The sequence below is a fragment of the Phaethon aethereus genome (assembly GCF_964289735.1).
Source record: "Phaethon aethereus genome assembly, chromosome: 9".
NCBI lineage: Eukaryota > Metazoa > Chordata > Aves > Phaethontiformes > Phaethontidae > Phaethon > Phaethon aethereus.
In genome coordinates, this window is record NC_138585.1 from 4,835,199 (window position 1) to 4,887,046 (window position 51,848).

At 43.6% G+C, this 51,848-nt stretch overlaps 3 protein-coding genes across 3 annotated transcripts in view; 1 reads left to right on the forward strand and 2 right to left on the reverse strand.

Annotated features, from left to right (window-relative positions):
- Window positions 1-545: 545 nt before the first annotated feature.
- MAP6D1 (MAP6 domain containing 1) lies at window positions 546-14,804 on the reverse strand (the record flags this gene model as incomplete). The annotated part of the gene is made up of 3 exons (XM_082003843.1): window positions 546-623; window positions 3,331-3,448; window positions 14,302-14,804. The coding sequence occupies 3 exons, from the start codon at window positions 14,802-14,804 to the stop codon at window positions 546-548; spliced, it is 699 nt and encodes a 232-aa protein (XP_081859969.1).
- Window positions 14,805-19,940: 5,136 nt separating this feature from the next.
- PARL (presenilin associated rhomboid like) lies at window positions 19,941-31,826 on the reverse strand (the record flags this gene model as incomplete). Its single annotated transcript, XM_082003324.1, has 10 exons — window positions 19,941-20,055; window positions 21,843-21,940; window positions 23,719-23,820; window positions 25,182-25,252; window positions 25,775-25,924; window positions 26,583-26,678; window positions 28,612-28,660; window positions 31,140-31,280; window positions 31,505-31,700; window positions 31,780-31,826. 10 exons carry the CDS (start codon window positions 31,824-31,826, stop codon window positions 19,941-19,943), a joined length of 1,065 nt encoding a protein of 354 aa, XP_081859450.1.
- Window positions 31,827-41,791: 9,965 nt separating this feature from the next.
- Window positions 41,792-51,848, forward strand: part of LOC309407890 (claudin-15-like) — a gene marked incomplete at its 5' end in the record, with an annotated part of 10,205 nt that continues 148 nt past the window's right edge. The window contains 5 exons of the mRNA XM_082003549.1: window positions 41,792-42,008; window positions 46,742-46,906; window positions 47,049-47,130; window positions 49,886-49,996; window positions 51,585-51,848. The exon at window positions 51,585-51,848 is cut by the window's right edge and continues 148 nt beyond it. Of these exons, the coding sequence (XP_081859675.1) occupies window positions 41,792-42,008; window positions 46,742-46,906; window positions 47,049-47,130; window positions 49,886-49,996; window positions 51,585-51,684 (675 nt within the window). The 3' untranslated portion in view covers window positions 51,685-51,848. The remainder of the gene's footprint in view (window positions 42,009-46,741; window positions 46,907-47,048; window positions 47,131-49,885; window positions 49,997-51,584) is intronic.

The following is a 51,848-nucleotide window of genomic DNA, read 5'->3' on the forward strand; positions in this document are numbered from 1 at the left end:
CCAGCTTCTAAAACAACCCTGGAATTTCAGACCAGCCCCTTCAATGCTGTGACTTCTGGCGATGCCATTTGAGGTCCTATTTCCAAAACCCCTAAAGAAGCTCAGAAGTCAGCCAGACACTCCCTGTCTTTCACTGGCCTACTTAGAGGGTGCTGCTAAATAAAACTCTTTTTGGTTTTAATTATCCATCCCGCTTGTGATTATTTTCCCTCCCACCCTGGGTAGTTAAGCGTAGGGATGTTGCGTGCAATACTGCCTTTGCTGCCCAAAGTCAATCTCCCAATGTGACGCCAGCTGGCATAGTAATGAACCTGCTCCTGTGAAAAACTAGGTCACTCCTCGCCAGCGTGCTTTGCCAGTTCTGAACTGAGCGCTTTGCGGTTTGTTGTGTTAACGCAAAGTGTGTGTGCATATCATTAATCACTGGAGCTGTTTTTGATAGTACTGGTTCTTTGATCTTAACACTCCTCATGAAAATTGCATAGTGATACATCTTAACAGAAACGCCGCGTTTAAGCTGCCTAGGTGTGAGGAGGGTCCCAGGTTCACACGTTGAGGATCCGTGATGGCGCCTGGAAAACAGCAGAAGGGTTGGGGGAGAACCTGGTCTTCACATCTGGGATCTAGTGGGGTGAGGGGGGAGAGAAATGTTAGTGTGACACAGGGTGCGACTGTCTGGAGAGTTTGAGGGGTCTGGAGCGTTGTGATAACCTATCTGCTCTCCGCTGTAACATGTCACTACCTGACAAGCGTTAGCTTTTGGCTGGGTGTTGATGAGACTGGCCTCGGCGTACAGGATGATTCAAGGGCAGGTGTGATGCTGTGCCACCGAGGAGGGGTTTTGTTGTAACCCAGCCCTTGGACCTTGAGGTGTGTGGTGTGGTGGGGGATAACCGTGGCTGGGCAGGAGTCAGCCTCCACAAAAGAAAGAGCTGCCCTCTTCACAAAGCCCCACTGGCACACGGTCTACAAACATCGCAACAAATTCACCACTCGACTGGTTCTGGATTTAAATGAGAGGAATTCCTGTGGTGTGTGTCTGGTCCTTAACCTTTTGGACAGTGCCACCCAGACTCCATCAGAACACTCCACTATAGTGCTTTATGGGGCCGCACGTTATGTGTGCTGTGAACAGAGGCACGGACCTGGCATATGTGAAAGAGAAAAGTTGGTTACTGGCCATGCCAGGCTGTGAAACTGCAAGGACTTTGATAAGGATGTGAACTCCTCAGGCCTGAAGGAAAGGTGGAAATAACAGAGGTTGCTCTCTCTGATGTCTGTGGAGTCAGAATTTCACCCAATATGTAGCTGTTGTGATTGTACTGAAGCATGAAGGACACCTGGATGCTTGTGTCTTCCCTAATGCTTAAGACCCAAAGGATTTGAAACAGGCCTGGCCTTAGTTGTGCATCCAAGCCCAGGACTGTGGCTGAACCTGGCCATAAAATATGAAAGGGTGGAAAGCTTTTCTGGGTGCTGAGTATTCTGATGGCACCATCTGAATAGAGAAAGAAGAGCAAAACCACAGGCAAAGAGAGTAAAGGGAAAGCTATCGATCCGTTTGTGGTTGTTGCATTGTTCTGATTTTTCCATTCCTCTGGGGATGCATCTGACACACTAAGGAATGAGAGGAGTGTCACAAACAGCCCGTGCACAGCTCAGCAGCTGGGGAGAACCAGCAGTTCGAGTCCTACATGCAGGCTGTCAGGACACAACGTAAACCTGACTCCCATGTGCCCAGCAAAGCCGTGGGCTTCAGGTGAGAGGGAAAGTCCAAATGGCCAAGTGCGAACCAGGGAGAGTCTGACTTCTGTTTGAACTGGTGGCTCCTCAGCACCATCTTTGTTCCAGATTACACCTTTCCCACACTGTCTGCAAGAGAGGCCACGGTGGCACCCTGCGGCCCCAGGAAATGGGACCTTTGCTTATATGGTCCAGAGTGTGGTGTCCTTGGCAGCTTATGTTTGTGTCTGGGATTCCAGTTTTCTCTTTCCCTTCCTCGAGAACCGGGACAGGGACTCTGAGGGCTTCATCTAGGACCCTCTCCTTTGCACCCTATCTGTCAAATAGGAAGACACTGTATTTTGCCCCTCCAGGGTCAAAATACAAGGTTTACGGGTTAAATACCCTCTGTCCTCATTGCTGCACCTCAGTAAGCAGCCCAGACTATTCAGAGCAAGGAGGAAGTTTTGGTGATGTTTGCAAATTCTGTTTTGCCTGAGGTCACTGTCCCATTTTCAGTAGGGCTGGATATACCCATCGTGTGCCTTGTCACAGCAGCGTGCCAGCAATCCTCTGCGGAGGAGGCACTTGACTGTCTGCTGATTAAACACTTCTTCCTTGTCTCCTCCAAGGCAAAGATTTATTTTTTACATGTGGCCCTGGAGTAGCTGCTATTACCTCTAACAGCATGGCATGCTGTGGCTGGGGAATTCAACCCCAGCCCCGTCTTTGCTTTCCGAGTCACTCGGTGCAGCCTGTGAACAGTTTTTGCAGTTGGTCGTGAAGCGCCGTTCCCTTTGGTGGTTTAATGCAAAAAGCAGCTAAACCAGAGCCCCGTCAGTGTGCGCTTTCCTTCCTCATAGGGACAGGGAGTGTGTGGGGCCCCGCCAGGGAGAACGCTGAGTACAGAGGGAACGTTGCCTTGTGGGATTTTAAATAACGCTTAGATATATTTCGCCAACAAGAAAATGATCTTCTGCTGGAATAGAGGGTTGTAGAAAATCACAGGAAAATCCCAAGGAAGACTCAGAGGCCCAAGAGCTGTGCAGCTCAGCTGCTCGCCACAGCTATGTTGTGTTGGTAGCAGGGGCAGCTTCTGCCCTTACCAGCACGGGGGAGTTTTGGGCTGTTTGGCTGGGTGCTGTTCCTTAGGCAGCTATCTGCAACTGTTCTCATGCAAATCCCTGTGTCCATGGTTGATTTTAGCACCAGAGGTTGAATCTCCCGCTACAACTCTAACGCTAGTGCACGCTGACCGCTCTGAGGGTGTGCAGAGGGTGTTAAATGCACCTTAAGCAGAGAATGACCCACACCTTGTGCATAAGGTATCCAGCTGAGGCAATGGCAAATCTTGAACTTCTTGACTATCATGCAGTTTAAAATCTTGGTCTCAGGTTGAATTGTGGTAAGTTACAGTATGACATTCTCTAGCATGTGTCTCTGAAAGCAAGGGATGGTCACATTACCTACTGGGCAGTGATTAAAGAGTGGTCAATGAAGACATGGCTTTATTCTACATGCACCACACCGATAACAAATGAGGAGTTCCTGATGCATACTTTGGGCTTTACTCACATTGACTTTGGGATTTTAAAAAATGTTAATTACCTTAAAATCTGCTTTGTAGCTTGTCTCTTGAACAAAATGGTCTTCTGGGATAATGAAGCCTTGCTTTGTCTTTATAGGCTTGGATGGTTTTGCTCCAGTCCATGGGCGATACTCTTGCCTGAAATGAGATTGTCAAGACAGAAGAACCCATAAAACACAACATACTCTCAGGGTACTTCTGCTCACAGTGGTTGCAAAGCCAGAAGGCAAGGCTGAATACAATCAGCTTGTAAGATTAAACTTGTCTAAGGCATACTGAAAATAAAAGAAGAACTGAGCCTAGAGGCCTGCCTCTCTCAGAAAGCCCAGGCTGAAAGATGCAACAGGGCATAGGCTGGGCTAACTGGCTGCCCTGACTTAACTCTTCTTTTATTCCTGGCAAAACGTGCTCTCTCCTGGAGGTGCTTGGTGCTTACCTCCCAGATGAGAAAAAGTCAGGGTGACTTTTTGCTTGATAGCTCATTGATGACTTACAACATAAAACATTGTCTGGCTCATTGGCCACTTACAATGTAAAATATGTTGGTCTGGGGCTGCGAGCGCCTAGCCCTCACGTGTGTGGAAGAAGGCTCAGGCACTGTGCTCAGGCTGAAGGACAGCAGGCACGTTTGCCAATGTTGCTGCACCTCTGTGGCAACTCAGTCTGAAATGCATACAAAGGGAGACACCATCTCAGCTGGCAGATGCTGCTGCTGCTGATTCTCCTTCAGATGGGGGCAAGTGCTTTGACTTTGCATGATGATGTCTGAGAAGGCACTTGGCTGACTTATTCTTGGAGCAGTGACATCTGAGAAATGGGTGCAGAGACTGCACTGAGGCAGGGGCAGCACGTGGTTCAAGAGCACTGAGGAACAGCATGGCAGGGTCTGGCTTAGCTTGGCTGCCAGCTCCATCCTGCAGCTTTCCCTCTCCTTCTCTGTACCTCTTGTCACAAACAGGCTTCACTAATGCCCTCTCCGTTAGGACTTTCTGGATGTTGCAGTAGCAGCCAACCGAGCCGGCTTGTTTGCTCTCAGGAGAAGACAGAAGTCGGCTCTGTTTGTGTACGTATCTCTGGCAACCAATTCAAACAGCTTCTGTAGCAAAAGGAGAGGTGACTAACCAAGATGTGACAATTTTATGCTCATGCCCTGGCACACTTAAATAATAACCGCATTTTACTAGCTGCTTATACACAGGATCAAGGGATAAGACTGAGTCCTGAGCCATGTCCAGGCTAGGGAAATAGGCTGTGTGTTAATGTGCCAAGCTTAGCTTTGATCACAGCCTTTCTGATTTTCACTTTTCCCAAGCATGCTATTTGCTCTTTTGATAGTAGCTGCAAATTCCTCTTTTAAAAATCTTATTTAAAGTGTATAAGCCTAGAGTATTATTTTAGAATGTGTAGTTTGGTCTTGATCCTTTTAGTATATTACCAAAATATCCACTGCCTGGTTTATGCTTGATTTCTAAACATAGACTCAGACTTAAAATGCTGCCGCTTTTCTTGATTGATTTGTAGATACAGGGTACAACCCTGGACTGCAGGTGCAGGCACGAGGAAATGGGCAGGAGCCTGCAGCCAGGGCTGACAGCAGTTTGTCAGCTTGAGTGGAGGTGCAGTGAGTTCTTAAATTCGCTCAGTAACAGATATTGCTCTACAGAAAAGCTTGCTGCCCATCAGGAAGGAAAACCAGGCCCCTGTCAGGGCTATCTATGTGCACTGCAAATCTTGTCTGTAATTGGTTTGCTCTTGCTGTTTTGAGCCGCCGCTTTCTACCTTCCCTGCATCCTGCTGTTCAGGCTTGCTCAGGCAGCAGGTAAGTGCCTGCGCAGCTCTCCCAGCATTGGTGGTGCGGTTCCTGCTGCTTTAGCACCTCAGGATAAGGAAGCACCTTTGCAGAAAGGTGATTTTGGCCAAGTGATGTCCCAAGAAGGCAACCTTTCAGATGTGTGTGAATGCTGAGTTAAATCTGAGCTCTGCTCTGCTGCGCAGCCAGAGGGAGGACACGGAGCTACTGAGAAAAATACCAGCAAAATCATACAAAGCCATCAACTGTATGTTGCAGCAGTTTCCAGGAACGGGAACCTGCTGCCACACATGAAGCCAGATTGCCTCAAGGATGTTGAGTGGCATCGATTTCTAACCATTCATCCTCGTGCTGGCTGGTCTACCCCCTGCATTACGCTGCAATGGAGTATGTCCCCAGCCTTCAATGAATGACTGCGCTGCCTGTCTCTGCAGCCAGCTCTGTCTCGCTGCTTTGTAGCAGATCATTTGCTGATTTGGCAGGCCCCCAAACACAGCCCTTTTGGATCTCAGGACCCTCTCTTTGGCTGGAAGCCAAACCGTTCTCCTCTCAGCCTGGATAGCCAAAACTATTTTCAAGGCACCTACGTGCAATGAGGAAATGCTCTGCCTTCACCCACGGAAACAGCAATGTGAGGGCAGATACAGTCACGGCTCAGATCCACAGTAGCATTTCTTATTTGGACCCAGCATTTCCTCCTGGGGGACCGTAGGAGTCTGGGCCACAGGAAGGGGCTGGGTGAAACAGAGATGATTTATCCCCTTTGGGAGATAGGGTACTTGAAACAAAACAAGCAATGAAAATTATAACCTTTGGTCCAGAAAGTACAGCTAATTAAATTCACTCTGCCTTTCAGCTTGCAGGACACCCGAGCCCATCTACACCTGTACAGCCAAGAGTCAGAAGGAACACAAGCCCAAATACCAGTTTGTTGACTTGTCTAAAAATCAGTCAGGGAGTCATGAGTTGAGTCAAAATGCATCAACTATGCAGAGCCTGGGGAAGAGGAATCACCTCTTTTTAATGTTACTTAGTTGAAAATGCCAAGCGTCAAGATTTAGTGACGTTCTCCCTCCTTGTACTCCCTGGTGCAACATTTGCTTCTTGTGCTTGAGAAAGCCAATGCATCAGGTCAAGTTCATCACCTCGCCCTCCCTTCCCCGCGTCCGACACGGCGGGTGGTGTCTCATCCAAGATCACACAAGTAGCAGTTATTAGCAAGAGAACAGCATGGTGGGAGAGGAATTTACAGAAGTGGCATGGTGTGACTTGCAGCTGCTGCTGGGGATGAACACAAGAGACATTGACTGTTGCTGCTGGAGATGGTCATCTTTGTCCTTCCTGCCTCCCCCCTCCTCTTGTCCCTAGACAGCAGCAGTTTTCAGGTTACTTGGGGGCTGCAAGCACCTGAAATGGAGGGGGAATAGCCTCAGGCCTATAATTCAGTGTCCATGCTCTCTTTAGGTTCTGGTTTGTTCTCCGTTGTTACAACCTAGAGGTCAGATTTTTGATCTCCGTAAATAGAAATGACCCAGTGGAACTTACAAGGAGTAAGGCACTGGGGTTGTGAAAGAAAAAGACCTCCTGAGCTGTAGGGAGGCTTTAAAATAGTAGAGATCAAAAGGGAAGGGCTGCTTTCTGTGTACTGCTGTTTCTTTACCTCTGACTCACTCTAGGAAGGAGTAAGAAGGAGCTTTTTGCAGGTGGTTGCCCCGTTGCTCTGTGGAACTGCTTTGATCACATAAATCACTGGTTTGCCGATCATTTGCTCTTTCTTGTAATTGGTTAATAGAGCCTGGGGAAAAGCGTTTCTTTTGTAATGTGTCAGGATGAGTTGTCTGGAGGGGAAGGTTTGGATCAATGCAGTGTGGAGAGCAGGAGGCTAGTGGCCTGCTGGGATGGTTTAACCCCCCAGCAGTGATGGGAAATGGAGCAAGTGGGAGTACAGCTAACATGTACACTTGGACACAAAAAAATCCATTGGACTATAATTACCAGAGGGTTACTATGAAGCCCAGCTTTGAAGAGAGCTGTTTCAGTGAGCTGGTGGCTGTGTGCCATCTCCCTCCTTGGGTGAGCACGACCACCCGTACCAGGGCTGTCGAACAGCCTAGACAGAGGGTCAGGTGGGGGGGGATGCTCCCACCAACTCTCGCCACAATTCATCATGTGGCTTCACAGAATTCAGGGCATGATTTGGGAACGATGGATTCAGGATTGGTCCTTCGGTTCCTTCCAAACACAGCGTGTCACTCCTGCCAGCTCTGCCTGCTCCAGCTCAGGCTGCTGGGTGCTGTAAGCCACAGGGCTGCTGGCCCGTGTACTGCCTCTAGCTCTTTCCCTGTTCCGTGTGCTCCACAAATGTTTTCTGGCCTTGCAGAGAAAGCTGCCTGTGAAATCTTTTTGACTTGAAATCGAATCTTTTTGATTTCACTGACCTGGTGAAAATCTAACCTAGAAAGCTTTTTTGATTTCACTGAGATGAAGGGCATTTCTGCTGGCCGTGGGGAGGAAGACAGTGGAAATCAAATACCAACCATGCTGTTTACAATGCTGGGGCTGCCATTTCCAGCCAGATTTACCTTCAGTATTTATGGTATTCTTTTGCCTTGTAGTATGCCACCAATGCCATCACAGTTGGCACTTTAGTATCTCATCTTTATGTCATGGTTTGCTTCACATGATTAATTATCAGTGGTGTCTGGAGCCACTACAATACAATCCTGTTTCTCACTTAAGAAATAGGGAAAAAGGCTTATCTTGTATAGCTGAACATAACTGAGCTACACTGCCTGAGCTAGTCTGCATTTATTCTTCCACTGCCCTCTTCCCTACCATACCCATCACACCAGTGAGAATTAAGCAGCATAATGAGCATTTGTACCATTTTCCCTTCAGAAGAAAAGCTGTGTGCACAGTTTGGGAGTCTCCATTATTTTATTTTCAAAGCATGTGCTACTCTAGATGTCTGTTGGGGAAGCCAGACTGGTGTTTGAGGGGTTTGGGCAGAAGGTGGTGGGGTATGAAATAGCACCCCGTTTGCAGTGCAGCTCCTCGCAGGCGTTCAGGCAGGTTCCTGGTGCAGCCGCCCCTTCAGGTGGGACAGTTTTGTTTTGCCCAGGCAGAGCTGGGCAGCCAGTGGTGCTCTCCCAGAGGACAAGGCTCTATCTGCTTATGGCAAAGACCTGTGCAGATCAGGGCGCTGTGACATCTCCTGGTCAACAGAGGATTGCAAATGCCATGAGTGCTGGATGCAGCCGTGAGAGCTCTATGGGATGGACAAAGCCAGGAGCCCTCTTGGATAGCGGAGCCATGAAACTGTCAGACACTGGTGGGGTGCTGGAGGCCCTTCCAAGCCTGGGACACAGGAGCAGATTGTGCCCATTTTCCTACCCAGCCAAGGAGCACAGCACAAGGACAGAAATGAGGGAAAGGAAAGGCTGAAGGAGAGGAAAGAGCTTGAGGGGTAGTGACCAGCACGCAGGAATTACAGAGGAGGAAGGCAGAAGACACCTGGCAGCTCCCTGTCTCAGCTCTCACCTGTAGCAAGGTCAGGCAGTACTTGGAGCTGCTCATAACTCATAGCAAAAGACTGGATCAAAATGCCAGGAAAAAATCCTTAAGCCTAAAACTGTTGTCTTAAGAGGAGTTTGGGGGCTCGCTCTGCTCACAGACAGATCCCCAAGGAAGGAGCACTTAGAGTGGTATAATAGGGCAGGCAGCTGCTTCCCTCTTACCAGTGCCCTGTGAATGGGGGTTTGTGGGTAGGTCTTGACTTCAGTCATTATCCCATTCCCCATTCTTTTCCCTTTGCCTCTAATGTAAGTTTGGGTGTACTTTGAGTGGAGGAAATTCCTCCTACCTTTATGGAACAGCTTTGAATCTTCCTGATTTCAGTTCTGCAGCATATTTTGCAGAACAGACATCCTCTCTAGAGCCACTGTTTCCAGCCCCCCGTGCTCTCTCCTCCCACAGCTCTGTTCCCCTCCAAGCCCTCCCTTCCCCCAGCCAGGCTATGCAGTACACAGCAAGTCTCTCTGGATCCAACCCAATGCCTGCACCAAAGCAAGCTTACTTCTTAAATAGCATAAAAATCAGAGGCTTCAGTATTAATTTCCCCAAGCAGCAAGATACTTAAGAATGTAAAGATAATTGTAAGCCTTGATTATAAAAGCCTTATTCCTATTATTAGGGATGTGTTTAAGTATCTTGCTGGATCAAGGATGGAGCTCCTCATACACAGTGCTATTAACCCTGTCCGCTCAGGTGTGTGCTGTGATCCCATACTCTGCTGAGCATGAGTGCAGGTACTTTCTCTTTTTTCTTCTGCACAGCTGAAATAAGATCCTTTTCAATGTGAAGCAGTCACCACAGTTCCCCATGCCCTTCTGCACAAGCACTATTTAAGGGTGGGTGGATAGTATAGATAGCCAAATAACATGCTCTTTGACTACATCTATAGATACGGGGAAAAGTGTCACTCCTCTTCATTCTGCGGTATCACCCCTGGTGGGGAGGATGCCTCTGCTCCATGGTCACAGTGCGACGACTGAAACATGCTGAATACTCGCACAAGATGGTGGGTATTCAGTCTGCGGCGAGATCTTCTACCCTGCTATTCCTAAAAGCATTTGCAATGGCACATCAGGCCCTTTCTCTTTAATGACCCCAGTGCTTCCTGTGTTTTCTTTTCATCAAAGCAACAAATCCAAATTGCTCGCTCTGGGTGAGCAGGAGACCCTGCTGATCAAGGCCCTCCGTTTGGTCTGCTTTACTGCTGTGCCTCCCACCTGCAAACCAGTCGGGTGCTGTTGACTCTCATGCCCGCTCAGAACACCTACGGTGCATAAACACCCACTGCAGAGATTAGGCTCTGCTCAGGGTTGGCGCTGTGCATGTGAGCAGAAATTCACAGTCATCCTCCCCCTTTCCCCGAGTGCTAATACAAGCAAAGCTGATGGGCGGGGGAAGAAAGGGCAAAACAGAAAAAGCGCTCACAGCTCCAATGCAACGTTTTCTCTTACACATTTGAAGTGCTTTCCAGAAACTGGCAGATTTCCACAGGGGAAACTGAGCTCTGAAGTGACCTAAAGAAATACCGCTGAGCCTCGAACAGGGCTGTCCTGCCAGCAATACCACCCCCAGCAGAGAGGTGGTGGCCTCAACCCCTTGCCTTCTAACAAGGTAAGAAGATGATATCCAGAGAACAGTCAGCTGGAGATACCTGCTGACAGCACCAGCTTCTCTCAGTAAAGCACTCATCTACTTCTAAAATGTCTGCTAAATACAATGAAGACCTACGATTAGTTGTGTGCAAATCTCGGCTGTGTCAGAAGTACACAGCACCTGCAACTAACTGCTGAAAGGGAGAAGGCACTTCCATGACCCCAAAGGACAAACCCTAAGGGAGGTGCAGAGAGGGTGACCCAGTGCTTCCTTCTGCCTCTCCCAGCATCAGCAAGGCATAATCTACTGCAACCCTTTGCAGCAGTCCCTGGGATCTTTCCACAACTGCAGCACATCCCATTTCAGCCTTTCAAGTGCAGCCTGTATTGATCTACCTCGGCCTGTGTGCCTGAGCTCCCCCCATGTAGCCCAGCTGGGGTTTGACTTCCTTCAGATCCTGCAGAACACCAGCCGAAATCCCCGGAACGGAGACAGGAGCTGCCCAAATATCTGGGGACATGGGGCAGTAGCGTGCAGGGCAGGCAGCTGTGCTGTCCTTCCACCCTTTATACAGACTTATTCTTTCAAAATTAAAAATATCTTTGCCTCCTCAGAGGTACAGGTATTCTCCAACACTTCCCTCCACCTTTATCTTTCTTCTGGCCATAAAAAGGCTCCCCCAGAAGTCACTAGGAATGGTACTGGTCTTGCTCACTGATTGCAGGGTTTTATTTTGTTTGGGGAAATGCCAGGTCAGGCTGACTGGCTGCACCGTTACAGCCAGTTTTGTATGCAGCTGAGTTTTCTTCTGAGCTTAAAGAAGAGTGGAGAAAGACGTAGCGGGAACTTGCAGAATGAAGTCTCGCAGGAGCAGTGCACTGATGCACAAAAGCATATCAAACAGTGCTGATCATTACAGGGGACTCGCCCACTACACTTGGGTGTTCCACAGAAACAAATACACAATAGGCTGTTGTAGAACCATGCGGTGAAAAATCCCTGGATTAAAAAGAAACAAACAAACCACAACACCTTACGGAATTAAGCAAGAAAACCACTGCTGCCATTAAAAGCTTGGAGTGGACCATGTATCAATGCCAACTTTTCTGCACTGTCCTGTTCAAGCCAGTCTTTCCCTCCCTTCAAGATCTTTAACATTAAGCAAGCCCAGGCAGCTGCGGAGACCTGACAAAGCCACGAAACGTGGCTGGAGGCTGCTGACTGGCAGTGTCCGCACTGCAGGAGCCGATCCTACCGGCAAGAGCATCGTGGTGCATGCCTGAGCCGGCTTGGTGCAGAGCCTGCTGAAGCACCTGCAGCCCACGGGACTCAAATGACCCATTTCTTGTGGGGGTGGACACAGCTCCCCATGCGTGGAAGCCAGTCCTCAGGGCCACCCTACTTGCTCGCAGGGCTGAGCCATAGGGAAGGGATGATACTCCTGCAACAGCAGAAAAGGGGGAATCCCCCCAAGGTTCACTTTAGAAAGGAAATGAGAGTGTCTAACCAAAAATGTGTTTTCCACAACTTTGCTCCTCTAACCTTCTACCTGCAGTGGTCCCTGCCTGCATGCCTCTGCGTAGGACAGCCCCTCTCTCTTCTCAGCTGCCCAAAGCTGTTATGTAGTTCACACCCAAGCTCCTCCTCAGGACCCAACACCCCCCAGCTGCCCCTGGTAACAGAAACCCCCCTTACTCTGCCTCTACCACAGCTGACCTGCCTTTCCTGCTTGCCCAGCTGCCTCCTCACCTGCAGGTGGGCACAGCCTACAAGAAGCAGGGCAGGTGCCTGCTGCCAAAGAGTAGGGGAGCTGTGGCCACCAAGGGACAGCTTAACTCCCAAGCAGGGGCCTTCTGGTCTTTGTTAGGAAGATGAAGGACACCAACATTTAATGGTGCTGTTGGCTACTGCCTGAAGATGAGATGTGTTTGCCCACTGCAGTGCTGCCTTTGGAAAATAAGGTAAGAGGAAAGGAGGTCTGAACTGCAGTAGTGTTAGTGGAAATCTCCTTGTGGTTATGGGTGCTTACCTTGAAAAGGGGGTGTGTGCTGGGGATTGCCCCTTCCCTGTCTCAGACAAGTGAGGGGACTCTGGGGTGACTGATGCTACCAAATACAAACCTGCTGCCCCAAATCTGACTGAAAATGAGTGTGAGTAACTCTGCCGAGTGCCAACCACTTCGCTCCTGCTTAGCCTTTCTTTTTTTTTTTAAAAAAAGGCAACAAATACAAACCAAAATAGACCCTTCCAGCTTGCAAAGCTATTGTGGACTTTTCTCCTGCTGCTTGTTGTAACTCATGTGACTTTTCTAGGGTGCACTCAGTGGTATGGGGATTTCTTAAATTTGCAATGTTGTACTGGGTAATGATACAACAAAACTGGGGGAATTACTGGAATAAGACCAAGGTGGCTTGACTTGTATAGCCCTGTCTGCATGAGTTGTACTGTGTAGTCTTCAAAGAGCTTAAAGGTGTTATGTGAGAACTCTGTCCTGGTGTGGCTACCCCAGTTTGTGCCTCTATCCTGGTCCTGCACTGTTCCTCCCAACAGCTGTGAGGAGTTCCCCAACTACCTGTAAGTCTTACTTTTTGTAAAATTTGGGGTGATTTGCTTGTTGGTATCTCGGTTCGGCTAGTATTTGTCCTGTGACCTGCAAATGTCTTGCTCTTTCATGGCAGTAGTTGTGTGCCCTGTGTAAGAGTAAGCAAGTCAGAGGGAAGACAGGTGAGAGAAGTGACTCTTTGCGGAGTGTTAGAGCCACAGCTGTTGTAATGCAGACAAATGTGCCCTTCCTCTGGGGTCAGGCTGAAGAAGTGGGGGAGGCTTCGACAACAACATGGAGATGGATGTGCTTCTGAAAAGTGAACCTTGCTATTCTTGTTCTAGGCAGGTTTCTCTGTTGAAGTAACTGCTGTGCTGCTTGGAAATTTAGAAGTGCTTTACTTCAAAAATAATCACTACCCTGTGATAGTCCTGGGAAGTGTGGCAAAGACTGCAATAGCACACAAATTCAAACACTGCACTGATCCCTTCTGGAGTCCGTATGTTAACTGCGCTGGTACCAGGGCAGCTGCCCATGTGGGGAGTGGTGGGATAAGCAATACACTTTCCTGTGCAGGACTGTAATCCTGCCCAGGGCCTCCAGTGTGTTTGTCTTAAAAGCACTGTGATAAATAATCTAATGAACTGCAATTATGAAGAGAAATGTCTCCTAGGTACATAATGGATAATAAGTGTCTAAATACCTGGAATTCTATTGGAATAATTGCTCTACTAACAGACCTCATAGGTATATTAAAATGTGCCAAACATAATTATTAGGGAGCGTGTGGTAACAACGTAAAACTGGTCCAGTATTCAGCAAGCAGCCTTGTAGGAGCTGAAATCCCCTCTCTTCCCATGGTGGATATCCATGAGAACAGGGGCTGAATTCAGATGTGTCCCTCCTGATTGCTTGTTCCAGAAAACAAGTGACTGTAGTCAGTTATACTGATCACAGGGAAAGGAAGGTATCAATAACAGAACAGCCACTGAACCGTTTTTAAAAGCCCTTTCGGAAAGGTGGTTTGTGACCATTTTCCCCATTACCCCTTAGATGGCGTATTGGGGGGGGGGGGGAACAGTGTATATCCCCTATGTCTTCGCGTCTGACTAATCTTTGAGGCAGTAATTTGGCTCAACTTGAAGGTGGTATTCCAGGAGTTGTAGAAGGAAAAAGACGATGGCGCTGGCAGATTCGGGGAGCGCAGCCAGCGCGGCTGTCGGGGCCGGGCAGCTCCTGGGCAGCCCGGACAGCCGCCCAGGGCACAAGCGACGCCTTTAAGGACCGCGCTTCCAAAAGCAAGCGCGGCTTTGGCGACAGGTTGAGCCCGACGGCGAGGCGGCAGCCCCCGTGCTCCCCCCGCCCCCGCCGCGGTCCCTTGCCGACATCCCCGCCCCGTGCTGCGGCGGAGCATCCCTCGCCCGCGGCAGGCGCCGCTGGCGGGGCTCGGGGCGGTCACCCGGGCTCGGTTACCTGTAGGAGGTGGTGTGGCCGCCGTCCGCCTGCGAGCGCGGCCGGAGCTGCTCGGGGCCGCCGCAGCCGTCCGCCGCCGGCCTCCCGCCGCCGCCGGGCAGGGCGCAGGCGGCGCGGCCCGGGGCGGGCTGGGGGGCGGCCCCGTCCCTCCCGCCGCTGCTGCTGGCGCTGACCCAGGGGAAGGCGTCCCTCCTCGGGAGGGGCCACGCTCTGAAGTCCCGCCGGTACTGGGTCTCCGCCGCGAAGGGCTCTCCGGCGGCGGCCGTCCGGCCCTTCCTGCGGCCGCCCGGCTTCCCGGCGGCGGAGTCCCGCGGGCGGGGGCCCGGGGCGGGCGGGCGGCTGCTGCCCCGCGGGGGGGGCCCGCCGCGCTGGGGCGCCCCGTCCTCCTGCTCCTCGATGTCCGAGTAGTTGTGGATGGTGAGCGGCACGGAGAGGTCGGACTTGTCCAGCTGGCTCCAGAAGCGGGCCAGGCAGCACACCCGGCTGATGCAGGGCCAGGCCATGGCCACGGCCGCAGCCCCCGCCTCGCCCGCAGCGGCGCCCGCGGCTCCGGCACCCACAGCCGGCCGCGCACCCGGCTTCAGCCCTCATCGGCGGCAGCCCCTCCTCCCACCGCCCCCCTTCCTCCGGTAACGACACCCCCTCGCCGGGATTACGGCCCGCACACGTGACCCGGCGGGAGCTCCGTGCAGCTGCCGGGGCTGGCGGCCATGCAGGGAGAGGCCACCGAGAGCGGGCCCTCGCCCGTGGGCTGCTCCCGAGGGCCGTGCCGACGGGGCTGGCGGGCCCTCCCGAGGTAGCGGCTCTCTCTCTGCGTGCGTCTTCGAGCCCGGGTATCCATCCCTGCGCGTCAGGATCCTCTCTGCTGCCAGGAAGCTCCGTAGCGCAGCAGGCACCGGCCAAGCAAGGAATACTGCTCTGCTCTAGCTAGGTCTTACTGCCTTTTAATTATAAAAAGTTAGCCGTAACCACCTATGGTTACAGAAAGCATTTGTGTATGAATCCTGACACCTATAAAATAGGTGATCTGGATGGGAAATAGCAGCTTTGCCGTGTTAGTTTCCCATAGCTGTGTACAAAAAAAACCCCTACCCTCACTTAACACCCCCCTCCTCCGTTTACATTAACAGTTTAACTACTTCACTTTTAAAATGCTACCTACTGACAAAAATCCAAATGATCCACATAATGTACTGTTTGCCAGAGACTGGAAACCACAGCTTGTCTTTACGCATTCATGTTGGAAACCGAACAGTCCTGGTGCAAACCACTGAAGCTGACAGAATTACATCAGCGATAAGCCTGGCTTTTGAAATTTGACTTCTTATGTAATAAGTGGCTACAGGCCATAATGCTCCTCCACAATTCCCCATTCAGTGGTTTGTTACAGAAGAAGCTGAATCTCCCAATAGGTCACCAAACTATGAAATTCAAGGCTATGAAAGTGAAGAATGCAGATAAGCTGAGATGCTACCTATTAGAAAATCATCTATTTAAAGGCTAACTAGACAGGTACTTCATTTTAGAATGTAATAATCCAGTTACAGATGCTTATCTGATAAGATCTAATAAGAAATAAATTATGCAGTAGAACTCGAAAAGCTAAGTTTTACTGGATTATTTCAGCTGAGCAGTTTGTATCTGTAGCTTGTTAGCATCTCAGTCCAGATTTGTACCTGCTTCTGGTGTGGAGGAGAGCTAGAAATCTGGATATGGGCTGGGGCAGAGCATCTCCTTCAGTGTTTGGCCTTTCTTTGAAACACAGTTATTGAGGGATAGAAATAAATTCCTTTGCAGATGATCCTGTTGTCCTAAATATCTGATATGGTACTTGTTGGTACTGTTAGCAGTTTTGATTTCACACACCCCACCCCACCCCTGTGTGCCAGGGCAAGGAGACTCAGAAATTTCAGGTAACAATGTTTTGGTCCCATGCAGAAGCCTTGACGCAGTAACGTAGGATATTGGATGCTGTGTTTCATTTGTTGCCTGAAAAACCTGCAGACATAATTTTACTTTTAGAAATAGGCAGGGAGACATTTCTTAATTTTCTGCTGCTCTCTCTTTTCTTTTTTTTCCTCCTAGAACTACTCTGCTCTATGTAGTAACTTTAAAAAATAAATCATATTTGGGTGAAACGTACAACAGTTTACCCTGGTAAACAGAAATGGATTTTACAGTCATGGGAGAAAACAGGACATCTGCTTTATCATCTGTTATCACTGGCACAGTACAAATGATGTTCTGATCCTTGTTCCTAGGCCTGACTTAGCAAAATACATTGGAGAATAAATCGGATGTCTCAGCTCTCTGTGCCTGCCGCTTCCTAGTACTGAGTTCAGCTCTGGCACTGCGTGTCTCGGAGCCCACCTACAGCATCAGGGAGTGCTTTGAGCAGCTGCTTGTCGTAGCTTGTAGGATGACAGGATGAAACTGGCACAAAGGCTATCTCAGATAGGGAAACCAGAAGAAACTGGATGAGATTAAAAAGTTGTCTGCATTTAGAGGAGATTTATCATGATTAAAATGCGGGGGGGGGGGAATGTAATACTGCAACAGTAAGACAAAGGCAAGCTGTCAAATCAGAAAGCAAACCAGCTGTTGCTGCCAGGAATGGGGGCTGAAAGCTCAGACAGTTTATTCTAATACTAAAATGAAATTTTAATAGAGCAGATGACTACACTGAAGCAAAACATTCCTTAAAACACGTTAAGGCCATAACAGACTTTCTGAAAGCCATTGAAAAGGGGTAAAGGATCGTATCTCTGTGTGATTAACCATGACTTTATACTTATTGCAGTTTTCCTACACAAGCACTAGCTGCTGTCTCTGCCAAGCATCTGCATAATTACCACATTGTATTTTTATTGACAATAATCAGCTCTTTGAGAAGGGGGGGGGAAAAGTCTTTCGATGTGGTTATTCTTTTTTTTTTTTGGTGGTTTTTTCTTCCTGTTGTTTTTTCTGGGTTTGGTGTTTTTTTTATTCTTCTGATTTTTTTGCCATTCACACTTTGCCATTTAGTGTGACTAAATACTGAGCTACTAGCATATACTAATGCCAGGTTTTGCAAGAAGGACATTTTCTTGCCAAAAAGGTTTCTTTCTTACTCTAGTGAGCTGTCACAACTCCAGGCCATTCCATGTCTGACTGACTTAAGTATCAACTTTCTTATTGTAGTTTGTAAGCTGTTTTGGACCAGAAAAGATAGTTTACCTTTGGCAGAAAATGCTGCACGAAAGCTCAGGTGCAAAATGACATGAAACCTGCTGCTTGGCCACGTGAATGTTTTTGTACAGCCTTACATATGTTAACTACCTCTAGGATCTCTATAATGAGGAAGATTCAGGTATTGAACAGCCTTTACAAGGGCGAGTGCTGTTAGGCTTAAAGTTAAGGTAAAGCTTAGGCATGAGACCCTCAAACCACAGCCACTGACTGAAAAGACAGTGACTTCCAAACATCTCTGGCAGTTCCAGGCTGTTTTTTCAGGAGCTTTGAGGCCCTGCAACTCTGAGAATACAGCAGAAGTACAGGAATTGCCTCTGAAGGGTGAGCCTGAAAATGTGGTGGTGCTCACCTTCACCCTTCCTGCAAGCTGGAAGGGTACAGCAATACCACGCTGCCTTAGGACTGACAGACCACAGGTGGGACTCCAGTCTCTGCAAGCAATACAGGGGCATGACTTTCAAACTTTGAGGTAGGCACTGGCTACTATGGTGAAGAGCTTAACTGCAGCCTTTGGCTTATCCTTTTAGACCTGTAAGATGTAATGTCCTTCAGGGTTTATACACTGTATTCCTGCAATATTACTCCCCACTGTTTTCAGCCGGGATCCCTTGAAAAACACTCAGCAAATACAGAAGTGTTGAAGAGACTAGATAAGTTGTTGAGTGGACATGAGTTAATGCAATGAAGAGAAGGGGGCGGGGGAAGGAAGTGGACAAAGACAACAGGTAAGTGGTAAATTGGTGTAAAACCAGTATGTGAAATATCTTCTGATGTTGCTGGCAGCAGTGTGCCTTGCTGCATGTTCAGCTGTCCTCTGCTGCAGTCACGGCTGCACTGTGGCTGATGGCATCCTTCTCCCAAGTGTCAGAGAAGGAAGTAGGAAAGGAGGAGTGACAGATTAGAAAGGAAAAGCCAAAAAAGCTTCTGGAGTGGAGCAAAGGAGTATTAGACACTCCAGCTCTTTCATTTAAGTGTTTAAGTTGACAGGCACTTAAAGGAACAAATCCTCAAGGGTCTCATTTTCCAAGAGAGAAAAGTATCTTAAGCCTGCAGTAGTAAGGGAGTTCACAATTTTGTACTCCATTTATTACAAGTGGTGCCATTTAGCATTATGTATTGTTTATCCCTACAGGAAACATACTTTACAACAGCGCATTGCAGAAAATAAAAAGGCACAAGCTGCTTCTTACCGATGCAACATTCTTTGCCAAGTCAGTCTATCCAGAATGACTAATTCAGCCTACAGGGAAGAGTTAAGGGTTTGAAGCCACCAGCTGCTACCTGGGCAGACTCAGCCCCTTGCAAGGGGTTTGGTAGTCATCCTTGCTGGACAGGCACAGAATAGCAGCATATCCAAACCCCAATTTTTGTTTTTATTTGTGTAACATTGGTCATGGTACTACCCTCAGGTTTACTTTAGTAGGCTTACTTCTGGTTACAGTGTTGCTGATCTCTGGCACCTCATCTATTTTTGCTGAAGCTGCTTATTTTTCTAGAACTGGCACATTCTGAACCAAATGTTACTGTTTTAGAATTCTTAGAAAAACCTTAAAGAAAGCTAGCAATACAGTGCAACTTAAAAAAAAAAAAACCGCAAACAAACAACAAAACCCTGCAAAAACTCCCTAATGCAGTTCAAGAATATAGAAAGCAGTATAACTCACAGTAAAATATCCAAAATGACAGTATAAGTCATTCTTCTGCTGCACACAATTATTAAAGAGAAAAAGGTATCATTGTAGGAAATTCTAACAAGATGTGACAACATCTTGCAAGTGGATAGAAATTAAAACAAGTTGAATAAGCCACAGTTTACAAATAAAGCTGGACCATTAACCAGTATGTAAGCTTTGGCAAACAATCTAGTATTGCTTCATGTATTTCAAGTTTAAGATTGAAAGAGACCATTGGCTTATCTGATCCAATATTTTCAACAACAGAGACCACTGAACTTCATCACATTAGCCTTATGTTGAGTCCAAGTCCTAAAGTGTGCCTTCTAGGAAAGCACCTAGTGTTGTTTGGCAGACGTTAGGGGATGCATGATCCATTAACTCCCTCAGTTTTAAAAATGTTTATCTTAAGTATTAACCAGTTGTACCCCATTTTGAAGTTGGTTTTTAGACAGAGCTTTTAGTCGCTTTATTGGAAAGCTTTTTTTATTCCACCTTTAAAAAAAAATATAATGCAGATTGTTACCTCAGAGCAACAGGATAAAAACCTTTATTGTTCCACCTTTCTCAGAGTTCATTTTCTACTGATATGCGTTTTTGTAACTAGTTCACATTAGAAACCTCAGCTTCTTAGAGGCTTAATGTGGAGTAGCAAAAAAACCCCTTCAAAACCAATTCAATCCCCTGTCTTCAAGTAATATACCCCTTGGGCACAAGGAATCTCTGGGATTAGAATCAGTTAGATCTTCCACCTCCTTTTCCTGTGTTCTTTGTCCTCATTTCATGCCAAGCTTTCACCAGTGGTTCTCTGTTCTTCCATATGAGCTCATGGCCGTAGGTCACATACCACCTGAGGAAGAAAAGAGTAGTTGAAAACCAACTGCAACTTCCCTCTGTATCTGAGGAACAGGCTGATCACTGATCAAGTAACTCAAATGCTTAGTATAGGAGACAGAATAAACTGACACAGATCAACATTCTTGGAAAGTGGCAGTGGCAGGTAAGCCACTTGTTTTTAACTCCTAATAGACAACCTCCTAGTGTTCTTGCTTGTCTGAGAATGAATGGTTTTCAAGCCTTTAATTTCATGCTGTCATGATTTTTACTTAAAAGAGAAGCAAAAAACTATTTCCATTTAAGAGACTGTTAAAACGCTATTGTTGCTTGTGCTAATCCTTACTGACAACACCAAGTGAAAGTATTTTTCTCATCTGTAAATACAACTGCCCCCCAATGAACAGCCACATTGCATTCAAAGTGAATCTTCTTCTATAAACATCTAAATGAAGATTTAATCTATCAAAGTGTTCTAGCTTAATTTATATTCATAGAGAACAATATATGCTGATACACGAATATCAACATAAGTGATTAAGCAAGGGAAGTTATGGTGGAGAGGTGGGAGGGGAAGCAACTGCATGAAATTAGGCTGAGTCCTGAATAACAAAAGCACTGTTATGAGCTATCAGCCAGTGCTAGGTAAATTGGCCATTCCACTAAATCATACAGCTTCTTTCTCAAGCAGACAATTGTCTGTGAGGCAACGTATAGAAAATACTTTGTCCATTCAACATAGGGCCTCTATTTAGGACATGTTTTAGGATGAAGTGACCAAAATGATCACAGGGTAAAACATATAGGTAGAACATATGTAGGTGAGGAAGGAAAGACTTGTCAGCTCAAGACAATTTTTACTGCAACTGCTATCCTGTTTTAATAATATGTGAATCTGTCTTATAATTAACAAGCTGATATAGATACATCATGGCAGAAAGTAGTTATGAATTAGCAAGACTACATCAAAGGCATTTGTGATGCCAGAGAAAGGGAGAAAAGGAGACTGTGCAGCACAGAACTTACTGGCACGAAAACCAAGAAATAGCAAAGGCAAACCAGTTCATAGACCAAAATAAGCGTCCTCCACCTGTTCTTTGTCTGGTTTGGTTAAATGTCAGGTAGGCTTTTAAAATGCCTACATAAAATGTTTAAAAATGCTCTTGGCAGTAAGTGCAAATTGAGACAACACTGCAATTGGGTAAAGGGAAAAAACCTCATTAGGTAATGTAGTTCAAACATGGAACAATGCAGAACTGTTTCCTACAAACTGGTTTCTAGTAGTTCTTCCCAATTAGGAAGGCTCCACACAAAGACAACGGAGCAACACTGAGAAACAGCAGTAGAGGCTGCTCAAAGGGATTTGGTCTGAGCTTATACTACTGCTGTAGCTCTCACCAAATTGGTGATTAGAGGAGAAACACTGAGACAAAGGAATTTTCTTAGCTGTTTAATTCTAAAGTGATTTTAATTTGTCCATGCTGTGTTTTGTGAGAAGCTTTTCTGCCTTCTGACTCTCTTCAATGTGCTGGGGAGGGGAGCACAGCGAAAGCCAGCCCAGGTTATGACGACAGGACAATTCAGTCCAGACAGTTCAGCTCAATTTCTTTCAGTTCTAAGCATCTGTTAACAGTATTTTCCACACAATTTTATACCATAAGGTAACAGTGAGTTGTCTTCAATGCTACTTAAGACAACTTTCCAAAAAATCCCCACATTCCAGAGATCAGAGGAAGTAAAGAAGAAAAAATATAGGATGAATTTAAACATGAAACAAACATAAGTTACTAAACACAGACTTACATTCCAAAGAGAGCTCCCCCAAGATGTGCAGCATGGTCAAAAAGTCTCCATCCTAGAGTAAGCCCTGCAGTGTCAAATGCAATTATGGCTTTTAAAGCCTGGAAAGGAACAGAACATAAAATGGACAGGATCAGTCACAGCATAGAACAGCCACTGATAATAAAGTTTCATATTCTGGTACAGAGCAAAAATTTGGTATTAAAAAAATAATCCCATAAACTTTACATCAAAGCTATCACTGTAAAAAAAAAAAAAGTTTTAAAACAACAGACTTGGTCCTTAGCTGTACTGTGCTACCAAAATACAGATATGAGCAGCTACAGAGTAACGCAGGGTAGGAGTGTGTCCTTTTCAAATACTCTGTCTCTTCCAATCTTAATTTCTAAAGCTACACATACATTCCAAATACAGGTCAAAAAGAAGAGGCAGTTACTTGAAAGAGTACACACTATAGAAAACACCAAAAAACATGGAATTGCAACATTCTCATTCACTAATCCTGACATAGTTTAGATTTATGTGCATCTGTCTTCCCAAACACAGCCCTCTAGTGGATGGAACATGAGGGGCAGCATCCCTGTCACTTGATGTAAACTGAGCATCACACTCTCCTAAATGACACATCTGTTAGGAGGTAGAAAATCAGGATGATAGCAAACAACTCCATGGCCAGAAACAGTATGAGCAACAGTATACTGTCCTCAGGAGCTACAAACCACCCTAACTGTAAATATGCAAAATTGTAATAAATACCTCATTCCAAAAAGACTAACAGATTTAATGTTAGGATGAAATGTTACTTTTAAGTAGGATTTCCTTCCTTAAGCATATGCGTTAGAATAGCAGCTATATTGCTACATTGGCCTGTTTTTTTAAGAAGCAGATTACACTATATGTAAGGAGTATGTAAAGCTTAGAAATACAATTACATACTAGAGGTTCCTACTTGGGGCTAAAATTATTCCAATGTTGCTCTTGTTTTAGTGTTGCAATGAGTACTTCCTCATGGCAATACTTTCTGTGTCTCTGCCAAGATTTCTACCCTGGCCATCTTTTTTAGGAGAGGTGCAGTTAAAGGGTAGCATACTGAAAAAACCCATGTCCACTCAAGCAGAAGTGCAAGAAAAACATGAAGGCTACATCTAAGAACAGTTGTTCAAATCTGCAAGCTTCACTTACAAAAAATATTAAATCTCATGATCCTGAAATCACAAAGCTTAACTGCTTTAAGTAGTAGACCAAAGATGATTAACTTAAAGCAAGTCAAGATATATGAGAAGCTTTTCTTAAATAGTGGATGTGCTTAAAAGCATTTAATGAAAAAAAGAATCCTACTGTTACACACGAGGAAAAGCCTCAGTAGTTTATTTCTAATCCTAACAGTATTCTTAAAAGTAGTGGAAAGTAGTAACCAAATGAAGAGGCAGGTACTCCTCCAGGGCTGGAATGTTACTTCCCTTGAGAAGTGAAATTCTGTTTTTTCCCCATTTTGATACTCTTTTTGAAGAAAAATTTATCAGTAATAAGTGCTGCTGTAAAAAATATCACCCATCAGGAAGAACAGCATGTGTATGCATGTTTCCTCAGACAGGTGAACCTAAGTCCCTCCCAGCTTCTTTCACCTCTTGGTATCGATCTGAAACAGACCCGCAGTGGATGGAATTTAAGATATTTCTAAATTTACTACACACTCATGTAATGACCATGCTAGGCTGCAACAGTTCAGAACCAGTTTCCAGGACTTCCATGACCTGTATTCTCTTTCAAAAGAATTGTAACAGCTTAGAAACAAATGAAGAGGACACATGCTCACATGCTGGAGAGGTATGAGGAAAATGTTTTGAGTGGGATGTCTTTGAAGTTCAAAGGCACTTACGTTTCCTGCTGTAAATGTGAACATTGGAAGAAATATGATGGCTAGTTTTGCTTCTGGCATCTTTGTACATACAGCTGCAAGGACAGTCATTATAGCTCCTGACTGTAAATACATTAAAATATGTGAAAGTAAGATGAGATGTTACTTAAGGGAAAATTTATTTTTCTGCATGTGATCCCGTTTTCCTTTTTGGCTTTCACTTTCAAATGCAGCTCTGTGATAGACCTCAAAGTACAAAGCACCACAGCAAAGTTCAGAATAAAAATAAAACAAGACATAATTTAATTTCCGTATCTGAAGTTATAAATACTGCGAAAAATCCCTCAGGTGCTCCTATATAATTAAGAAATAATCCCCCTGATTTTTACGATAACAAATTCCATTAATGTGCTTTTTTCCCCAGTAAGCCCTAGAATTCTAACATATATTAATCAAACACAGACATCTTAGATGAAAGGAATCATTCTGAAGCTTGTACCAAAAGAAGCAAAATAACAGATGGACAGGGACAAGAAATCTTTTGTCAATGAAACAAGCAATTCCCTGGTCTGTACTAAATTGACCATGGGCTTTTGTATCCATGAAATATCTCAATGGAAAGGCTGTGAATACAGTAAAGTAATGGCAGTTACTTTACATAATAAAAAAAAGCGTGGCAATTTCAGTAAGTTCAGATCAATAACACTAATGGAAAGTAACTTGCTCCAGATGTTGTTTATTCATAAGATAAAGGGACAATAGACAGCACTACCAAAAATTCTAACTTCAGGACAGCTCAACAGACTTTTTTCATTCCAATTGAAAAACAAGCATCTGACATTTGGCTTTTATCAAAATTATTTAGTAAAGTTAAGAAGCCTTTAAAACTTGGCAAATGGCTAGATTCACCTCAAGCTTATAGCATGTTAAGTGTTTTAAAATGTTCTACTACTAAAAATACTTCTAAAGAACAGACAACCACAATACCTCCTCAGCCTGCTTCGTATCTTTCATACTGTGAGACTTTTGGCAAGTGCTACCCTTTCTGCACAGCGTTCCCTACAGCATCCCCTAGCATCTCATGATGATTCTGATTGTCCGATTACATTATGTCTTTCTAAAGTATTCTATTTTCAATTACAGAAGACTGTGATACACAATTATGCAATAACATTTATGAAGTAAGTTATAGAACTGAACTATCTGCTCAGTGACAAGAGGTCCTGCCGATAAGTACTCATTTACAAGCCATTAGCATTAAGTGGCATTAGTTCTGGGCTGCCACTGCAAGACAATTAACATATTTGAAGAATAGGCAAGTTCTTACACAGGAATCACTGCCTGGTTACTTGGTTTTGGTAAACCCTCCTAGTTTCCACTATCCCAAGTATACTCCTGGCTTTTAAGGAGGTTAAAGAATCCAGCAGGCTTTGAAAATGGCTTCAGAGATCATTATAAGGTCTCACATATTCCAAGATACTTACAGCTCCAAGGGATGGCTCAAACCTTCCAGTGGCCATTTTAGCAACATAACTGACAAAAGTGGAGATAACCCCTAGAAAGTAAAAATGGCTATTGGAAACAATGCCAGCAATGCATATAAATGCAAGAAAGTCCAACAACAATATTATGTGAACACCTTCCTAGAGAAGCTAGTGTAGGTGCTGTGGTTTTTTCGGTTTTTGTCTGATTGCTTGTTTTGGTTTCTCTGTGCGGGTTTGGTTGTTTTTTTTTTTTTGGCGGGGAGGGGGTGTGTGTGTGTGTTTTATTAATTTTACTTAACTTATCTTTTCCCACAAAACTCCTATGAGTCTGTATTAAGACCTGTTTTATTTTGGTAGCTAAGCATGAATTAAAACTAAATGCTTGTTTTGTCATGACATTTTGACACCCAATATCCCAAGCCCATCAAAATTCTGTATGACAGCGAATAAGTACTGCAGTTAGTATAAAGCAATGTGCGGGACTGAACAATGGCCATCTGTCATCATACTTCTATTAACGATGCACACGCTTTACTTGCATGAATACATATTTATATTTTTTAAGTGTTGTAAATATATATATTTAACATTACCAGCAGAAAGATACACTGCAATGAACTGCTCACATCCCAGAAGAGAGACAATGCTGCTAGAAAAACTCCATAAAACATACATATTTGCTGCCATGTGGAATAGAGAGAAGTGACTAAATGTAGATAGCAGCATGGGAGAACACAGGGCTCCTACAAAAGAGAAAAAACAATTAATGGATAAAAAAAAGTTAGTGTTTTAATTTGCTTCAACTTACATGTCATGCAGACTAGAAATTTATCAAGACATACTATAGGCTAATTATGCTTAGAATTCTCAAATACAAGCTATGTAGTAAACCCAGAAATGTAACCAATTTCAAATTCCATACAGTACCTTTTGAAAGGTAGAACATATACCCCAGAGATATGGAAGCTGTAAAAACAGCTACTTTAGAAAGTCTTAATTACCTACTGGGGAATGTTTCGTAAAAACCATTCATCTTATGACATGACTCCTATGCTTTGGAAAGGAAAAAAGTTATTTAGATGTGTGTATTGTGAAAGATTTTTAATATATTAGCATCTATAGAAAATCATTTTGCTACAGAGATGGACTCATAAAGAAAAACTAGTTTAGTTTTCAAAAAAGCACCAGTGTTGTGTTTGTTTTAGAAAAAAACAGATCCATTACTTCTACCTTTTTTCACCTCAAACTATTTCCTGCCTAGGCAGTAATGGGCATGACTGAGATAGCTTACTTGTAGCTCCATCACCCACAAGCAATGTGCCATCCCAAGCTTCTGCAGTATGATCAGAGGTTCTATTACATCCCAATGTAGAAAAGTCACCCAAATTACTATTCACTTACTGGAGGATGGATCTGAGGTGAAATATGTAAACATAATCCGTCGCATGCCAGGCAGCCTCCATAAACAGAATACAAAGACATTTGCAGCTATAATACCTATTAAGAGGGGGAAAAAAAATTTGTATAAAAGCAAATTATGAATGTAACACACCATAATGCTTACTGTAAACAAGCATTCAAAAGTAAGCTTACAAAGTTCATACTTCTTCACTATTCCATTAAAAGCAGTATCTACTTCTTCATACAGTTTAGAAAAAGCTAAGAAAAATACTAGAAGCTATATTTATATAGAGGAAGTCTGTCAGAAATACGACATTTAATTGCAACTGTTTTAACATACAGTACAATGAATTCAACAGTCCAGAAAATTTGTACTGAAGCTATTCAGACTTCTATGCCACTGTATAACCAATGAAATGAGCCAGCTTAAGAGGTCCCATTTTATGCCTCTCTAGCTGCGCACTCCTAAATGCCACAGTTGCATTTAACTGTGCATGGAGGGGTGAAACTAGGGGAACCATACAAACACGCAATACACATCCTGGCCTTTTTTTCCAGGAACTTTGGTTTTGAGGGAACTGTAAAGGTACTGCTTAGACATCAAGCGTAAAAAGTTGAGTTGGCATTGCAACAGTATAGTCACCTTTGGGAGACAGCAAATGTGCAGCTTTTTACTTTACAGATGTTTATTGCAATCTTACTTAGAAGGCAAATTACTAGAAACATAATGATGCAAATTTATTGTTTCTTGTTTAAAGTACCTTCTCTATTTCTATCCAAGCATTTAGGTATTTAAAATGTTTTGTAATAACTAGAAACATTAAAAGGGAAAATAATCATGCTTGGTTTACATAATAGTAAATGTCACATAATTACTCTCTAGTAGAAGTTTGCAACAAAATGTAAGAACTGGGAAAAACTATGATATATAAATCCTAGAATCAGAATTTCAATAGATCTGTTCTTTTGACACTCCACCCTATTCCGCCATGCTCTTTTATCAGAGGAAATATTTTCCCTGCATGCTAAACCAGTTACAGAACTGTCAACAATTTCAGTACAGTAAGCCCAACCTTGTTATGGCAATCAACAGTGACTATCCAAATGTCTCAGGGTCTACCAACCAGAATTTGTATTGCTCAATAGATTAACTAGATGTTGAGGGATGCTCTAGAGACTACAGAATATGAATCTTCACATACCTCCTCCCCAATACAATATTTGTATCTGTATCACGAGCTGGCTTGCATGTTGAAGAGTAATTCAAAGCATTGTACAAGACTTATTGAGTGGCCTGAGATTATTTTTGCCCCAAACATTCAGTACTTGTATAGTCTATTCTTATACTGGGAGTCAACACTTCAAAGAGTTAGTAAGTTGGTTGAAATTTTTTTTCTAAATGTTTCTGTAGAAAAGTAAATGACATAGAAATAGCATTTAAGTAACCTTCTGCTAACAACCTGCTAATAGAGATTTAGTAAATACTTAATGTTGAATATATAACAGTGGCTATGGCTCAGCTATTTTATTTGAATCAAGTTCTCATCAATTTCTCTCCACACGTTACATTTATCTTGGGGATTTCAAGTGACGTTAGGCTAACCAAGCAAAACTATATCATAACCAAAGGAAAGCTTACATGATAATTTTTTTGCTATTTTACATACATCATGTTGCAAAAAAAAGCTACTATTAGGGAATTTTATTTCCATGTACCAGCAGAATATATACACCTACTCCTTCTAAAAGCATTTGCTGTTTTTCATGGTTCCTGAGAAAAATGTTGCTGGGAGAAGATTCTAATCCTCCATACTCTCTCACAGAGATGCATAGGAATTTTTTGAATGCATACAAAAAAGTTTGTGAGAAGGAAGCACAGCGGAAATGGTGTACGTGCAGGTGTAAGTTTACACATACTTTGTGCCCAACAACCTAAACGTGGTATGAAAGCCATCTGTTTTAACATACTGTACCTGTTTGCCATATTTGTCTTCCCGTGAATGTCTAATACTTGTAAGCTAACACAAACCTGTCACAGTCCGCTGACCCTCAGTCAGGTTATTCCACCAGCTGTTAACCTGAAACAGAATTGTTTACATCAGTGCTCCCATAGAGTATTTGCAACTTCAAAGACAGTCATGTAAGGTTCTACCTTTTTAAGAACAGAAAGCATTTGCTTGAAATCTGTTAAGTAAATTGGTTTTGTACCTTTTTTTATTTCTGACTGGTTTAGCTTTTCAAGTTGGCATTTCCTTGCTCAACAATAGTTATCTACTCTCCTTTTCATAAAATATCACAACGTAGATGAAGAGCTTCTTCCAAAAGAATGGGGTTATAACCTTTTACACAAATCCATGGGTTTACCTCTGCTTGTACTAAACAAGGATCTAGCCTATAATGCTTACTTTAGCAGATTAGCCAAAGTTAGCACAAACTCTGCCTCGACTAAGCCTCACCCTAATGCTGTCTAACATCACACCACCCACCTTTGAGAGATTCCACTTTTGTGCCAGGGTCACTTTTGCAGAGGTGGCGCACAAGATGTGGAATCCATTCCCCCTTGCGTCCAGCTCACCCAGCCCTCCTCCAAGCTTAAAACCCCTGAAAAAGTTTGAGCGCAGTCAGCCCACAGACAAATTCCACCCCTCCTTCCCTTCCTCGGCTTTCAGAATCATTTTGGACAACTATTTTATAGCTCAATGGCTTTCCAACCATACTGATGGGAACAATGTCATTAAAAATGATCTGCAGGTTGGAGGTGGGGGGAAATAATGCTGTATGAAACAAACCATTCAGTATTTGATATTAAAGTAACAACTTCATTGCATTTTTTGTTTAATTCTCTGGCACGGGATACACATACTGGTATTTCCTACAAAGTCTTCCAGTATAAAAACACTGCTTCTTGTAGAAAAATCACATTTGTTCAGATGCCCTCAGAAGCTATTGGGGGATTCGGAACTTTTAAAAATAGAACTTACCAGTTGAAGATGGGGATTGGGAGTTTAAGCCTATTAATAACAGGGTAGGTTTTTTTTATTTTTTAGATAGCTAATCATCAGACTTCCTCCTTCAGATTTTGAAGGAAAACAAAAGCATAAAACCAAAATTATTTAAAATATTGAGTGGTAATCATAATCTTACCTGAAGTTCATATACACCAAGCAAGAAAGCATGCTGTACTGGGCCTGGCTAGTATAGAGTTAATTTTCTTTATAGCACCTCATACATGGCACTGTGTTTTAGATTTTTGACTAAAACAGGACTGATAACACACTAATGTTCTAGCTTTTGCCAAACAGCGTTTGCATAGTATCAAGATCTTGCTCATTTCTCACTCTGCCCCTGCAGACTGGGAGGGGACTGAGCCAGGCAGATGACCCAGACTAACCAAAGAGATATTCCCTACCACATAATGCCAGGTGCAGCAATAAAAGGGAAAAGAAGGGACTGTAGGAGGTTTAGCCATGTTTTGCTCATGAACAGGCTGGGCATTAGTCTACCCACAGGAGATAGTGAGCGATTGCCTTTGCATCACTCGTTTTGTTTTCTTCTCTCTTCTCCCACTTATCCTTCACTTACTAATGAATCTTTGGGTTCTTGTTGTATCTTTACCCCCAGGTTTTCTTGCTTTTCTTCTTCCTTTCCTCTTCCCCTATCCAGCTGGGGGTTTGTGGGAGAAGTGAGCGAGCAGCTGTGTGGTGCTTAGCTGCCCACCACGGTTAACCCACAACACACACCCATTTCAAAAGTACCACAGCATGCACAATACATATTACAAAAACAGCTCCTCTGTGTCCTACCCAGGACTCCGTGCTTCCTCAGCTCCACATTCAGCCCTACTTCCCTTCAACAAACAGATCTGAAAGAATAATCAAGCCTGGTCTATCACAAGCCACAGTAGTATCCTTGAAACAAATGTAAAACATAAATGCGTGTTTAGTTTCAAATACACTTAATTGAAAACTAAGTGACTGAGAATTTCAGGATGTCAGCTAAATTTCTGACAAGTCTTGCAGTATTTACGTTGTTCTTACAGCCGAAAGTCTTTGATGGAAATGTCAGCTCTCATAAAGAAAAAAGCCCTTTAAGCCCTCATATTTGTGAAGTAAAGATTGAAAATAGGAAATGCATTTCAGAATTTTGTGCTTAAGGTTCAGAATTTAAGCTAGCTGTGTCCTCTTTGGGAGTTCATATTGACTTTTGAGAACACCTAGACATAGCAAGAATGGAATTTTTTTATAGTGAAAAAGTAAAAGGTACCTAGTTTAGATATACAAACTACTACTGACCTGTCTTCCCTGCATTTCAGGGTGAAGATGGTAGTGATATTGAGAGTTACAGTTTTCTAGAACGAATTCTATCAGTTTTTCTTGTAAGGAAATGGATCTACTGTAATCTGCTGAGAACCTATTATTATTTCTCCAAGTTAAAAATCAGGACAAACAGGACAAGCATCCTTGTACAAATGGTGCACCACATGAAAGACGCTGTCGTGTTTTACGCTTCTGCAGGGACCCACCCGTGTGTGAACAGGCTGGGCCTGGCTCCGTGTACCTGCTTTCTGAAGTCCCCCCTCTTCTGCGGCCGTATTTTATCCAGCCAGTCTGCTCGGGCTTCCTCAAAATAGGTCTGGACCCGCGACTTGAGCGACTCGTATTGCCAGATGGCGGCGGATCCGAAGGCAGAGCCTGTGAACTGGGCAGTATGGGATAAAGTCAAAACGAACGCACTGTCCCGCGGCTTCGGCCGAGGAAGCCAGGCTCACCCTGCCTTACGTAACGCGCCATTCCCGGCTGCTCAGCGCTGCGGGCACGGTAACGGCAATTAAGACGGGGACCCCGCCACCGAGCCGCCCGCCGGGGCTCGCTGCCCACCCCTCGGCCAGGCACGGCGAACCCCGCCCCGCGAGAGCCGCTCACCCCCACCGCGAACAGGAGCGGCTTGACCAGGCGTCGCGGCGACGGGCGGCCGGCGTGGGACGGCGGCGGGGGCGGACAGAGGCTGCGGCGCTGGGGTGGCGGGCCGGGCCGCGCCTCGGCGGCGGCGGCAGGGGGCTCCTCGGGCCGCGGCCGCGCCCGGCGGAAACCCTGTCGCTGCTCCAGCAGCACCGTCAGTCTGCGGGGGAGAGAGGCAGACTGTCAGCGCCGCCGCCAACCCCGCCCGCCCCGCCGCCCTCTCCCTGGCCCGGCGGTACCTTTGCGGCCGCGGGCCCCACGCGCGGGCCCAGCACCGCCACGCCATGTTGGGTGCCCTCCCCGCCCGCCGAGCGCTTCCGGGGCAGCCGGGCGCCATCTTGCGGGCGCGGCGTTGGCCGCCCGGCGGTGGGGCCAGGGGAGGGGCTCCATGCGCCCACAGCGCACTGGGCGGGGGGCGGCGCGGAGGGACCCCGGCGCCACCGGACTGCTCCGCACAGTGGGGGCCCGCGGGGCCCCCGGCGCCGTTCCGTGGGGGGCATTTCCGGCAGCGCCGCGGCTTCCTGCCGGCCACCAGGTTGGATCCGCCCACGTCTCGCCCCGGCCGCCATGTCGAGAGGGTCGTCCCGGCTCTGCTCCGCCATAGTGAGAGTGGCGCTGCGGAGTGTGCGGCACTCTTGGCCGCCATGATGAGTGTGGCAGCTCCTTTACCTCCTGGGCCCCCTTGGTGAGTAGTGCTGGCGCCGTGTTAATTACATGGCTTCCATGGTTTTAATGTATTCTTTCCTCTAGAAGCATTCTGGAATAGACAGAACCTGTCTCCTCCTAGCCTAGAGAGCCTGCAGCAGCTCAGGAGGCTGGGGCTGCTGCCTCAGCCTTGCCTTCTCTGCCATGAGGCTCTTCTCCACCTCATCACCCTTCCTCACCTCAGTCCTCCACCCTGCTGCACCTCAGCTTACCTCACTGTCAAGCTGCTCCAGCGAAGGGCTATGCATGCTGACCAGGCATGAGGCAGCCAACCCGCCCCACAGCCTCCACTCAGGCCTCTTCACCATGCTCTCCCAGGTCAGGTGCCCCCAGGTGTCCTGTGGTCCCCTTGCTGCTGGGCAGGGCTCCCAGCCTCTGGCACCGTGCTGCTCTTCCCAGCACGTTCTCCATGCCAGTGGTGCAGCCAGAAGGTTCCCTGCAGGGCTGGTGAGACATTGTGGTGGCAAAGAGCAGTCCCCACCCAGCTGGTGCTGTGAACACTGACACCCTCCTGAAACTAAATGGAAAAAGAAAACAGGTGTGTTTGCTTTGGCAATAACTTGTAACTGCTAAGTTTCTGGAAGCTGCATGCACCTTTCTGGTTATCTGTGTTGCCATGGAGAGACTAAAGGGACAGCCAAGCGGCCTACAGGACAGTCATGCCTGGCCTCCTGAGATCAGAATGCAGAGCTGCCAAAATCAGCTGAATAAACTGGTTTATTCCTGGAGGTGCGTGGATGGAGGATGAGAGGCAGCAGCTGTGTGTTGCAGCAGGAAAAGTTCTGCGTGGGCATGAGGAACACGCTCCATAGGAGAGTGGTTGTGTCCTCTGCAGCCCTAGAGGCCACGCTGTTGTGACTGGATGAGGGTTGGGTGACCTGACCCAACATTGAAGCTGTGCTTTAGTGGGAGGGTGGAGTCAGTGAGGTCCCTTCCAGCCTAGATTATTCTGTAGTTCATTGCATGAAAGGAAAGTTATAGAAAGATGAGAATGACCTGTGTATTGTAACTGCAAGTGGCTGTAAGCCTGATTAGACTATTAATAAGTTACAGAAACTTCAGGAGTGCAGTTACAAAATCAAATCTTTCGAAGTAGAGAGGAAATGAATTAACATTGTTCCTCTTTTTTTTCTTTTTTTTTTTTAAAGAACTAGTGAAATAGTTTGCCTTCTCAACTTAAGGCCAGACTCTGACCTGAGGAAACCTCTGTAAGCTTGTGGTGGGAGACTGCTCTAAGTGGTTTAGTACTGCATTTAAAACTGCATTTTTATCTCTTTCCGCTTGCACTGGTGTCCATGAGTCAGCCTCAGACTTTGCTTGAACTAAGGAATGATTAGCAGGTTCAAAGCCATATATTGCCGATGTTAAAATGTATATATACATATGTAAATGAAACCAGTGTTGTAATCAATTCTCTGTCTCTGTTCTTCTATGTAACAAAATGAAAAAGAAGTAAAAGAGTATTAGGGTTTAACCTGGCAGGCAGCTAAACACCACACAGCCATTGGCCCACTCCCCCACAGTGGGATGGGGGAGAGAATAGGAAAAAGGCAAAACTCGTGGGTTGAGATAAAGACAATTTAATAGGACACAAAAGGATGGGAAAATAATAATAATGATCAAAGAATATACAAAACAAGGAATGAGCAATGTGATTGCTCATCACCTGCTGACTGATGACCCCCTGGCCAACTCCCCCCAGTTTTATTTTCATCAGGACATTGTATGGTATGGAATATCCATTTGGCCAATTTGTGTCAGCTGTCCTGGCTGCATCCCCTTCCAGCTTCTTGTCCCCCGCCAGCCTCCTTGCTGGCAGGGCTGTATTAGAAGCTGAAAAGTTCTTGGCTTAGTGTAAGCACTGCTCAGCAACAACTAAAACATCAGTGTGTTATCAACATTATTGTCATGCTAAAGCCAAAACACAGCGCTATACCAGCTACTAGGAAGAAAATTAACTCTATCCCAGCTGAAACCAAGACAAAGGGTTTTAACTTTCCAGCTTAGACACTTTTATCACTTGTTTTTACTTCCAGAGACCTTATCAGGTTTGTTTAAGTGACTTAAATATTTTTGTTAACTCTTCCTGTCCTGTATTCAAACCACGTGCATTTTGACTGTGCTATTTCTAATGTTAAGGTGATCTTTCTGCTCCCCCCCAGGGCTTGTTTTTATCACATGACAGCTCTCAGGTGTATATAGCCTATGTGTGCAGTTTGCAAGAGATGATGCTGGAGGCTTTATGTATTTATTTGGTTTTGGTTTATGGTCAGTTTCCTTGGGACAGTTGCAAAGCACATTTGCTATTAGTGATGCCATCATCTCAAATCTATAAACAGTGACAGTGCGTGGCAGCTAGTACAATCAAGTCCCGAAGGGTAGGGTAAAGGTGTATGTGGTACCAGTTCAAAGAGGAGGACTTATGTGGTCCCAGCTGAAATAAAAAGCTGTATGCATTTGAAAGCTTCTCGCTTGCAGGTGGTTTCTATTAGTGAACTCCTACCCCGTTAAAGCAATGGTTTTTGCTGGCATTACTTCTATCGTTAAAACTACAAGAGTGGTGAGAAATCAGCACTGCCATCACGTGGGGACTGCAGTCTTGTGCATGACTGGTGGCCCAGCGGGAATAAGGTGTTGTCTGGACTGTCCTGTAGGTTTTGCGTGGTAGCAGCAGTGTCGGGAAGGGCTGAGTGAGAGTGGCTCCTTGGGGCAGAGGAAGGTGAAGAGAGGAAGAACAGCAGCTGCAAAGAGGTTGCAGAGTGGTCCTGGGCTGTTGGACCTCCCTCAGCTGTGAGGCAGGGAGGTCTGTCCTGCCTCAGGGCATGTCTGAAGTCACAAACCACACCTTTGCAGTTAATGTGATCCCCTGGATGGGTGTCTATGCACTGACTGCAGGGTTTGAATGCTGGCAGGGAAATATAAAGAATATAAAGAAGATGGATTTGTTTAGACAAACCAATAGGCCCCCTCCCCTTATTTTTCACTGGCCCTTGTTTTACCCACTGGAGACGTGCATTTCAAGAGAGGCTCTAGGGCTCTGCTCCTGGCTTGTGTGGTTAACTGATATAAGACCCATCATCAGGCTCCCAATCCTCACTGAGACACCAGACCCACTCCCTGGCCCCTAAGGATTCAAATACCAGCACTGCATGCTTTGCTTTCTAAATAGCAGAGGTTTTCTTTGCATGCTTGTCTTAAGATGATCTGGAAAAAAAACCACCGTCCAGTTGTTCCCTTGTGCACCATGCCACTGGAGCTGCTGCTTCTTGCCACTTTACATTTCCCTGCATATGGAATTGAAATGGAACCATTACATTCAGACCACATGTGCACCATTCTGTTGAGGAGTACTCACCCACAGTGAGGAGCTCATGGATGTTGTATCACTTCTAACAGATGCATTAATATGGGACAGTAATTTTAAAGGTGTGAGAAGGGCTCTTATGGTGGTGTTTGTAGTTCTACTATAACATCGTTGAATTTTGGTGGGTCTGGAGGAAGGTTGTTAATTTGTTTTTTCATGGAATCTAATTTCCACTTTGAAAGCTATGATATTTAAAATTATTGTATTTTGATGAGAATTTTGTGTTTATAGCTTTGACATAAGTCTTACCCATAGTGATGGTGCAGAGCATGTAGTTTTATTTTCTTTTCCTTACTGCCAGGATTGAATTGTGATTGCATGGGTCATACCTATGTAGCAGGTGGAAACATTCATTTGAATTATTTGCCTGCCCATGTGGTGTGAAATCTGCTTGCATTTGTTGCTTAAATTAAATTTATCGTTTATTTCAGATAGTCTCTGTTGACAGTTACGTATGTTTTGAAGAGGTTACACAATCACTCGAGAGAAAAGTGCTCCCTTCTCAATGCAAGATTAAACTTTCATAGTGGAACATATACCTTTTTAAGAGTGGAATAAACTTAATCCTTCTTTCCTTATGTAAACAGATTCCCAGTGTGTTGCAGTCATTTACAATGAATGATTATGGGAGGAGGCTTGGATTCTTTTTTTTTTAAAAAGCTGAAAACTTGCATATTCCTTTGCAGTGTGGACTACATCCTAAAACAAATCCTGTCTTCAGTTGTTTGCCTGTCTTACATGATCACAGGCCTCCTTTCATGAAAACAGTGTCTTGGTGATAAGTGCAACAATGTAAAATCAAGTAAAATGGTCATGAAAATTGTAGTAATATTTTTCTGTATTGCTTTGGAGTCTGATGGTGCATGGGCAGCTCAGTGGCACTGACAACGCTAATTATATGCCATTGGTTTCCAGGTTAATCTGAGCATCTTTAGTACTAACTTACATGATTTTGTTGTAATTTTCTTATCTGAGTCGTCCATTTCACTGGAACTTTGCTATAGTGAAAGGCCATGCCTGAGCCTTTTGTGCAACAGTCAGGCAGAGCTTTGGCCCCACGTCCTTGATTTTTAGAATGAGGGGAAAGGTCCTAAAGCATATGAAACTTTCACTTGTTTGATCAAACTGGTCCTCACAAAGTGCTGACGTTAGTGTCTAGCAGGAAGGTAGATGAAACGGGTTAGAAGCATACCGTAAACGTGAGTATCAAAATTTATTTTGTTTGAGATTTATATCAGTAGGCATTATAATCAGGAGCTGAATAATTTATTAAAACATTTGATAGTTTTAATTTTAAAAGAATTTTGAATTGTCTAACAAGTAAGAAACAGATGAAACATTGCAAATTCAAATTAGGGAAATCCTCAGCTGGGTCTTCTGGTTTTGCTCTGTTGGTATTTTTTGTGGTAAACATGTATGGTAATAAAAGTGTTCCTAAGAAAATACTCAGATGTCATAGAACATTTAAGTGTTCCAGTTGTTTCATGAGATTCAGATTCCAGTTCTGCAGTTTTCTTATGTGATAAATTATTTTGTAGGTAGGCATCTTTTTGATGTTGTTGTGAAACTCAGGCTCGTGTAAAGATAACTCCATATATTGTATGTGTATAAACTGTTTCAACAGGTTTCTAATATCAGAAATTTTGGGAGGCTTCTTTGAAAACAACCTGTCAGAAGAATGGCATCGTCTTCTCTACAAATTTGTGCATTGCTGCTGGCTTTAGCGGGTTTCACCATTTTACTTGTTACTACCATGTCTAATAGATGGAAAATTTCGGACACTGCAACAGTGCTAGTTACTGCAGACTGGATTTCTGAAGGTCTTTGGATGGACTGTGCGGTGCCTGCTTTTGGATCAATACAGTGCAGGAAATTTCTCTACATGTTGAGTTCAGACAGTAAGTGCACATGGCATGTGTATATCAAATCCAGGGATGTAATTTTCGTCCTTCTTTCTGCACAGCATGTTAGCACAGTTGGACAGCATAGACTGTGGTTGTCAGAGAGGGTCTAGTATGGACAGGATTTGTCCTGCAGTACTTGCAGGCAGGTTAAAGAGCCCCAGTGAAACCCATATGCTTCACCCTGCCATTCAACTTAGTAATTGCTGTGGCTTTATTGCCATCTCTGTTGTGTTGGCATAGAGGTATGGGTGATATACAGTGAATCTAAGATTTTTTTTTTATTTATTGTTATGGAAGAAATAGTATCTTTTTACTCGACCTAATTCTTAACTACAAGCAGATCATAGATCAATGAGCGCTGGTGCTTGTTTGTGCTTTGATGTGAGACAGGGGCTTCGTAGATATTCCAGCACTTGTTTGATACTTTGTGCTAAATCTGTTTATTTGTTCTGGAGGTGGCCAGCTTAAAATGTGTCTGTGTGACTGATGCTTTTGTGTTTTCTGAGGTAGACCATGCTAGCAGGGTAGTTTATCTGCAAATAGAAAGAGAAGAATTGGCTTTGTAGGGACCGAAAAGTATTTGTTTGGATTATTGTGGATTTTTAAAAATATCTTAATGTAAGCACCTTTTTACAGTAAAGGACTAGGAAGGACCAACGTTTAAGTGCTTTCCTCAGAAAACTGAGTGTAGAAAAAGTAACAGTACAGATTTTGAAAACTGGTATTTTGTTAAGCTTTCTGTCTTAAACAGAACTTTGCATTTATTCTTTTACAACTTTTGGTATTGTGCAGTTACTTTATGAGTTATATCAGGGAATAATTTCAAGCCTTCCCTGCTTTATAGATCCTTGATTACTGTCGTAGCTGTTTGTCTGGACTCTTTCCAGCTGATTTATTCCTGATGCGCAATGCTCAAAACCTACAAATACCACATCTCATAAACCATGAACACTTGCTTTTCTTGACACAGACATGGACTCCACTGAAGTCAGAGCTGCCTATTTGTAAGGCAGATCTCTAAAATGTGAGAGTTTAACTCTCAAGAGTTAACTCTCAAGTTAACTCTCTATTTGTGGTTCTTCCTCAGGGCCCTGATTTTGGTGGCCTCAGCTGCTTTCATAACAATGGTGCCAATTTAAGAATAAGTATCAGCATGCTGTAATGATGCCAGAGTTTGTAGCCTCAAAAGGAGGCTAATCATCCTTCCAAAGATTTTAAAAACTACTCATTGCATCAATATCAACTTTGCATACTGTTCTGGTACCCAGTATGAGAATGCTCTTCTCCAAGACTTCCTCTATATAGATACCTGGATGCCTAGCTTTCATCTAGAAGCTTAGATATGATTTCTGAAAATTAGAGTGATGAGATGGGGCCAACAATCCTTCAGTTCTCATACGTGGTAGCAAGATGGCACAGATGCTTATGGTGGTGTGGCACCTCTGCCTCGCCTCATGTATCAGGGAGAAACAGGTGTTTCAGCCCTGTTATGGAGACAAGCAGCGTCAACCTGGGACAGCCTCCTTTTTTGAAAATGCAGTTTCATTACACCCAACACGGAAAGAAAATATTCCCTAGGAACAGAAGAGTTCCTGGTGAACTGAAGCAGTTGCCTCCCAGTGGTTCTCTTTCTTCCCTTCCTGTGGCCCTCATAATTGGAAGAGAGGACCCCTGGTTGGCAGGGCTTGGTGGATCATCTTCAGCTGTTCAAAGAACTGCATGTCCCCTAAAATCAGCATGGGGTTCCTCAAGCCAACTGATGGGCACAACATGTAGCTGCCTGCAGAGTAATTGCTGTGTGTCGCAGGGCTGTTTCTCTTTCTACAGCACTCAGTCAGCATTCCTGGGTCTTGAAAGAAATCTACAGAAGTGATAAAAAATGTACAGTTCATGTTGATCAAATATTTAAGATGTTAATATTTTGAGTATTTTTTTCCCAACTGTATTGGCTGATCTGATTTTAAAATATACTATTTCTGCCTGTAAACCCTCTCTCAACCATATTACACACAAATTTGCTCTGTTTTGAGAGTATCAGAGAGGTTAGGAGCAATTTTTCTCTATGGTCATATATGGTCACGTCTTGACATGTCTATGTTAGCATTTTACTTGCATCAGGAGTACATTTTTGTAATGAATTTTCCAGTTATTCCCATTTCCTGCACTTGGTTTGCATTGCGGAGTGGTCTTGGACTGTGCAAATTGGTTTCCTCATGGATGAAGGAAAGTGGGGAAATGTGCTCCAGGAACACACCTCCTGACTTCCAGCCATTGACAGGCAGTTAGTTCACCTGACCGCGTTAGAGCAAGTCTGAAGGAAAAACCCCATCATGAATGGTATTGATATGAAGATACCAACACCAGCTCTTTTACTCTGCTGATGCAGAGCCTCCTGCAAAGCAGCGTTTGCTGTTATGTCCATCACTTACCAAACCATAGTTTACAAAATTTAGTGAATAACTCTATGTTCTTCAACACCATTGAAGAGTGATTTCCTTAAGGGAATGATTAAAATGCCTAGTGCCACACAGGAAAAATTCATGTATTCCTGGTCTGCAGTTTAATCTTTTCTGTTTATATGTGTGCTTTATGACAGCCTGTTGAAATAGCTTTCTTAATTAGGAAGAGATTTTTTTCAGAATGAAATTATTAATTTTTGTTTTATCCTTGTCAGCAATATAAAATCTGGGGACATTCGATTCAAGTTCCCAAATAAACTCGACTTTTTTAAGTGCTCTCAGCCGAAGTGATCGCTGAGGTCACTAGAGTAGCACCTGCATATGGATAAATTAATTTGAAAGTCTTTGAAGGACTTTCAATGAGATATAGACATTCTAGTATACTGGTACAGTGTGTTCATTTTACTATGCCATAATTTTCAAATTGCAGTGACTTAGCAGGAGGAGGGGATTCTGTAAAAGTCACCCGAGAAGATAAATTCTTACCACACACCATCTAGTTTCTTTAGAAGATTGCAAATACAGAGCTGCACAGGATCGCACTGGCTGTGCTGCCAAATCTGTTCTTATTTAAATCAATGGCAAAGATCCTCCTGGCTGCCAAGGGAGCAAAAATGTGGTGGCACTGTAGTATCCTTTTGCAGCTGAACTTACCAACCTACAGCATCAGCTCAAAAAGACTAGTGAATTTTGAAAAAAAACCCCACATACCTGTTACGGGCAAGTTGTGACTCTCTCAGTGGCTAATCCTTCCAGTAGTCTTTATGTAAATGCTATGAATCTGTTACCATGTTGCGTCACAGCAGGATTATTTTATGAAGAAACTCTGACTCCATTTCCTGGAGATAAGAACGGGTTATCACTGCAAGAGATGGTTAACCCCATTTGGATAAACAAGCAGTTTAAGGTATTAACATTAGTGGGTGATGTGAATTGAATCTATGATTTTGTCTAGTCAAGAGCAGAGGCAAGTAAACCAAGTTTAACATACCAGTACTTTGCCTAGAATATATATATTTTTTTAATACTAAGATCTTCTGACAAACAGATGCAATCAGCTGATATGTATTATTTTTCCTTTTGAGATAGGTCTGTCAAACTGGCTTCATTGCCTTACATTTCATTTCCATGAAACATACATTATCACAGTTGTATTCCAGTGTAAGTGGGACTATATTAAGACGGCATGAGTTTAACTATAGATCAATAGACTGTAAAATATTAATGGAAACCACTCATCCACAGACTTAACCTTCCTGAAGGAAGCTGGCAGTACAGTTGCTATGGATTACTTATGACCATAACTCCAAAAAATGTGCTAAATTTTCTAGCAACAGAACAAAGTTCCTATTCTCAAACCTTCTTATGCTTGAGTCCTCAAGAAAATAACACAGTAAAGCTTTTGATTTGAGATCAATAATAAAATTACAAACAATTTTAATCATGTGTAAACCTTAGTTGACTTCAGAGGAGAGACAGAGATAAAATATTTGCCAATATTATCACTCCTACAAAATAATTTGCAGGAATACTGACTGGATCTTCTAGGCTGAGGCTAAGAATACGCTCATTTTGTCACTTCTCATTAGAAAAAGAATTAATATTGCCATTTTTTTTTTAAATGTTAGTATCTTTATCATGAACTGCTCCCACTTCTTATTGTCATGCACTGTAAGCCTTATCTCTGGGGTTGAGCAAAGAGCAAAGGTAGCCTCATTTTGGAGTGAAACCCAGAGATAAAACAGCAAGGAGGCTTCTGAAAGGCTTCACTTGATTGTAATCTAATTATAGGGATATTTAACTGTTACTACTCACAAGTATGTCCGCTGCATTGGAAATTGTTGGCTTTCTTTTGTGCTTGGGTGGGTGGGCAATAATTGGAGGTACTTTGCCGAATAATTACTGGAAAGTCTCCACTGTACATGGTAGTGTGATCACAACGTCCACGTTGTTTGAAAACCTGTGGAAGAGCTGTGCAGAAGACAGCACTGGAGTATCCAACTGCAGAGAATTTGACTCTATGCTTGCACTGCCTGGTATGTGACTTTGCGCAGCCTTGTTTATATTGCTTAAAAATTTGTTGGAAAAAAATTAGTAAGGCTTTTGTTTTCGTAATCTGGTAGTACTGGAAAATAACTGGCCAAGAAGCACTTTATGGGATGAAGTAATAAAAATCTCTTAAGCAGTAGAATGTGTCAAGCACATTAGGAAAGGCTATAAAATCGGGCAAATGAAGTCGCTTGATCAAACATTTATTTTAATAGGCATTTTAAATATGGTGTAATCTCTTTTCTAGCATCTTGTGAGAAGAATTAGTAGGAAATAATTTTTAACACATCTTATGACAGTTCCATGTTTATTTGGCATTATGGTATTTGCCTTCTTTTGCAATACTTGATAGCCAATGTACTGTAGCTGGAGTTTTTTCACATAATAGGTAAGAAATACTGCATATAGCTAAGAAGTGGTAGTGGGTTTTGCGTGTCGAGACTGATAATCATACATAATGCAAGAAATACAATGAGTATATATGCTACATATTATAACATGTTATACAATGAGTGTATGCTATAAATTAATATACTTGTCAGGACTTGTTAACTAATGTCTTGTTGGATGTGGTTCTAGATACCAGGAAATTAAGTTCTGCTGGCTCCTGTACTCTGTATTGGTGTTCAGCAGAATTGTGGATTGTCCTCAAATGCTCAACTAAGGCAATATTCTGTGGATAGTAAGCATGTTTATAGACAGTAAAGCTAGTTTTTATTAATCTTGAATAGTTCAGTATGTAGATACTTATCGCAGAATAAAAATGCCTGCCTGCTTAGTTGAATCTACACTGGGAGGGGGCTAAACTAAATAGGTAGGAGGATAATCCTAATCTGAAGAATGTGCAATATAGGATTAGAGGGAATGAGGTATTAAATTCACTTTCTCTTTCATTCTGAAATAAACTGATGTTATTGACCAGCTCTGACACTAGTGTAGCAATTCTCTGGAACTGTCTGTGTCCGGTATTTAGGGAATAGTCTGTTCTTTCCACCCATCGGTGTAATCTAACAATTGGTTTTAAAATGTATGTGTGTATTAAGAGCAACATAACCCTATAGAAACTTCTTAGACTCAGCAATAGCAGGATCATGTCCATTGCACATTATCCTCTGCAGAGCGCTTATGTGAGCGTGGGTTTGGTTCATGGCAGAAGTCTTAATCTGCTGGAGGGTAGAAAGGTCCTACAGAGGGATCTGGCCAGGCTGGATTGGTGGGCCAAGGCCAATTGTATGAGGTTTAACAAAGCCAAGTGCTGGGTCCTGCAATTCGGTCACAACAACTCCATGCAACGCTCCAGGCTTGGGGAAGACCGTCTGGAGAGTTGCCCGGCGGAAAAGGACCTGGGGGTGTTCATCGACAGCCGGCTGAACATGAGCCAGCAGTGTGCCCAGGTGGCCAAGAAGGCCAACAGTGTCCTGGCCTGTATCAGAAATAGTGTGGCCAGCAGGAGTAAGTAGGGAAGCGATTGTACCCCTGTACTCGGCACTGGTGAGGCCGCACCTCAAATACTGTGTTCAGTTTTGGGTCTCTCACTACAAGAAGGACATTGAGGTGCTGGAACGCATCTGGAGAAGGGCAACAAATCTGGTGAAAGGTCTTCAACACAAGTCTTATGAGGAACAGCTGAAGGAACTGGGGTTGTTTAGCCTGGAGTAGGCTCAGGGGAGACCTTATCGCCCTCTACAGCTACCTGAAAGGAGGTTGTGGTGAGGTGGGTGTTGGTCTCTTCTCCGAAGTAACAGACGATAGGACAAGAGGAAATGGGCTCAAGTTGCACTAGGGGAGGTTTAGGTTGGGTATTAGGAAAAATTTGTTTTGTGTTGTCAGGCATTGGAACAGGCTGCCCAGGGAAGTGGTGGAGGCACCATCCCTGGAGGTATTTAAAAGATGTGTTGATACACTTAAGGAGAAGATAGTTTAGTGGTGGACTTAGCAGTGCTAGGGTAAGGGTTGGACTTGATGATCCTAACGGTCTTTTCCAACCTAAATGGTTCTATGATTCTAAGGGCTGCCACGGACTCTATGTAGCATCTTGTCACTGATGTATTTACACGGGGTGTTTCTTCTGAGAGTGTCGTAGAGCTCCCATATGTGCAGATGTGGGCAATGGGCCACATCAAGTTAGCATCTTGCAGCTGCTGAGAGAAAAGTGGGTTTCAAAGAAATTGAAAATTGGTATGCAAAAAGAGCATCATGAGTGGATGTGCTAAAGCAAAAGAAAAAGGCAGGCAAGCAACAGCAAGGCTCCTGGAGAATTGCAGAGACAGCAGGGAGGAAAAATGGGGACAGACAGAAAGTAAATGAATAGGCCAGGCTCTGAAAGTGAATTTGTCAAGATAGATTTGATCCATTGAAGAGGAGCTCAGTTACTCTGTTGAGAAGATGGCAGTATGTTTGAGGGGTATTGGCAGGGGGAAGGGGAAGGGAAAAGCAGCTTGAAGAATTGTAGAGAAAAAAAGGCTTTAGGAAGGAGAACTGAAAAACAAACAAGTTAGAAGACACTGAATTGTAGAAGTCATTGAGAGGACAGTTGGGCAAACCAGGAAAAAGGAATAAAGTAGGGTTTGTAGCATCGAGGGCTGAGCAAATAGTGATTTTCTGGGAAGGTTTCCTTACTGGCAGCTGAGCTATGTGGTATTTTTACCCATTTATTTAATGGGTATTGTTTTGTGCATGGGAAATATCAGACTCAGTTTTCTTAAACAGATTTAAAGCTTTTGAATTCGTCAAGCTATTAGCCCAAATCACGAACATTTGAACTTGAACTGAGGATCTTTTTTAAAGCAATATTGCATAATATTAAAACCATGACTGACTACTATGTCTAGCTAGCACTTTCTATCTAGTCACAACTAGATCAAACTTTTGATATAAAGCACTTCGCTGCCAAATGCTTCTGAACTCCCCCCCTTTCTTTTTAAGGTTCCATATGTGTTTCTTCCAATGACAGGATTTTGGGTTCATATCTTACAATTAGTATTGATTAATAAAATTAACTGACTTTGTATATTGTTCAATAAACTCATTTTTAAGATGAAGACAACAGAGAGTCGCGCTTTCTAGACTGTGAAGTAAGCTTCTCAGTTAAGGCTGTAGAGGTTATTGTACTGTGGTACAAAGAGGATATGCTATGACATCTCTCTGTCAAAATAATACAGCCATTGGCTTGCAAGCAGTTAGCCTGACGGTATGCTTGTGTGTTCTGGAAAGATATGGGGCTTCGCATCTAATACTGCTGGAGTCCTAAAGACCTGAAATATAAGTTGTTGGATCCCTGCTGTGGGTAATTCCTGCTGCCATGGTGTAAGGTCCCAAACTAGGTATCAGCAGCGGAGTTGAGTGCAAAAACCTTAAACTGTTAATGGTACTTTGAGAGGTCTTTCCACTTTTATTACTGTCTGTATTTTTCTCCCAGAAAATTTTAAAACCGATACTTATCAAAACATTAATTCCTCAAACAATGTTATTGTTTAATGCTTCTGTGTATTTATCTCAGGACTGCTTATTAGTGTCTTTGACAAGTCTCAAGCTTGCAGGACCAATAATCTTAAGCCATATAAAGCCATACAGCCCACTGAGTCTGAGTGTGAATCCATCACTTCACCTCCTGTTTCTGTGACCGATTTTTGTTGTCTGGAGAGTTACGGGCTCACTCCACTACAGAGCTAGGAGAGCAGTTTACCATGCAGGACATGGAGGTTATCAGGGAGCGTGAGCTTGAACGCTAGCATCAACTATGTGACTGTCCAGATGCAGCCCAGTTCAGACCCTTTTGTGGTATGGTTGGCAGCCAAGACCCGTCAGATTGGTCATGACATGTTTGTCTCATACAGCAAAGGTGCCAAAGTGCCATTTGACCTGGAACCTGCCAAATCTAGGGTGCCATTTTAAAGGATCCCAAAGTCCCTCTTTGACTTTCCTTCTTAGGCGGGTTAATAATCTGGTCCCAGTTTTTGTGCGATCAATACCTAAGTGTGAAGACCAGGAGCTTACGTAATGCAGAATTGTCAGCATAACCAGAGAAAGAGCTTTGGGAATATTGCAGTAGCTGGTGACAAATTCCCTAACACTCCCACACCAGCTGTAACCTCTCCACAGGAGTATGTCTTAGGTAGAAGAGGGGGGCTGCAGCTCTCGCATCTGCTCATCTCCCATTCATTACCTCAACTCAAAGTTTAAAGTGCACTGCTAACTCGAGCACTTTCTTTCCCATCTCTCACCGACAGTAGCAAAACCAGGACATTTTTCTGATTTCTGTGTAGTTCCAGAGCTCCACATACCTTGGGTAGGACCAAGGAGTTCAGAGGTGTCCTGTGCGCTGAGCTGTACAGGTATAAGGAAGGCACCAGGACTTGCGAGTAGGAGACATGCATCTGCTCCTATAAATGACCATGTATACCGCTAGGCGTTTTCACAGGACTTAAAGGTGTAAGCTATGGAGGGCTTGCTATAATTTTTCAGGGTTTACTAAAGGCCCAAGAGGATTTACTGAGCTTATAAAGTGTAATTGTAGTTCAACTCTGAAATCTGATTGACTTGAAGGCTAAACATTGTAGGGTTGGTGTGCTTCTCTGAACCAAGTAACAAAGTTGGACAAGATTCATTACTGCTCCTGTTAATTTTTTCACTTCCTCCAATAACTTTTATTTTTTCCAGCACAAGATTAATTTAATTTCTGTAGAGATCCTGATTTGTTTTCTCTTTTTCTGTCTTTTAGCGCATATTCAGGCATGCCGAGCCTTGATGATTATTTCCATCCTTTTGGGATTCATAGCTACAGTACTCTCATTGCTTGGTTTGAAGTGCACAAACGTTGGGTTGAGCGATGAAGATGGGAAAATGAAGTTTGCTGCCACGGGAGGATTTCTCTTTATTTTAGGAGGTAATATCAAGGCTGAAATGAGAATGCTATCAGTACTTTGTATTGCTTTCACAGCTAGAATGAAATGAACACTTGTTCTTGGTTTAAAGTTGTTACCACCATTAATCATTCACCTGTGTGCTTTTTAAACTTTTTCTGGTAGGTCTGTGCTCCATGGTGGCTGTTTCTTGGTACGCTGCAATGGTTACTGCTCAGTTTTTTGACCTACTGTATGCTGGAACCAAGTAAGTTAATAGATCTGCCATACCAAACTCTATTATGTGTTACAGACAGCTGCACAAACCTCAGCTGCTCCAGAGTTTCAGAACCTGGACGGATCCTGTTATCCAGTCCTACAGGAGGAAAAATTTGTCTTCAGGGGGTCTTTTCACCTCAGAGGTGTTGTTGGGGAGGGAGGAGCGTTCTCTAGTGGAAGGTTTAGTAAGCATGTGGGGAATATCAACTCCACAGCTGAAGGGTTTCTGTACTGTGTTTACATTTTCTTGTGAGACTCAATTAAGCGCACATCTCAATGCTATGAAGAAGAAAAGGTCAAAGTCTTAATTTTCTTCAGCATTTAGACCAAAAGAGGTACAAAATTCTAGCTATGGCTAGAATACAATGCCTCAGATGTACAAGCAAATGAAAAAACGTACGGACACCAGCTTGAACTGCGTACCAGTGACCTGCAGATAGCTCAGAAATGTCATTGAAGTGTGCTGCTTGTCTTAAAGAAAAGAAGTAAAAAAATATCTTTCCTATATAACAGCTCAACGTTTGTTTGCCTTATGAGGCAAAGTTTGTGGGACTATCAGCTCATACAGCTGCACACAAACAAGTTTCAAGGTATAAAAGCTCTTGTTCTTGTCTGATATAAAAGCAACAGTCTTCAAACCCAAATGCCCGCTTATGGCACCTTATCTAGGTCAACAGATTTAGCAATGAGGAACAAGGGTGGAGGTGACCGGGCCTCTCCTTCAGAGAGGAGGAAAAAGGGAGGGGGAAACACAATGTATTGTCTGTGGAACATGAGAGAGCTGGTTTGAGAAAAAGGGGCACTTACTTACTTATAATTTGCCAGTATCTCTACCAAATATGTAATTTTTAAATCAGTAAACTGTAAATCTTTAGTTGCTGGGATCGTATTTGGAGTGTTTTGTAAGTTTCTTCCTGTCAATCAGTTCAGGGAAGTCAGAGGTGAAGTGGCTTGTTATGACTCAAAGTACTTTAAGCAATTGCTTTGGATGTTTGTCCGTTTTCCTTGTGTTTTCAAACAAGCACTTACAAAGAAATTGCACTTGTGAATACTTTTTGTTGTTTTATATCCCCTTGAGAGAATTATATGAAGGGTAATAAAGACGTTAGAGGACTGAAACAACTGTTGATAAGAAATTTCAGTTAGTGGGATAGTTAGTGAGTTTTGTAGTTATCTGGTATAGCTTTGGGCTTCAACATCAATGCATGTTAATCAGTTACTGGAGTGTTTGCATTCAGTAGCTAAAGAAATTTTTTTTTTTTAATATCTAAACTTCATGTTTAAGACTATCGATTAACTATGCAGTTCGTTCTTAGTGAATTAACTTTGATCATTGGTAAAGCTAGGCATGCTCTTGAGGAAGTTTTTGCTCCTTGGACTCTGTGAGGCAGGTTTAAATTCAATTGCAGGCCAGTACTGATCTTCACTCTTAAAGAGACTGGAAAATCTGGTTTTTCAGACTGCATTTTTTTGGCCTGACTTCAGCAAATTAGTAAAGTTAGGTTAACCTCTACTAATTCTTGGAGTTCTCATACAAGCTAAATTGTCCTGCAGATCCCTCCCATACACTTCCCTTTGGTATGACGTCTACAGCATTCCTGCCTGTAGGTGACTAGCAAGCAGCGATGATTGCATGCACTGGGCAACACTCTCTGATTGCTCCTCCAGCAACTTGCACTCCTGTTTTTCTAAGATAAGATAATGATTGTCTCCTTGTTCCGTGTTTGGAAGGCACCTGAAAGAGGGGAGACCAACGTGTGATGAGAACATGGAGAGCAGTGAACCTGTGTAAACCTCTGAAACCTTCCTGTTAGCAATTAATTCTGGAGTCAGAAACGTCAACATTTTAAAATAATGATTTTGCGTGTGCAAGTGGAAAGAAAACACTGGTTTCAGTACACCTTCTACAGAGTCCATGACACTTAATTTTGCTCTTATGTTAATTATCTCATCTCAGACCAGAGACGTACAGCCATATTGTGAATATAGTCATTGTCTGAATATAAACACTTGTTTGCCTCTTTTTGTGAAACTCCTGCCAGACTTTCCCAGGCTCAGTTGTGTCTAGTCTTTGGGTCAAATTCATTATCAGTGAATTTCTTGGGCTGGACTAGGGGCTTTTCTGAAGGGTGTAGTTTTGTACTGTAAAATGGGGAACTATTCTTTTTCAACTTGGGACTAATTCATAAATGTATTATTTCAGCCATATAACCACAGAGTGCGCTGAATATTCTTTTGGATATGTAAGTTTGAAAACTAGCCCTATACATATAGCTACTTCTAGGTGAGATGTAGTGTCGTGTCCATAGAAAACTGATTTCTATGGTTAGCCTTTTCTCGTGACACAGGCAGTAAGGTCCAAATCATTCAGTTCACAAAATGACTTCAGTGGCACAGCCAATACAAGGGCAAAATAAGTGTTGTGGACTGCACAGACGGTATAGTATTATCATTTATTATCAACAATTTATTAAATACATGCAAGTATTTATTGCTACTTATCTTTGTAAGAACTTTCTGTCACTAATTTGGCAGAACACTTACTTAAATGCACATGTAAGAGTTTTACTGAACAAAGACATATCTTTTTTCCTCTGTTATCTGTTGAAGTACCTTTCAGTTAGCTGATTTCTATGCAAGTAAAATTTGTTTGTTTCCATGATTTGTGCACCTTGTGCTTAGTCTACAATAATGGCTTTATGATCCTGTTATATGCAGTTTCCATAAAATTTTTCATGTTTCAGGTATGAACTAGGAGATGCTCTGTACTTAGGCTGGGCTGGATCTGTTCTTTGTATGCTTGGTGGGATCTTACTGACCTGTTCATGCAAAGGGAAGAAAAAACAGGATTACAGGTAATCTTGGATTTATCAGTTGAAACAGTAGCTGTCACTTATATACCATTTTCCATCTGTATACTACTCTCTCTCCCTCACCCCCTGGTTATAAATCTGTAGCCATATAAAGTACAAACAGGAAATTGTATCTATTAGGTCAGTGCTATGGCATGGCACAGACTTGTAATGGCAGGGGATGCTATACCAAATACTTGCACCTCCCAGATAGTGTACTTGTTGATTCTTTGCCATCAGTGGTGACCTCTAACTAGTATTTGGTAATTCTGGGTACTGCTGATGGTTCCAAGATCTACGTGATGAAAATGCGCAGTGAAAGAGCGACCTATCTGTTGCCAAAAGAAAAGCATATCAAAGTATGTTGTGTATTATAATCAAGTTTTTCTGCAATACTCACTACTATTAAAATATTCAAATGCCATTTAATGTGCAGAAAGCGGAACGATGTTTCCCTCCCAAAGCGTATCCCATTGATCATTAGACACACATGGTTTTAAACTAAAAGCGGGGAGATTCAGACTAGGTATAAGGAAGAAATTTTTCACAATGAGGGTGGTGAAGCACTGGCACAGGTTGCCCAGCAAGGTGGTGGATGCCCCATCCCTGGCAACATTCCAGGTCAGGTTGGACGGGGCTCTGAGCAACCTGATCTCATTGAAGGTGTCCCTGCTCACTGCAGGGGGGTTGCACTAGATGACCTTAAAAGGCCCCTTCCAACCCAAAGATTCTATGATTTTTTAAATTTTTCTTATGGAAATGCGTTGTTGTGCATGAAATCAGGAAAGTTGAGATTTCTGGCCTCAATATTTAATCTTGCATGGATTTTTTTTCAATCTTAAATTATTCACACATACAGAAGGTCCCTTTCTGAAGGAGAAGGATGAAATAATTGTCAGAAATAGCAGACGTTTGTCTAGTCTGTCTACCTAGAGGAACCCAAATGTACTGGCTAAGCTTGAGAGGATGTAACATGGAAGGAAGAAGCATGTTCACTGCTGCTATATTTAATCTTAGGAATGTTATGTCAAAACACGTAATAAGTAAGTGAGAGCATTCCTCTGATATTCCATTGCCTAATCTAAAGCCATTTAAGTTTTACAGTAGTATTTCATCAGCTATATTGGACTTTCGATCTTGCTCGCCATACTTTGATACAGAGTACCAAATACCCTGAAGTATCTTGAAAATCAGGTAAAACCGATGTATGAAATACAAGTTCAACATGGCAAATGACAGATGAAGAGGTTGGCTGAAGATACCTCTGTTTTCCTTTGACTCAAAGACTGCAGCTTGCTCCAAGGCATTAAGGTCCAGGTTCTCTTCTGCTTTAGGGACTTGACTAAAATGCCTCAAGGAAGAGCACACACCAGTTAGTGTGTTTCTGGTTACGAGAGAGATGGCTGTGCTGCCTGTCAAAGAGCCCATCTCTTTTCCCTTAAAGTTCTCACTGTAAGACTGGTGAGAACAATAGGCCTCTAATTGGGTCGGATACAGACCTAAATGCATAACTTCCTAAGCATCTGAAACTTCGGTTGTGTACATAATACCTATTATATTGTATCTTTTTTTTTTTTTTCTTAATTTACAGTTGCAACAAATACACATATTCAGCAGGCCAGGCAGCTCATCAGCAGCGCATTTACACCAAAAACTCTGAGACAATCATAAGCAACAAGGAGTATGTCTAAACTTGCCTTTTACATCACTTGTAACTCAAATAAAGAAGTGAACTACTTCCAGAGTTCCAGTTCCAAGTTGCAATCTTTCCTCTTGATTTGGAGCAGTACAAGGAGGTATGGTTTTCAGTGTAAATAGGAATGTTTTTCCAGGAATGGTTTTCCACTGCAAATAG